Source organism: Strongylocentrotus purpuratus, unplaced genomic scaffold, assembly GCF_000002235.5.
Source record: "Strongylocentrotus purpuratus isolate Spur 01 unplaced genomic scaffold, Spur_5.0 spur5_scaffold_2, whole genome shotgun sequence".
NCBI classification, from domain to species: domain Eukaryota; kingdom Metazoa; phylum Echinodermata; class Echinoidea; order Camarodonta; family Strongylocentrotidae; genus Strongylocentrotus; species Strongylocentrotus purpuratus.
Genome location: NW_022145605.1, coordinates 22,013,064 through 22,074,011, shown reverse-complemented (window position 1 = coordinate 22,074,011; position 60,948 = coordinate 22,013,064). Strand labels below are relative to the sequence as shown.

The following is a 60,948-nucleotide window of genomic DNA, read 5'->3' as shown; positions in this document are numbered from 1 at the left end:
GGCTGAGTAATGAACATAGAAAGATTAGGAAATCAAGGTTAGTAGCCCGACACCATTTGTGTAGTCCCATATACATCTTTCTGTGTACAGTGTTTGTTACTTTACCAAGACTCGGCCAAATTTATTATGATTTTGATGTCTCCAGAACTTTGCAGCACACACCAACACTTACATGCTACATGATCAACTTTTTCCTGATCAATTCTACACCTTTTCTTTCACAATGCAATCGGATGACCAGAACTCACTTTTATCTTTAACATTTTCAGTGAAACCATACAAAAATCAAGAACTAGGGCGTGGCATCGAATCGGGTTAAAGTTGAACTTGTACGATGCGAATGTCAGATATATGTGACAAACAAATAAGCCATGTTCTATTATACATTGCTCCAAATAGAATTTTTCACATAATGTTCGATTTACATTCAAATGAGTGTTATCTGAGCATTTTGAATATCTACAAAGTCACTAGGGGTAACAGTCGATGATATTTTTTTTATATAGAAAATGCAGATTTGTACAGTATCTTTACAGTGTTCCATGTTGAGAAATATAAGACAGTTGAAGAAAAGAATGTAGGGATACAACACAAAACACACCCACAATATACAAGCAAACAAACACACAAATAAAAAATGTGTAATTTGTTTTTTATCAACAACATTTCTGAGTGGCAATGTCTATCATCAGTCAAGTTTTCTCCTGTTTATAGACATTACATTTATTTATAAAATGCCCAGATTAATTGGTACAATCATTTGATAAAATCATTTGATAAAAAAGCAACCTTCAAGCTCTCTTACAGTCAAATTATGAACAAAGTTCAGACACAGCAAATGTTTAGTCAAACTATAACTGTACTGCCCAAAGTGAAGTAATAAAACAGCAAATAAAATTAAAGAAAAATTACCTCCATTAATAAGTGACCAAACTGACAAACTTGAAAGCCCACATAATGGGCAGTAAAGGCATATCATGGCTGTACAATTGTGAGCACTTGTATACTGACAATAGGAGAAAATATGCCTTTATAGGATGAGTGCGCACACGAATACAAGAAGGCTGTTTCCTCCACTTTGGAGCAATTCAGTGTTTGCTAAATATATATACTGGAAGAGTCAATTAGTTGCAGTAAAAATTCATTTGTGAAACAATCACGCAAATAATATACTTTCAATGATGAATGATTTACATATTATAGTATAAATATCAAAAATCAGGATTATACACATGATATGAATTTTTTTTTTTTTACTTCACTTTTTACAATAAAAAAAAATATATTAAATGTATTATGTTGAGTAGAAGTACAAAATCAGATAGTGCATATTCATTGGTGTATAAACTTTGGGTTATTCTGTGCAAGATTGTATGTTTGGACATAAACATTCATTCACTATGCATTTTAAGCAGGCATTTGAACATAATTTGAATAGTTCATCCAATTGCATTATTGAAGGCATTTAATATAAATATACAGACTATTGTTAAGTGAAAAATAGACGTTTATTTTATGTTAGAACTTTTATGTGTCATTCAATTGGATACACCTATAAAGCACAGCAAATTTTTTATAAAGAATGTGTTATCAAGTTTATCATATTTATGATGTTATTTGACGAGTTGGCAAGTTTCTAAATTTGATTTGTGTTTCATTAACTTCTTAACATCAGCACTATATCATATGGTTTACATTTCCAAAATTCATGGATCTTTCTAAAAATTCAACCAGAAGCTTCAGCTTTTTTTTATAGAATTCATTGAATACTAACCCCAAGATAATTTGGACTGGAGTTCATAGAAAATGCTTTTTATACTAAATTCAAATGATATTAATGTTAGTAGAAACAATATCAATACTTTGGCAATAATTGTATTGACACCTGAATGTTAAACAGGGCAGTGTTTCACAAAACCGCCTCTATTGTAGTTAACAATCACTTCAATTGGATATTGGTGAATTTGTCGTTCTAACGGTTTCATCAACACTGCCCATTTCTTCAACTTATATGTACATAAAGCAATTAAAATGACCTTTCACCTTTCACCTTCTACTCCATTTTCGATGACCCCGTTGACCTCTGAGCCGTGATGGTTACCCAATGATCCTTCTCCATTTGGCACCATAGTACTTGCCTCGTCCTGCTTGCAAAATTTAAAAACAGAATATTTCTCTGTAAAACAATAATCACATAATGATTTTGGCTCCATGAGGGCCCCAAAATTATGCTAAAAAAGTATTCACATAATACATCTGTAAAGCTTTAGAGACACCATCAGTTATAAAGTGCTTTATAAACCCAGAATATTGTTATTTAGACATCATTGGAAAATCTCTTAGTATCCGAAGGGCTCAAAAATATTATGGAAAAAAACTGAGATTTATAATTGAACATGTAACACATTTATATTGATTATGAAAGGGTGGAAATTAATCTGGGTCACGTAAGGATTTTTTCTGAGTAAATTTCAAATGCTATCATAAGGGGGAGGGCAAATATTGCTAACAATCTTCACTTTCTAAGCAAATTATTGCATTTCAGTGGAAGTTTTGGTGATATCTTGATGTTTGAAACAAATGGATTGTGTTTCATGGCTCCATAAATGACTTGCATGTACTTACCGCTTTGGTGAGCTGTCTCTTTTCTTTCTCTATCTCAAACTGAGCCGCGGTGAAAGCTCCAACACCACGGTGGGTAAGAAGAGGGTTGGCTCGGGGCTGAATCAGCCGAGCCAGGCCCACTGGTTTCTCCAGCTCTCGCCTCTTTCTCTCCTGCAGTTTCTTAGCTTCCTCGGCATGGGTTAGCTTTTCCATGGCAGCCTAATTTTTGAGGGAATAAACAACAATACTGGATAAAATGTTTGTCTGTAGTATTCTTCTTCACTTTCAAAATTTTCTTTTTCAAAGCATTTGTCTGTAATCTCCTTTCCTCACTTTAAATTCTGTACCTCTTCCGTTTACCCTGTCTCTCTTAGGTTTTCCCTTCAAATATAAACAACCAATGACAAGTATTTTTAATGAAAATAAGAAAAGGGCAGATAAACTGTCTAGACACTCAATAAAGTACAATAATAAAGAGAGCTGAAGAAAGATTAGCAATAAGATGGCAACTTGATATATCTTGAGATGTCAAATGGAGTTCAGATGGAGTCTATGTGCTAAACCAAAGGCTTCCAGAGTCCCTCCCCTCCCTCCCGCCCTCCCTCCCTCCCGCCCTCCCTCCCTCCCGCCCTCCCTCCCACCCTCCCTCCCTCCCATCTGACTCTTCCACCCTTGCCTCAACCCCCTTCTTGCCCCTCATTCCTCTCTCTCTCTCTCTCTCTCTCTCCCTCTCTCTCTCTCTCTCCCTCTCTCACTATACATCTACACTGTATCTTAATCTATTACTCTTCCTCCATCCTTCCTGATCAGTCTTTGCCCTCCTCAGCAGCCCCTCTTCATAACTTGATTCCCTAATCCATTTTTTCTCTAAATACATAGCCCCTTATCTCACCTTGAGTTTCTCATCAGCAGCCTTGCGCTCCTCCTCCAGCTCCCTGAGTCTCTCCCTCTCCACCTCCAGCTGCCTGGCCTGCTCCAGCCTCTGCTGAACGAGCTCCTCGCTACGCTGCTCAAGGTGCTCCCTCTTCTCCTGCTCCTGCCTCAGGAGGGCGTCCTGCTCCTCCTTTAGTTTCTCGAGCTGCTCCCTCTTTTCAGTCTCCTCGCAAAGGATTCTGGAGAAGAAAAATACAAGAGTGAGCAATAAAAGTGTAGTGATTCAAATGCGGAACCCCCTTCAACAATGTGCAAAAACGTTGAACTATCATAATTAAAAATATCATTATCATAACGGCCATCAATGCAATCAATATAAATTGGCTAGGATGGGTAGATCAAATAGGAAATAAATGCTTGAAGTGATTCAGCACCTGGTCAAGGCAATTGGCTAAAGGCAGAGTAAATGAGTAATGATCCAAAGCTCTTTGGAAGTGAATACATCGAGAAATAGTTTATAAGCAAAAGGCAAAAAAAATATTTAAAAATATTATCTTCATCATCATCATCATTATCCCCATCAAAATCATCATCATCATCATCGTCGTCATTGTCAAAATCATTATCATCATCATCATCGTTATCATCATCATCACCGACATCTTCCTCATCGTTCTCATCGTCATCATCACCACCATCATCATCATCATAATCACAATCCTCATCATCACAATCATCATCATCATCATCATCATCACAATCATCACCATCATCATCACAATCATCATCATCATCATCATCATCATAATCATCATCATAATCACAATCATCATCATCATCATCACAATCATCACCATCATCATCACAATCATCATCATCATCATCATCATCATAATCACAATCCTCATCATCACAATCATCATCATCATCATCATCATCATAATCACAATCCTCATCATCACAATCATCATCATCATCATCATCATCATAATCACAATCCTCATCATCATCATCATAATCACAATCCTCATCATCATCATCATCATCATAATCACAATCATCATCATCATCATCACAATCATCACCATCATCATCACAATCATCATCATCATCATCATCATCATAATCACAATCCTCATCATCATCATCATCATCGTCGTCATTGTCAAAATCATTATCATCATCATCATCGTTATCATCATCATCACCGACATCTTCCTCATCGTTCTCATCGTCATCATCACCACCATCATCATCATCATCATCACAATCATCATCATCATCATCATCATCATCATCACAATCATCACAATCATCATCATCATCATCATCATCACAATCATCACCATCATCATCACAATCATCATCATTATCATCATCATCATAATCATCACCATAATCACAATCATCATCATCATCATCACAATCATCACCATCATCATCACAATCATCATCATCATCATCATCATCATAATCACAATCCTCATCATCACAATCATCATCATCATCATCATCATCATAATCACAATCCTCATCATCACAATCATCATCATCATCATCATCATCATCATAATCACAATCCTCATCATCATCATCATAATCACAATCCTCATCATCATCATCATCATCCTAATCACAATCATCATCATCATCATCACAATCATCACCATCATCATCACAATCATCATCATCATCATCATCATCATCATAATCACAATCCTCATCATCATCATCATCATCACAATCATCACCATCATCATCACAATCATCATCATCATCATCATCATCACAATCATCATCATCATCATCATCATCATCATAATCACAATCCTCATTATCACAATCACCATCATCATCATCATCATTATCATCACAATCATCTTCCTCATCGTCCTCATCGTCAACATCATGTCATCATCACCATCATCCTTCTCATCGTTCTCATCGTCATCATCCTCAACATCATCATCATCTTCATAATCACAATCCTCATCCTGACCATCATCATCATCTTCATTACAACCTCATCCTACCTGGACTGCAGAGCACGCACAATCTCTTCATCCTTTTTGGCTTGCCTCTCCTCCTCAAGGGCCAGTTCTAGGTGCTGTAGTGATTCCTCCAGCTCTGCTAGCCTCTTCCTGTCTTCCTCTTTCAACCGTTCCTCAATCTCAGCTCTCTTTGTTGCATCCTCGTAAGCCTGTAACAATGACAGGGGAAAGTAATAAGTACTGAGGCAGCATGGCAAAATATGTCAATGGGATAGCTGCTTTAATGTTCTTTGGCAAGACATTGATCTACATTTGCCACACTCAACCCAGGTGATGTAAATGGGTACCTGGCAGGAATTAATTCTTTGAAATGCTAGAGCGCCGCAATGGCAGCACAGCTCAAGTTGGGGTAATAATCTCCAAGTTTGGAAGCGCTTAGTGATTCTAATAAGCGCTATACAAAAACTGAGTAGTATTATTATTATCAACCTACATGTTCATATTAGGGTGGTATCAGTGCTATATTACACAGACAATAATAAAGAAGTGATATATGTATATACATAGAATAAAAAGTGACTGCAATATACAGTGATAATCCCCATGAAAGCTAAAAATGTATATTGATCCTAATATTTTTACTAGGAGAGGCTTATCTTTCTTCTTGAAATTAAAAACAAGTTGAGTTGTAAACTTTGATATCATGGAACGAACAAGCCATAAGGAAAGTTACGATAACTAAGCACTGGTGTAATGTTTTCATCTCTGTGATATGTTCATCACCTTGGAGGCAGCATGAAGGTTAATGTCAGATTCTAAATAGCATATCAAGGGGTCAGTGACACAAAGACTTAACTCCATTTTGGCCATTTTTAGAAAAAATGGTTTATATGTCCCTGATCACTTGGGCCTTAAGAAATTAAGTCTATGTTTCACTAGCCATTGACTTCAATGGGGTGTTGGTGGAGATAAGTCTTTGTGTTTCCTGGAAAGCCCACATTTTTCTGAACATTTTGGTATCAAATACTCATTTTGGCAAAATATTGAGTTACGTCTTTGTGTTCCTAAACCCTCGATATAATGGTTGTTTACCAACAGATACAAGAATAAAGTCAGAAATTTCACATTGAAACAAGATACATCAATCTATGTGATATCATTCTCATTCCTACCTTCTTCAGTTCCTCTAATTCTCTGGCTTGTCTTTCTCTCTCTTCCTCCTCCAATTTCCTCCTCTCCTCTTCTTCTCTCTGTCTCTCTATCAGCTTCCTTGCCCCTCCTTCTGCTCTCCTCTCTGCTTCTTCACGAGCCTGCAGGTAAACCATACAAATATCAAAGAATATACTTTCCTAATCCATCCTTTCCTAACGTCTTTTGGCATGACATTATTAAACCCACATTTGCCAGTCAGTTGTAATTGGGAACCTGGCAATTGCTGTGGTAAGATTAATTGCAGGGCCCTCAGAAAGAACAGCATTGATGCTGATGGGCCTTCCCTTTGTAATACAAATTATCATTATCATATTATATAAATCGGGTAATAATCTCATTATCTGTTTAAACAATGATATGAAATGTAGAAAATAGGTGTTATCCCCCTTTCTTTAGGCATTTCCTCCCTTTAATGCACATTATTCTAAAAAAAATATTTCATATAGCTACTAGATAGTACAATTTCTATTTTGTTCCCTCGTTCAAGTTACAATCAAGTAGAAAAAAATAAGAAACAAATATGCCACATTGTGTTTATCATATAATAGATACTGGTATATACCAAAGGCTTCAAGATTTTGTAATTCTTTCCAGTGCAAAATTCAATCTATACCAGCACTAAATTGGTTGTAATTTAGATAATCACGACTGGAAATGGGTGATTTTGCAATGCCATCGTGTTACACAAAGCGATCCTTTGGTTTATTGGTACCTATTGTTTTGACAAATTTCAACATGCAACAAACAAGAGACCATCCAGAAAGGCAAGAAAGACCATTTAGGCACCATAAAGTTAGCACATATCTTAATATGAGAGCAACTTATAAAGCCTCTTTATATTACTTTCAGCCTTCTACACATACTGTTCGTAAAAAATTGGCTTGTGAACTCACCGCTCTAAGAGCATCGATCTCCTGCTGGGTCTTCTCTCTATGCTCTTCCTCCCGTCTCCTGTTCTCCCTTTCTTCTTCTTCTTTCGCCATCCTTAGAGCCAACTCCTCTTCCGCCTTCCGCGCTGCTTCATCCCTTGCCTTGTAAAATTTGAATCAATCAATTCAGCTCATTTATTATTCCGTGAAATCACAAGAGTATATGTGTACACTTAGAAATGTGCAGGATATCATGTAATGCCTCTAGCTTCAGGTAGGTAGGTGGACTCACAAAATCAAACAGTTTAGTATAATGTGACCCCCCCCCCCCCCCACCCATTTTCAATTACCTCTATTATACAGATGATCCCTTTACATTTAAACTTGTTTCCCCCCTTCAATATATAAACTGTTTAGAGGCAGAAGAGAGTCAACTCTGAGTAAAAACAAAGTTAATGCCCTCACTGTGTTTAAACAGAGTTATCTATAGCATATATGGCAGATGTATGCCCAATTCGGTGCATCTCTAACCTAACTATCAGTAATAATATGCCCATCATGTAACATATTCAAGTCTACTATTTAGCAGCAATTAAATTCCTAACTCACTATTGTAAGTTGATCAATTTCTTCCTGTGTTCTTGCTCTATCCTCCATCTCCCTGACCCTATTCTTGGCCTCTTCCAGTTCTCTCTCCATCCTCATAGCGAGCTCCTCTTCTGCTTTCCTTGCGGCCTCATCACGAGCCTAGAGGATAGCAAACAGGGGGAAGGGAAAAGACATCAAACTAAACTTTTAACTGGGATCTATTGATTAAATTGTCGCTGGTTTTGTGAACTAATTACGTACCATCATACGTTTTGGTCAATTTGCGAAACTAAGGATTACTTCATAGCCTGTATATAGAATTCACAAATACAGAACTAGCCTAGAAATCAATAATTTCCAATATATAGATTTCATATAGGCTCACCCTGCATTATCTGTAGGGGAAAATGCAGAATGTTCTTATACAAATGGGTATCATTCTGTGACAGTTTACACAACTAGCAGGAAAAAATGAAGTCATAGGTGGTTTAGTTCTATGTGGCTGGATGACATACATGTATCGTTTTTTCTTCCTGAATTAACTCTTCATCTGCTTCGCTCGAGTAATGAAACATACAGTGGATCAACAAAGTCAAACTTTGACACACATCGTGTAAAATATACTCAAAACAGTCTAGGATTTTTGAATTACTGATGATTCAAAAAAGAATAAAGAGTCAATGAGCACTTGTGTGTAGGATACTGCCCTGCAATGAATATGCACAACCTTGGGTTTTATCTAAACAGATTTTGGCTTTAGTAGTTGCCTTTTTGAAGAAGAAATCTTGGTAATTGAACTTACAGCTTTAAGTGCATCAATCTCTGCCTGTGTCTTTGCTCTTTCCTCCATCTCTCTCCTCCTATTCTCCTCTTCCTCTCTCTCCTTTGCCATCCTCAAGGCGCACTCCTCTTCAGCTTTACTGGCTGCTTCGTCTCTCAACTGTTGTCCGAAAAATAGTGATGACATTATATCAGATATTGGCTACGTTTTGAAGCATGAAAACATGCTTTTCTGGCCTCTGCATATCATAACACCAATCCTTTTAAATAAATAAATGGGTTTTTTCCCTGTGAAACGGCATTTCTGTTCAACCCATTTCCTGGTGTGGGCTGCACATTACCAGCAGAGAGTGAATGTAGCAGACGTTTTTTTATTTGTTGAAAATACTGAATATTTAGGAAAAAAAGATATGTACCGGTGACAATTTCTTGAAGAAAGACAAGAAATGTGCCATACAGTTCTGCGCAAAAGAGAATCTTCTCAAAACATCTAAAAAATACTGAATATGGTGGTTAAATTAGAGATACAAAATAGTGAGAGATAAGGACAGACCAAAATATGGAGAGAGAGACACACAGAGAGATAGAGAGACAGAAAGAGAGAGAGACCGACAAAGAGGGAGAGGATCAATACATTTACACATTCAGGTATTTTCGCAAAATAAAGTGGCACTAAAAGATGTGTCTGTAACACAAAAAGCGTAATCATATCTCTATGCCATTAAGGTAGAAGTATGTCATTAGGACACAGAGCAGGTAATTATCTCTCCTACCTTTATAAGGCTTGATATCACCAAAAGTGTAATTGAGACATATGAAATTATATTACTTTCATTCCCAGATGTCACCAACTATTATGCCTTAACCTGTTGACTACTGAATTATCTTATTCCCCATAGGCTTAACACAGGGACCGCCAGGTTCCCGTAAGCAATGGGTTAATTCTGCATTCCAGGTTTCTTTTCATTACTTTGCCAAGCTACCTTAATAGAGAAGTTGTAATGAGAGACACAAGTTGTAAAGACGAGACAAACCGGCATGTACAAAGCAAGAAATATAGTTACCCTCTCCATCTCAGCAAGTCTCTGTCTCTGCCTCTCATTCTCCTCCACCTGAAGTTGTCGTAACCTGTCTATCTCCTCGGCTTCTTCCCGTTTCCTTCTCCTCTCATCCCTCCTCCTCTCCAGTTCCTGAACATGAGGGGATTCCCCACATTCCATCCGCTTCAGTACATTCTCTATGGCTGCACAAATGGAAGAAAAAACATTGTGAATTACATGTACAGTAGTTCAATAGCAAAGAACTAAATCAATAAATACAATATCAAAATATAGAAATATATATTATAATTAAATAAATAATCTGTTGAAAAATTATCACTCATTTTCGGAGATTGCGCCGCAACCACTTGGAATTTTGAATTGTAATTTCATGACTTTTTTCCCTCAAGTCTTACGCACATTTTGATACCATTTTCGTCAAAATCAGATATACCTGTAAGGTGTTACATAACAACTAGTGTGTGCATGTTATCAAAAATATGCTATAATTTATGCAAATTAACCTATGCATTTTCAAATATCATAAAAATAATGTAACCTCATGAATTTGAGATGAAGGAAACATTTATTCAATACATTTTCAACATTCTTCACAAGTCTACAGACAAATATGTAGTGTTTTCTGTAAAATGCATAAAATTAGCATTTCGCATAATTAATTAGGCTATAACGACACAAATTTGCATATTAGGAAAAAACTAATTATACCATCTTGTCCCTTACGTAAATATCTACAAACATGCAGATTTTCATGTACATCAGACTTTTGACGGCCGAGATCATAGGGGAGCCTCCCAGGCCCCTCCCCCCCCCCTCCCCCCCCCCCCTCCCCCCCCCCCCCCCCCCCAGTCACGAGGTGCTAAAAATAGCCCAGTACAGTAAGGGTTAAAGATACCAACAAAATTCATGTTTTTCTTCTTTTCTTTTTTTTTGAACACATTAATATTAAAGAAATAACAACCATGATAGCACAGTGTACAGGTACGTGCTAAGATACGCCAATTTTGAATAATAGCATATCACTGAACCATGAAGAAACAATAGAATTTATCTCCTTCTGTCTGCTCCGGTGAATGGGTTTTGATGGACTATTAATGGTTGATAATTATTAATCACTTGTAATTTGTATGCTACTGTTGCTAGGTTTAACTGAGAAGTCAATTAGTAGTACCATTAGAAGCGGAATATAAACACTGAGAGTTTCTTGCCAACAGCAATCTATCAAGCAAGCACAAATAATTTAAAAGCTGCATACTTAGTTAGCTATAATTAACAGTGAAATGTAGCAGCACGAAAAGACCATCCAAAGTGCGAAATGCATAATAGTTGGTGTTATTTGTTGATCAAAAGTTTTGTTTGTACATATATCTGAATAAAAGTTTAGTTAACATTAAGCCACATCAAGATGGTATATTTGTGTATATGGTATATGTATTATGCATTTACCTGCTCCATATCCTAATGATATGGGTCTACCTCTATGTCATAAAATTATGATTTTTCAACAATGCAGTTGGTGTTCTGAATGCGTCTTTTTGTGGCACTACATTTCGCTATAAAGCTAATTTATACAGCTGAATAAACATCTTTCTTAAAACAAAAAACAAAAAAATTTGAAATGCGGAATGACACATCAAAATTTTTTATTCCAAAAGGCGCTAAATCCTTGTTTAATTTCTAAAGGCGCTAAATCCGAACAAATTGAAAGAGTAAAAAAATACTTTAAAATAATTACTATGGCAGGATTTCTTTAAGCAAGATTTTAATGGTAGATCTTTAAACTTTGTGAAAATTTGGGCGGTTTTGTTAAAACAAAAGTGGTCTAACAGAAAACCTTGATTTACTTGAAAACACCAAAAGTGGATTTAGCGCCTTTTGGAATTAACCTCTTCATATATGTTTACCCCATAATATCTTCATGTTTATTACATTTTCAGTTTGTCTCTCTATCTTATGGTTCTGTTTAATACCAACCTCCCCCTCATCTCCCACAGACACCTTCTGGACTTTGGACTGGTTGCTATAAAACAAAATGAATATTCTCTCTACACTTCCTATAACAGGAAATATGCATGGGGAATCAAAATCGTCTGATTTCTCCCCTTCTCATAATAAGAAGTTCAAAGTTTTTTGCTATATGTTTGCCAGGGATTTTGGACTTTTTACACATCCCCCCCCCCCCCCACACCCACTTTTTGTTTCTGCCAATATCATAATCTGCCTCTGCATGTTTGCTTCATTTCAGGTGTCACTGAAACTTGGACTTCACATAGAGCTTTTGAAAATATTATAACAATGTACATGTAAGTAGAAAACTGCAGCTGTTTAACTTATCATATAGAATAAAATTAATATTAATATGTAGGCGGCATACACATCTAAGAACTAAATCTGTCATACCCTCTCCAAGTTTAGTAATTTGTTAAGTATGTAAAAAATTGATGTGTCCCGACTAACATTTGTTGAGAATATGACATATCAAAGCTTACAGTACATCTAAAAGTATTTATCAAAAAAAAAAGACCACCTGTCATTCTTGAGTTGCAAAACTAAAACAAAACAACAAAAACAATTTACAAGGGAAATAATTTAGTTGTTAACTGCATTACTGGCTTTATAGAATACACAGTGTAACAATGAAACTGAAACAAGGAGGAATATGTTACTTCATTAGACAAGCCCTGTAAGCACACTCTAACTTAGTTGCACTGCCAGCTGTAATTCCAATTCCTAATGCTGATGCTACAAATACACAAACTATTACTATAAATCTCAAACAATTACTATGATATTGATCCACCAGTGTGGCAAACAAATCAATGTGAAATTTGATATATTTTTATAGAGAATCTGGGATACTGCCAGGGATTTAAGGGCAATTCAATCTTCATATCAATTTAAATTTGTAAAGCAGATAATTCACTGAACAGGTCACTTGGTAAAAGTCTGACCAAAATTCAACAAACAAAAAGAAAGTTGTAAATGTTTGACAAGTGAGATCACTGAATCTATGAGAATATACCAAATATCAAAAGCACATTGGTTATTGGGGGAACTCTCCAATTTATTCTACACTAAAAATTCAAGCTTTCCATTGTAGTTGCTATGAACAAAAACAAGATCTGCAATTTAAAAAGTGAAAACTTACCAGTGACCCATTCTTGTCTGTTCCTCGGGTCTGATGCGCTCAGTTCATAGCGTTTCTTAGTATTGACCTGAGACGTGTCTTCTGAATACACCACAAGTAAGTTTTTATTGCCCTTTTGATCTGGAAGTACCTAGAATAGAATATAAGAAACGTTGTCACGCAACTCATAGCGTTTCAAAGTGTTGACCTGAGACATATCTTCTGAATACAGTAAAGTTCTTAGTGTCACATAGCTCATAGCATTGCTTAGTGTGTACCTGAGACATATCTTGTGAATACGCCAAAAATATTAGTATTGCCCTTCTAATCTGGAAGAACCTATAATATGAATAAAAAACAAACAATTTTGCACAGTTCATAGCGTTTCTAAGGGTTGATATGTAATGAATACATGTATCTTATGAATTCATCACAAAAAAAGTCTTTATATTGGATTATTGGCCCCATTTTACTGCCTATAAACATATATTCACAAACAATACAAAATTAGATAATATTCAGAGACTTATCCACACTTAAACTAAAATATGCAGATCTACATCATTCTATATCGATACTGAGTCCATCCAACAATATAGGCATCTTCTGTAAAGAGGAAGCATACTCCAAAATTAGGATGATAAACATTTCTTCTGGCAGCATAAGCAGTATTTCAGTACATATATATATTTGTAATTAAAAATAGGTTTGAAGTGGGCACTATATCAAATTGGTTGTATCGATTTCTCATTTACTGCCTGTGCATCACATTAATGTGTTAAGAGTCATTTCAAAATATCATTTCTCTCGAAATCAAATCAGTATCACATCTTTAAGGCTGAATGGGAAGTTTCACAATGGAATTTCAATCAATCATAATCACTTTACACTCATGCTTAGTTATGTACAGCAATAACAATGTTCAAGACTTGTATGTGATTAGGAATGCAAACATTTACATAACCTTTAATCTATACAGCAAAGGGGTTTTCCCCATTAAGACAATTTGCACTCATGAACCTATCACATCAAGGAATATCAATTGTGACTACAACGCTCTAAACCAAGAATAAATCAGAGCCACATATTTATTTTATTTTATTCTATTTTTATTTATTTATTTATTCATCTAGTTATTTATTTTTTAATTTCTATTAATGTATTTTTTATTCATTTGTTTAATTTTTTCTATTATTATTATTATTATTATTATTATTATTTTTATTTTATTTTTTTTTTTTATTTTTTTTTTTTTTGGGGGGGGGGGGGGATTTTTTTTTTTTTTTTTTTTTTGGGGGGGGGGGGGGGTTGGGTGAATGGGGGCGTACAACTAGAAGGTTGGTAGAAGCTTAAACTACTTGTGAATTTGGAACAAAACGGGGGGAAAACAGGGACTTTTCTGAGTGAGTTTTTCTTGAAGTAAACAACAATTAATATACATGTAACACAGAAAATAAAAATTTATTAAATTCGTCCATCAAGGCATAGTCAATCATGATCTTTAAATACATGGTAACCAGATATCATGTTTTGCTTTTCATGAACTTAACACAATAAGCTTGTAACACATACAAAATGAACATACACTCAAAATATCTCTTGATTACAAGGAATTTTACAAGGGCCACTATCGAAAATCAATTATATTTAGAGCACAATACAAAATGCCATTTTCCCTGGGTGAACTCTCAGTTGTGTTTTCTGTTGTATTATTTCCAATCCTTCATATTTGTTTTGATAGCAATTAATTACACAGAATGTGTGTGGCTTGGACACAGACAAACACAGTATGAACAAATTAATCAAATACTTGGGACCAGAAATAAATAATGGAAGGTTTCCCGAACCAAGCCTGGCCAGACTGCCATCACCATCATACTACTTTGTTACAACTCATAAACAAAAAATGAAGTACAAACAATACTGGAAAAAGTATCAGATTAAACAAAAAATATATCTTACTTCGACTCTCCACTTGGTCGTTATAGGAATTTCACCTTTCTGCTCCTTGAGAGTCTTCTCCACAAAGTAAGCCATGCTGCCTGGCTTGAGGACAAACCATCGGTCCTTCCAGTTGGTCACTTTGTGTCCTTTCTTCTTCAGATGACCCTGTCAAAAAAGAACAAAGATTTAACAAGAATGAAACGTTAATTCTATCGATGTGACTGAAATTGAGCTTGGTTAATAGAATTGCACTGATTTTGATGGAAACTGGCAAACATTAATTCTATATCAGTTGTTACCGGTATTCAAATCAATGAATCAATTTTTACTAATTAACCTTATCAATTTTGTTATCATACTTATGTTCTGTAAAAAAAAAAATGTCTGTGTATCATGAGCTTGATATTTTCCTATAATAAATTATACAACTTACTGTGAAGTAAATGATTTGAGTATAAATAAACTAAAGCTATAGCTGGAGACCTATCTCAGTTAAAAGCACAAACAATTAAATTCATGAGATCTCATACTACACATATATAATTTACTTTACAGTTGATCACCTGAATGTACTTTATAACTGTTAAATATTGTTTTGTAGGGCCCTGTTGCATAAAAGTTACCATCAATGGAAAGTTTTATGCAATGTGGACAGATCTATACCATTTCAATCTGTCTTTAACATTCAGTGCATGTTTTGTTGATTCGTTGGGAATATTTTTGTTATTACAACTACTGTCTACCATTGATTTACATGGAAATAGCACATATATATTTTTCTAAACGATAAGACAAAGGCATATGTGAAGTCAAAAACAGCATTTTGACAAAACGATTCTGTGCGATACACTAAAATCAACTTAGAATGTTGTCACGAGGTGCGTTTGGTACATGTAATGGGTTCACCAAATTAATGTACCTCAGTCTCAAGTTGAACTTTTAGTTTTCAATAGATTTAGTCATGTACATGTATATAATATGTAAAATGTACCCTTTGCAATCAAAGAGATAACAATGCGATGACTTTTGAGATATGTAATATAGAGTAGGACAAGAAAAAAAATGAGAGGAAAAGAGTAAAGGGATCAGTTTTAGGTGTCAAGATGAGTTCTTGACATAAAGGGGTAGGTAGAAAGCAAGAGAGAGAGATAGAGAGAGAGCAAGAGAGAGAAAGAGAGAGAAAGAGAGACAGAGAGAGACACACACACAGAGATACAAACAGAGAGAGAGACAGAGAGAGACACACACAGAGACAGAGAGAGACAGAGAGAGAAAGAGATATATAGAAAGGGAGAAAGACAGACAGACAGAGAAAGAGAGAGAGATGGAGAGACAGAGACAGAGACAGAGGCAGAGAGAGACAGAGACAGAGAGATGGAAGATCAAATGATGGGACTGGTGGAAAGCTCAGAGTTGAGAAAGGGGACAGCCAATAATTGTTTTCGAAATCCTGTCTTGAATCAGAGGATTTATCAAATACATGACACAGGGAAAATTTAATCCAGAAAATACTTCCTCATTGTCTTATATAAATAAATACTAAACAAATGAAACTCACTGTCATCTTGATCAACCGAAAAACAGTGACCTTTCATGTGCTCATAAAACTTCTTTTTATCACACACCATACTACTTCTATAGCTCAAAATCAACATACAGTCAAGGAACAGGCATTTACAGCAATTAAAAAGATAAACCAATGTAATCTTGCTTACAGTGAACAAGTATGCTCAAGGTTCATTTCTAATTTCAAGTCAATAACATAAAACATGAACCTTCTTTGATTACGCAAAAGGTCTAAAGGTTGAAAGTTCTGAAAAAGAAAAGTGACAAAGACCAGATCAAAAGCTATTTTTAGGCTGCTCAAAATGATTATAAAAATTCCAGCAAACAACAAATCTTTTGTCCCCTTTTCTCTAACTTTGTATAGATCCCTTTGCCATTGTGAATGCTTTTAAACAAAGTGCACATGAATGCACATTATCATGGCAACAGGTTGTGAAATACACTCGCTGTATCGATCGTCTAAATACATGTAGAAACAGACAAATCATAACTCTTGACTGCTATTAGTTATCTCAATCCGATTTTGATACAGGAATCATACTCAAGGCACAAAGCTATTTACTGAACTCCACTGCATGAACATGTCATGGGCATACAAGGACAAAGAGGAGCAAAGGTAATGTTAATCAAGACCACCACTCTGCATTATTTCATATCCTCAATATGCTACTATGCCACTTTAAAGTATAACAAAAACAAGGTGACCCAAATATCACGATGAGTATATGTATGCTGCCATCTACATTTATCACAGCTAATGATAAACACTAACAGGCGCTTGGGACACCCATGTGCCAAAAATCTAAGTCCTGACCCCCACAATTTGACAATTTTCAAACAGGGCATACATTTTGTATATGCATACCAACTCATGGAACACTGTCTATCAACAAACAATTAAAGAACCTGATTATATTTAATTTTTTATTCATTTCATTTTTCATATGATAATTTTTACAAAGGAGAGGGGAATGAAGGGTCTATTAACCCTTACTGTACTGGGCTATTTTGAGCATCCACTGACTGGGGGGGGGCCTGGGAGGCCCCCCCCTATGATCTCGGCCGTCGATTGTCCGATGAACACGAAAATTTGCATGTTTGTAGATATTTACGTAAGGAACAAGATGGTATAATTAGTTTTTTCCGAATATGCAAATTTTTGTCGTTAGCCTAATTAATTATGCAAAATGCGCTAATTTTATGCATTTTACCGAAAAACGTGTCAAACTCCACTTTTTGAATGTTGAAACTCATTATTCATATGAAACTTCTTTTCTAACACAAAAAAGTTGTTTTAATGTAATTAATAATGATAATTTATGCAAATTTTGATGCGATTTTCATTTTTTTTTTTTTTTGATGACATGCGCATACTAATTGTTATGTAATGCCTTACAGGTGTATCCGATTTCGACGAAAATGGTATCAAAATGTGCGTAAGACTTGAGGGAACAAAGTCATGAAACGACAATTCAAAATTCCAAGCGGTTGCGGCGCAATCTCCGAAAATGTCGAGGGGGGGGCCTCCCAGGCCCCCCCCCCAGTACAGTAAGGGTTAAAGTGTTCATTGGGTTTTAGAAATTAGATATTCAGGCAACTGGCCTAAATGCTGCACTGAGGAGTGGGAATTTAATGTGAACTGTAATGTGCATACTAATAGTGGATGCCAATGACTGTGGTAATAATTATGTTTTATAATACCGTTTCTAGTACAGCATAGTAAATTTAAAGTTATTATCTTCAACCTTGCAGTCTCACCATTTTTTCCACCTCCTCTATCATGTTGTTATACACCTCAGAGATGCCTTCCTTCACGCACATACTGTCGACTCGGCCTGTGTAATGCTGCTCAAAGAACTGCAGACAGCTTGTGAACCTGAGATCTTGAAGCACCGCAACCTTAGACTGAAACTCCTCCAAGTTCCACTTCGTTCCCATGGCAACTACAAGTTTCTCGAACATGATGTTTGCTTCCTGCAAGATGAATTGAAACTTGTGTTGCTTTATTGCGAAACTATAGTTCCTTGTGATTACAGAAGTTCTCAATTGGTAATTTATAATCCAATACAGAGAGCTCTCATGTTTATTAATAATCTCAAAAAGCCTCTACGTGCTGTGTGTGGTATCCTATCTAATAAGTAAAAAATAAGAAAGCATATTTGTTCTTGTGAATTTGTATGACATGCTCGAATGACTTGTCTTTTTAAATTTAAGTAGTAAAATACATTTGTATATTTGTAGAGGGAGACTAGGGGCTAGACGTGATCAGACTCCCTCTCTGCAATTGTATTCTTTGTGACAGATGAATTTAAGGAATATTAATGCAAAAGACTCCAAGTCCCCCTCTTCAAAGTTCATGTCTTAAAAAGAATTGTGACTGCATCCAATTAATACCAAGTCAGTCTCAAGTCCTGCAATCAATCGCAAATTTACAATTGCCTTTCTCTTTCGATCACTGTTCGATTTATTCAAATGAAAGTGCACCTCTTAGATTGGACAGGCCTCTAAACTTTGATCTAAGAGATTACCTGTGGATCTAGAATAGCTGGGAACACTCCTGGTTCAGCAAAGAAGTTAAAGATCCTCCACATCTTATAGATCTCTGTGTGGTCCAGGACCTTCTTGGTCCTCTTCTCATAGCGACTCCCACAGATCATCCAAGACACCTCCTCCAACTTGACCAGGTCCATGTCCTCCAGGACCAGGAACTCCTTGTTCCTCAAGAAGTGGCGGTAGTCGTCGAAGCTGATGGCGGGAGAGTCCTGGAACGTCTCCATGAGTTGCTTTGCGATGGCATTGCTGTTTTCAGCTCCTAGTGAGTTCCCTATGTGAGCTGTCAGGACCTGAGGCATAAAGGAAAGGCACAAGGCCAAAAAGGAGTCAATCAACAAAGAAAAAAACATCATGTAATCCAAACTTTTCCATAAGGCACCTTTCAATGGTGAAGAGTTTCCTATATAAGCTGTCATGAGCCGAGGGTTATACAGCCTTTTCACACACAGCTAAAATTCATCGTATCTAGAGCTGATTAGTTTAAAGCCGTTTAACTCAACAGTTTTAAACAGCTTTAAAGAAAATTTTCCCTGTGTGAACGTTGTTTATACGATGTTCGGATAGATACAAAGTCGCGATTTATACGCCGTTCAAAGCAGGCTGTAGATACGAAGTCCGTATCTAGAGAGCTTGACATTTTGTGTGTGAACAGTTATACGTGTTTAAACTGGATGGAGCGTGCGCTTTGTTTGATATGACCTGGCCTTCAATGCGCAATGGCACTATACTGTGCATTTTAAGAGAAGTATAGTTAATCAAGAAACGATTAATGGTCGCACCGAAATTTCTGTGTGTGAATGATGTCGTATGTAAAGTTCATTAGTTTAAAGCACTTTAAACTAATCAGCTTTAAAGAATTTTACTCGTGTGTGAAAAGGCTGATAGAAAGGTTTGCCAGTACAATTTCAAAGAAGAGATGAACAAATGAATTAATACAAACACACAAACCCAAATATTTCCATTAGGTACTTTGCAATGGTATACTACCATAGCTGTTTTCAGCATGTTGTGAGTTAATATTGCTTATTGTATATGCGCTGTCAGAACCTGGGAGTCATAGAAAAGACACAAGGTCAAAAAGGATATTAATAAACAAACAACCAGACAAACACATGAACACAAACAAAACATTTCCATTACATGAAGGTAATAGTACTGTACAATGACACTGCTGTTTGCAGCTTCAGACCTAATGAGTTACAGGTATGAGCTCTCAAGACAGGGTTATAGAAAGAAAACAACTTCACAAAGAAAAATAAGCACATACAAAGTGGTATCAAGTGTTGTTAAGCAGGTGCCGGACAGACACCTGAGCTGAGCTCCCGTACAATAGTTCAGGAAATTGACGCTTACAGAATAAATATAAAGTCAGCTATCTGATTCTATCATGTTTTAGGTTAGGTACTGGGGTGAGGACCAAGCTTGAAGTGAATTTAGTAAGTATCCTGGAGATTTGGCTAGTGCTGGTGACGTACAACAAGGATACCTGCAACCACAGATATATAGCACAACTTCCTGTAAGAGGATCTTTAATTGTTTCTGTGACAGAGTTCAAAGAATTACTCTCTCCTTGCATTAGGATTTCCTGCCTTCAAAATGACTTTCAAAGGCAATTTATCATAAAAAGGGCTCTTGATTAAGTTTCACATTTTCACTACAACAATAGACCAATCTGTAGATGCTTACAGCGTATGACAGGTAATAAATACATGTACACAAACAACATTACCTTAATGTGTTTTGAGTGTATAAGCAGACAAATGATGAAATAGTGAAGTCTGAGAAAAACTACCCTGCATGGATGATTGGTTGCTTTGTAATTATCCAACAAAAAGGAAATATTCCTTCATTCTAAAGAGCATATAAGCCTGAACACGATTAATGTAATTCTGTATATTGCCAACAGATTTCTTTTTATAAATATATCCAAATTTGTTATATTCTGACTATTTCCTATATTAGAGGCTCCCCGCCCCCCCCCCCCAAAAAAAAAAAAAAAAAAAAAAACATATACTAACACATAATAAGAAAGCGTAATCTATAAAAAAATAAAAAATAAATAAAAATAAAAAAAAGTACTTAGAAAGGAACGTTGAAGTTTTGTTTTTTAACAAAAGAAGAAGAAAAATTGTTTGATTTGCTTTGTGTTTTGAATCATAACTGAGTGAGACCAAAGTCCCAAAGCTGGTAGCCCTGAAAAGGAAAACTTCAAAAAAACCTTACAGATAAATTATTTGTAGGCTACAAGGATGCATCTTATTATTAACAAAATTCCTGATTCCTGTTGTGATCCGCAAGGATCAAGGAAAATACAGTTTCATATATAAAGCTGGAGAGAGAGTGGAGAGCCTAAGTTTTTTACTCATTAAAGTGCCTTAAAGCTACTTAATTTTGCTATGCTATCTGTCAAATGATATACATGTACATGGGCCACTAGGCTATTTTTCTTCACACAAATACAAAATAAGCTCTTTACACATGTAGATACAGCCCGTGACCTCACTACAGTCATGGCCATTCTTTCTTTCTTTGCAAGTTGTAGGATGTTCAAACTATTATGTCAGTTTAGTAAACAAGAAACAAGAAAAAGTCTACACAACAGCTCAATGGTAAACAAACATGACTCACAATAGAGGTCAGATTATTAAACCAATTCGCTGAAGTAGGTCGTGTTCAGACCACAATATCAAGGTAAAGAAAGATTCTCTACACTGATACACAAAGACCATTCATGGCTCTATTCAGCCCATGCAATATGTCCTTAACGACTCGTCTTTTTTCCGGGTATTTTGTCAAAAAATGAACCATTCCTTGGCGTGCAGGACTATTGAATGATGGTGCTTTCTCGTATCACTATCATTTAGGTGGCTATATAGTGAAATGTTATGGTACGAAAACACCCTTAATAGTTGATGATATTTGCTCATTAGAAGGTCTTTGTTAATGTATAAATTATATCTGAATGTCAATTTAGGCAACATTAGGCCTAATTACCCTTCTGTGATCAAATGAATAAATGTCATATGTTGTACTGTCCTATCTTAAAGGTCTTTTACCTTTCTTTGGAAATTCATTGAGCTTTGTTATATATTCCAGTAACAATACACAACCACCAACAGCAAATTTATGAGTATCATTGTATAAACGAGATAAGTCAACAGTGACACTACTTTTTAAGGCAGTGTCTGAAAAGTTAACCCCATTGCCCCCCCCCCCCCCCCTTCAGTCTTATTTTCCTCCCCCCCCCCCCCCCCAAGCATGTCAGCACTTTTTATGATGAAATATGCTTGGCCCCCTCCCCAGGTGCCCCCAACCCACTCATAATCTAAAGAGCTGGATCCACCACCAGAGTCATGCATATTATCAGGAATCTACAAATGACAGAGAATATGTGGCACCAATATATATGTATGTCTAAATGATCTGCTTTGTATAAAATGAGCTACTGTCTGCAAATGGCCTGTACCTAATTACAAAGTAGTTTATTTCCTACATTAGTACACAATAAACATCTTTCAACATAACCATTTATAGATTTATGTGGGTGGTAATGAGTCAATGCCTCATTTGTTTAATGATTTAGCCAATTAATCAATGAAGGCCTAGATTCTTTCCTGATGTAACAAACATGCAACCCTTCTCATAAATTAGGAATGGTCAGACACATGAAAGTGATGAAACCTTCCCACTTTAACTTCCTAGAAACTCTTAAGCCAAGAGTCCCAGTTTCTTAGTTGTATTCTTACTTAAAACCAGACAAGAACATCATTTACTACACTTAACAATGACTCCTGACTAAACAAAAATATATGTTATTTCCATTGATACAAGATATGAAGAAGGTGACCTGTATGGTGTGTTTAACTTCCTGAATGTACCGTATGTACTTGAACTGATTGGCGATTTCTTGCTTTATGTTAGAATATATATGCTCCTATGCTACATCATGTAGATATATTTAGAAGTTTCTCTTCTCTCATGACAATTGAAATTAAATTTTTCTATCAATATTTAACAAAAAACTATTTTTTGAAGGAGACAGCTCTAAACAGAAACAGAAAGAGAGAGCAAAGTTGAGGGAAAAGAAAAGAAAGATGGAAAGAAAAATGAAAAAATAAGAGGCATGATGAGAAGTGAGGAGAGGAGTTTGAGAGAGATGAGAGAGAAAAAAAAGAGTAAGTGAATGGGAGAGGCAGAGGGAGAGAGTGAGGGAGAGAGTGAGGGAGAGAGTGAGGGAGAGAGTGAGGGAGAGGGCGACTAGTGGAGGCTAAAGGATCTGTAGACTACTTAAATATCAAACACAAATGTTAAGAATTGTTTTTAAAAAAAAGGGAAACTAAGGATGATCTTGTTTCATCTAGGCATACATGTACTATCTGTCAAGTGCCATGAAAAATGTGATGTACAATCGATCATCTATATGGCACTCAACACTACAGGCGTTATCAAAGACATTAAGCTAGGATGGCATGCGTCCACTTAGGCTGCGTTCATGCTTAAATTTTGAAGGCAGAATGAGCGATCTGAAACGCTCATCGTAAACGCTCATCGTGATCGCAGTTCCACGATGTAGTGTTCATGCTTGCTTCTCTGGCTCCCCCAGGCAATTCTCAGTGTGTGGCCTTAATTGGTCTTCCAGCTGGATTCGCAAACCTTCACTGTGCATGCTACGTAGACCCACTAGAGGTCAGTGCGTTGACCCCATTTAAACGCGTTTACAAATTGTAAACGCATCTTTTTGTGAGTTTACGATCGGCGATCGTGATCGCCGTTTTTCGGTGATTCTACAAAAGTGAGCTAAGACGCAACCGTGTTTTAAACTAAACGCGTAACAGATGCCTGATTCTGGCCGTCAAAATCAAGCATGAACGCGCCCTTAGTTACTTCCTAGAATGGAAACCTGGGGTGGAGCCAATGCAATAATGCAATGCATAGCTGTAGACTTCCTGAGCGTGTAGCTTGCATGATGTTATCCTAAGAGCAATCCAAGTTATGACATCAAGTAGAGCAAAATCGAGTAGAGCAAAATACAGTGGTATCCACTATTCATGAATACAAACACAACAGCATATAACTGGCAATACAACAGTTATTGAGTCCATCAGACATAGTTAACATTTCATCGTTCATGTTTAATCTTAACCCAAGAATGAAAGGTGGACTGGTTTAATAAAAGGCATGTGCTTAATACGTTTAGATGTACAGCATAAGCACTCTAAAGAAACAAAAATTGAGACAAATTAATTTTTAACGGACATAAAAATGTACAAAACTTGGTAAGGGTATGACTTGATTTAGTTGACTTGATTTACTGGCCAAAAACAATGTTCATACACATGCAGAACACAAACCAGACCCTGAATAACCACTGCTCATGAAATGTAATACAATTTCCTGAATAGAGAATATAAGCTGGCAAACCACCTGCTGGGAGTCAGAAGGGTGTTAACCAATTACATTTTCATGTAAATTTGATACCATTCTGCCAGTACCTCAATAGGCGCGCCTTCATCAGCTCAAGATTGCCAAATAGCCAGCTATTTCTGATTTGGGAAATAATCCTGAAGATACATATCGCGTCTTCATTAGCTCGAGATTCGACCTCGAAACTTGAAACTCGACCTTGAGAAATTACCTCGAGATATTTTGCTCAGCGTTAGCACGTGTTGCGAATCTTCGGTCTAATAGCTGGATATTTTGCCAAATAGTGGGATATTTTGCAAACTATCCCAAGATATCTTGGGATGACAATCTGAATCCTGACTAAATATCCTTTTAATTGCTACTTCGGTCTGATGAAGACGCAAATTAGCTTGAGATTATCTTGAGATAGTGAAGACATGCCTATACTAAACCTATTTCATCTTAACTTCAATTGAATATGGGAGGGGCACAGTCACGAGGTCAATGGGCATCTGCCCCCTGGCCCTGACTCCCATGTGGCAAAAAAGGAGGACAATGGAAGAAAAATAAGCAACAAAGTGATAACATAAGAACAACAACCACCCCTAATATCATTTATTATTAACATCATAATCAAATACGTCAATGATATTCAGACAACCGCAAAATGGCCAAGAGAACTTCAGATCTTCCTTGTGAGAAAGACATGCAGGATATCCTAACCAAGACATTATTGACGATCACACTGTACTGTATTATGCATGCATGCTTCCCTGACAATTGGGCACACACTCAATAGTAACAAGAGAAACATTGCTTTGAAAACATGATGTGTCAAGATGTTTCACATTGCAAGTAATCTTTTAAAAGCAATCTTACAATAACAAAAGAGTAATGTGATCTTTATGCTATGTTAATCCAATGGAATCTACATGTATATTCGAGCTGAGAACGAGAAGGGCACCTTTATGTACAAGTACATTTAAATTGGAAATATAACCTTGATAGCAAACTAATCTAGTTGAAAACAGAAAAACAAATTTAAGTCGACTGGTGAAAGTTTTAATGAAATTAGACAAATAATGAGAAAGTTGCAATCACTATATGGTAGGTATGGGCTCTTCAAATTGGCTGAAAAGGTAATGTCTCTGTGATGTAGTAGCGGACAACTTTCCCATTTGTTCCAACACACAAAATGACTAAATGTTCATGTGTGACTCAGATCAGGAGGGTCTTCTCTCTTGAAGGGACCTATAATAATATATACTACCCATAATTATTCTAAGTAGTGCCCCAAGCCCAAGGGAGACGGTGCTTACCCCTCCCCCCCCCCCACTCCGGGAATGGAGGGACCTCATGCATGCCCCCAAAATCTCTGGCTCGTAACAGAAGAAAAAGGTCTACCCATATTCTATTGACTTTACACACCAGACTTATGCTGAAAAGGAGGGGAAGGGGGGGGGGGGTGCTGGGAACACGGGGGAGGCCGGACGCTTATAAGAAAAACAGAAATTAATGCAATTTTTGTACACAAAAAATGGGAGAGTTATCTGCCCAGGCGCGTAGGCCCCCCATCCCCCCCCCCCCCAATATGTTTGTTTTTTTTTATAAAAAAATTATGCCAATGGCTGACCTAAAAAAGTTGACCTTACCCCCACCCCCCCCCCAACGGAGTAAAATGTCAAATTTTCAAATTGGAGACCCCCCCCCCCCCCGAAAAAAGTGTCCCCTTGGCCTCATCACATTATTTCCCTTGATAGCCTTGTACTTTAATTGCATTTTGTAGACTGCAGATAAAAGACCACCCCCCCCCCCCCTCCATTAGCTTTACACTGCACCAATTACTCTTGTGCCACCCCTCCCCCCCCCCCACACACACACACACACACAAACCCAATTATGCTTCTTTTTCTCTTTTAATATAGTTTGCTTAATTATTATTATCACTCAGCCATGTTAGAATTGTGCAGCCCTAATAATGCCCCAATCCCAACCTGCCCAATGGGCTGCAACGGTATTGATGCTGATTGAACAATAAAGCAGGACAAAAGAGAATGAAATGAATAGTATGAGTAAAAAATATCACAATAGTCCTGCACAAAACTCACAGCTACTATTCAGAATAGACTAATGAAAACGGCCTCACATTACTTGTTTAGTACAGCAGTCAGACTTGGCGGGTATTCACACGTACAGCCAACTATCTTCCAGCTCCTTGGCCCTGGCCCTAGTCATGCTGGAAGTTACAGTAATACTAATGACCATGTACATACCTTCAATTCTGTCTTTGGAGCAGATCCATTCTTGTCATTATCAAGTGCATCAAAAGCATGCCACAACCACCTTGGTACACACTCCTCTCTCCTCGCCATTTTGGCACCTAAAATCGGCCAAAATTACTTCGGTTCACCCCTGGGTATAATTCCCCTTCCACTTGTTTTGCAGTGGTACAGTACGGAAGGTGATGGTGCAGGTGGCTATGCTACGTCTCAAATGCACATCTGCAAGCTAGGCAACGGATTTTAGGAAGCGAGGTTCCGCAATGATAGCTTAGTCTTGTTATTGTTGTCTTATGATTTGTGTACCCGCACTTCCGGGTTTCCGGGCAAAGTAACTTTACTCATGAATATGCAATAGATGGACAGTACCATTATTAAGGGGGAATTTTACTATATTCATTTAGAAATAATACTGTGTTTAAAAAGGAAATTGAATGATAAATTATAAATTATAAACTATATAATATAAATAAAGTTTTCTAAATAGTAAGCAAAACAAAATTCAGCTAGGTTTATTCGTGAATACATTTGTATGGTCTGGGACAACACCCACAATTTGCTGACTTTGTTTTAGCCGGAACATAAATAGGCGGGGCTAAGATCCATAGTTATCTGGATGACCGGATTTTGTTTTTGTTTGCTCTCGAAAAACCTTGCCATAATAACCTTGTAAAATGTGGACGTCATTGGACATAGGTCAACATTTATGATATACCGGTAGCCCTGTTTCTTCCCTTCTCCCTAACTGAACTAAAATAAGGATCCATTAGGTTCAACCGTTATCAAGACGGTTATCAAGAGTACCCCCAAAAATGAATGAAAAAAGGAAGGAAGATGTAAAGAAAGGTAGAAAGAAAGGTAAACAAAAACAACAAAGAAGAAAGAAGAAAGACTGGCAGAGAGAGAGAGAGAGAGAGAAAGAAAAGAAAGTGAAAAGAAAACAGTATTGAGAGAGAATAAATGCTACTCCTCCTTTAGCAGGATAACAAAACATAAATTGTTATGTTGTTAGTTTTCTGAGGGGTTTAAAATACAGGCCTAAGATGCATGATTAATTAACAAAAACCATTTGCAAACTAATGACCTAAGCATCATTACAGGAATATAATGAGCCCACACGTCATTATATGCATACAATCATTCTAAACATTAGTATGGGAATATGATGACTCTAAATTCATTATAGGAATATAATGAATATAAACGTCATCATAGGAATATAGAATTAGAGTAGGCTCCACCTATAAGTTGTCGCATGTATCCGAGGCGTATCCAGCAATTGAAAAAATGGAGTGAAATGTATTTGAGTATGGTTTAACTTTCTTCTTCCTCTTCTTCTTCTTCTTCTTCTTCTTTTTCTTTTTCTTTTTCTTACTCTGCTCTTTCTTCTTCCTCTTCTCTCTTTCTTCTTTTCTTCATTCCTCTTCTTCTTGCTCCTCTTCTTGTAGTAGTAGTAGTTGCTGTTGTTCTTCTTCTTATTATTATCCTCCTCTTTCTGTTTCTTCTTCTCCTTCTTTTCTTCTTCTTCTTCTTCTTCTTCTTCTTCTTCTTCTTCTTCTTCTTCTTCTTCCTCTTCTTCTTCTTCTTTTTATTCTTCTTCTTCTTCTTCTGCTTCTTATTCTTCCTCATATCTTTTTTTATCATCATCACCATCATCATTATTATTATCATCAGCAGCAGCAGCATCATCATCATCATCATCATCCTCCTCATCATCATCATGATCATCACAATCATCGTTATTATCATTATCATCAGAAGCAGCAATTACAGTGTCATCAGCATCATTGTCATCAGCATCATTATCACCATCATTATCATCAACAGCAACATCATGTTAATCACTATTATCATCATGAGCTGAAGCAGTATTATCATCATTAACCATCACCACCGTCATCAATGTGTTCTGGTTTGGTATTTTTTCCCTGACAAGGTATAATGTAGGGGGAGAGGGCGCACTTTGTTCTTTGCCCTAGTGCCACATTGATAAGAATTAGGCCAACCCAGTTCGAGTTGGGCACAATAATGTTTTGTTGGGCGAGTATAGTGTGGTACGGCATGTCACTGAAACAGCTCCCGTAGGATTTTTGTGCCAAAGTTGATTTATTTTTTTAAATTTTTTTTTGCATTTTTTTATTCATTGGGGTCCAAGCTATCAGAAATTGATGGGGGTTCAAATTTTCCCGAAGACACCAAATTTCCCTATTGCGCGTTATATAAGCCATTTTGGCGCCCAATAGGGACCCCCCCAAGAAATGAAGGAGGGGTCTGAAAATTTAAACCCCATCATTTTGGGCCAATTGGGACCCTTTTGAAACCAAAACAGCAAAAAATAACTTTGGCACAAAAATCCTACGAGATTACATACCATACCATAGTAGAAAACAAATGAACATGCGCCAGGCCCATGTTCTGAGCAAATGAACGCTATAACCAATTTATGTGTATAGATGCCTCTGGTTTGCTCCGGGCTGCACAATCCCTAGCTTATGCTAGAAACGCCACTGATCATCATGACCAGTGTACCATGATTATGGTCGTCGACTCACAGTAAACGGTTCGTTGGCCTCACTGCTGCCATCATTCATCAGCATTATCAACTTACATTACTCGTTTCTAGACAGTCTTTGTAAAATTTGCAATCATGTTTACAGTCATCAAAATAATCAAACCGTTTACAAGCAATCGGACAAACGTCAAAACGTAATTATGTCGTCAAACGTCAATGTATGTTGTTTTACCTGAGTTTGTTTATTACAGGTTGAAGAATTTGGCACAAGGATACAGTAATTGTATATTCACATCATTTTACAATATCTCCCACAATCCCCCCTGAAAAAGCATTTGTTGCGTATAATAATACGTTTCTTCTGAGAGCAATTCTGAAATTATTATCATCTTTAAGTTACAGTACCGTCAAGACTGTTCACAATTTAAGGTCTAAAACGGCAATAATTATACTTGTCGTATCCGGACAACTACCCATAAGACAAATATTCCTATCCTGGGGAGGGGGATTAATAATACTAGGGCATGATTTAAATTCTTTAAATTTCACTTCTTGAAAGTAACGTTAATGTTCAGAGTAAGCAATGACTGAGCACTGTATCATAGTTCATACAAATTGGTTATCAATAACAAGTGCAAAAATTCGATGACAAATCTGCTCAGAACCAATGAAATTCAATTGTTTTAGTAGTTGATGTCAAGTGTTTCATCTTAAAGTGTTGATACGTTTTATGAAGAAGGGCCATGGGTCCCGTCACGCAAAGCTTTGCGATCATGTGTAAATTCAAAACGACGATTCTGATTTGAGTAATCGTCAGCCTTTTAAACAGCATGTGTATGTAACGATGATCTTAAGTTAACCATTGTCATTGTGTAAAAGATTGGAAAGCTTTTTGTTACGCGACCCTGCTCTGCGAATAATTATCTTTCCATTTCAGATCGAATCACTTCTTCTTGCTGAGATAATCTTCCCTCCATTTGTAGATTACATCGAAAACCTGATCGAAGATAGGATTGAGATTGTCTTTGACTCGATCCACGTAAGCTTTCAGGTTCTCGTTTCCTTCAGTCACGTGACGACCACTCACAGTATTCTGTATCATCTGGAATATAAAAAAAAGATGAAGAAATTAACGGAAAATCCCACCTTAATCGCTCTAAAAGGAAGCAGAAAACTTAAAGAGGGAAATAAAGTGTGGGATTGGGAATTAGATTAAAGACAAACAAATGAGAGAGTTATAGAAAAAAATTAAAGTTGCAATCACTGTACCTATGGACACTTCAAATTGGCTGAATCCCTAACGTCACATAGTGCCGGACAAGTTTCCCATTTGTTTCGTCACACAAAATGACTATAATTTCAATTTTTCTAACTGTATGACTCATGAGGGTAGATTTTTCCTGAGGACCCATGATAATTATGCTTTCAACAATATAATTTGAGTAGTGCTCCAATAGAGATGGCACCTAGGACTGAAAAAACAAGAAATAACAAATGTACATGACAAACCGAAGAGTTGTCACAAACAATAGACCAAATTGCCAGTTTGGGATTCGTATAGATTTAGCGATCTCATATTTCAAATATTCATAACTCTATGATTATTGTTCCGGTTTATTTCATATTTTCATCATTTTGTTTGTCTTATATTTCTGCGTTCATGCAAATTAACATATTATAAAGGTTTGATTTCCCTTTAATTTTGTATGCAGTAATTAGACGATTCATGCAGTAGTATACTATATCACTCATTTAAAAAACAAATCCACAGTGACATCGAACTCCTCGTGTTTTTCGTCCGTTTGAAATAATTTGGATTAAGGGACGTAAAATACTGTGGGTCTACAAAATGCGGTCGAGTTGTCTTCAGATGTGGAATTTATCAACAAATATTATGAAACTGTCCCCCAAAATTGTTTTAACGCTTTTTAATGGTGGGGAAATTGGAAGCCTTCAGGCGCGGATCTACGGGGGGGGGGGGGTTAGGGGGTTTAAACCCCCCCCCTTGGGCGGCCCCCCCCCAAAAAAAAAAAAAAAAAAAGGGAAAAAAAAAGGAAGAAAAAAGAACGCACGCTGGAGAGAAACCCTTTCAAGTGCAAATATTTTGAGAAGATATTCAACTCATCTGGTAACTTAACCAAACACATGATAACTCTGGATATAACTGTGTATTAAACTGTTACTTGATTTAAAAAGACGTTATCATGCACTGCTTTTTATGGTCTCCATTGTGTTAATAGATTCCAGGAAAACATCACTTACGGGGTTCAAATAAACACCCCAAAAAAAATCGGCTCGCCGCTTCGCGGCTCGTGGACGATGCTCCGCATCGTCATTATTTTGGTCAAACCCCCCCTTAGCAAAAAGCTAGATCCGCCCCTGGCCTTAAGAATTAGAGAAGGATTGAGTAACAATTCCTCTGTCTCTTCCACACTCAAAATTCCCCCGCAGGCCTGCACAATCCACCACAACAGGCCATTTTATGTTTAAAGTATTCTCTGGACAGTATATGATTGAACATAATAGAATAATGAATATTGAAACAAACTGATTATACTTTGAACAAGGACTATACATATGATGATAAACAATACCATCAGATACCAACGTAATGAATGATGATGTTTCGGGAAGTGCAATTGAAATCATACTAAACAGTCAATAATCTCTCAAAATGTATGCATTTGGTTAATCACATTTTCAGTAAATTGTGTTTGCAAGGCGCGAATCCACGGGGGGGGGGGGGGGGAGGGGGGGGGGACGGACCCGGGCTTCCCCTGGCTTTTTTTTTTGGTTGATTTTGTGTTGTTGTAAGAATTTTTATCACATTTTCCGGGTCAAATACAAGCAAAAAAAAAAAGAATTATGCTTACTACCCCCCCCCCCCCCCCCATTGAGCGAAATATTGTCGACGCGATTTTCAAAATTTAGCCCCCCCCCCCCCCCCCCCCCCCCTATCGGCAAATCCTGGATCCGCCACAGTTTGCAAGTATACTCATCACTTGTCTCTCATTTTGTGTAACAATTCCTGGAATATGTTACCTCACTGACGAACATGATGTCGGCAAAGCTGATCTCGTCTCCAAGGATGTAGGGTTTACCAGCGAGGAAGACCCTCTCGAACTTTGCCAATGCCTCTCTCATCACCTTCTCCTCCTCCTTCATCTTCTCTGGAGATAATGGTTTTCCGGTGATGATAGGCAACATGACCTGCAATGAAAGTAAAACTTTCTGTAAATAAGAGCGCATGGAAATCCATTTTGTAGTCTATCATCATCAACAAAATCACTTATTGCGGGAGTCATTATTATAGAATCTGCTTTCAAAAATGATGATGATATGAACGAGACTGATGAAAGTTTGAACGAAATCGGGAATGTATTTATAACACTAATGGGAATTCACAAATTGGCTAAATCGTTAATATCACTGTGAAGTAGTGTTAGACAACTTTCCCATTTGTTCCAACCCACAAAAGGACTAAAATTTCAAGTTTCCAAAATATATGGCTCAGAAAGGTCATTACATTTTTTAAAGGACTAGTAATTATATAAATAAATTCATAATGTATATTAAATAGTGCCCCACGACGAAGGCACTTACGAGAAAACCAGAAAATTACAAACGGGGGAGTTGTCCGTGCATACAATCTAAATACAAGCCAAATTAAGATGCGCATAGATTTAGTGATCTTAAAACAAAATCAATCGTAACTTTCTGAATATTGGTTCGAATTGGGCCTATTTCATACAAATTACATTATTATAAAGGTTGGATATCCCTTTAACAGAGGGTTCTTTTAAGAGAATTATGTCTATCACCATGGCCATACTTGACACTATTATATTATTATAACAAGTCTTAGGAAACAGGGCCCACTTGATTCTGTCACTCTCATGGAGTTCACTCTAAAAAAAAAAAAAGGAGTTATCTTATCACTACCTTTATGATTTCAGCGTGGATTCTACTCCACGACGAAGGGAAATATTGCAGATTCGTACAAACGGGCGATTCCAACAAACCAAACTGGCCGATAACACACCAATCAACATATTAGACTTGCAATTTCTAAAAAATCAGTTGCATCACTGGAATTCTATATAGAACCTCGTGCCTTTATTGAAAATAGAAAACATAAAGGACATCTATCTTTGCCCCTTTCTTAATAGTTATATATCTTTCACATAGAATCTTTGGTAACATTTTTATCGCAGTGTTTGATTAGTATACTGTCGCTGTCTTGTTACTAAAGAATTTTTTTCTTCTTCAATTCCTTACAATCAGAATAAACCCTTTGTGTATACATCGTCGCATGCCACTTAATAGTTGATGCATGTAAGGAATATGATTTTATGATTCTTTTACAGAAAATAATTATAATTATATGCACAATGGTGAGGTAAAAAAAAAAAAAAAAAAAATTATTGTTGATGGTATTGGGCGAAGAGGGAGCTAGTCATCAAATTGCTTGAATCTTCATTCTGAAGCCGTTCATCCTTTTGCAGTGCATTTTTATAGAGAGGCACAGCAAAGATGATTGGTATAATAACAATAATAATAGTGGGTTGCATATCGTTCATGTCGCGCTCCACAATGCTTACCCCTGCTTTAGCATGGCTGCCTGTCACTATGGTGCTCAAGCATTTCAAGGAATAAATTCCTGCCAGGTACCCATTATGCCTCACCTGGGTCAAGCTTGGCGAAAGTAAATTAATGTCTTGCCAAAAGACATTAGTGCAGCGGTCGTAGAGCGAACCATGTGCTTCACAGTCCGGTGACGCGTATCCACAAGACCACGACGCCTCCACATAATGTATATTGTTAACGAATCAAAATTGATAGCATGAATCGTAATTCTAACGGACTATATTATATACCTCTGTCATGAAGACTGCATCGACCGGTGCTCGTATGCCCTGATGGTGGAATGACAGGTATTCATCTACCTTGGCCCGGCGATGTGGGTCCGCTGGATACCAGTGGTCTGAGAAAGACTTGGGGAACTGCGTCGTTAGGTAACGGAAGATAGCCACTCTGAATTATAATAATAATATATAATTACAATAATGATAAGTATTGTTGATATGATGATGACGATAATGATGATGAAGATGATGTAATAATGATAATGATAATAAAAAGTAGTAGGAGCACTAGCAATAAAAAAAACCGGTTTATTTACCCAGGTAAGGGTAGCTATATCAGTGTAAAATTGCTCTTCCTGTGGGTCCTCTAATCATTATTACCTAGCAGTTACCAGGTACTCATATAAACCCGGGTGGAGAGTGGCCTCGTGCTAATAGCGCGTACGACCAACATGGTGTTATTTCAGGCGACCCCCTATGTCCTATACGGGAAAATCAATTCATCTGATGGCAGCATGCTTCTCAGGTGACTAAAATTGGACCACTCAAAGTTTGGAAATAGTAACGTTATGTTAGCCTCGGACTTATGGCGCGTAAGACCAACTTCTTGGTAAGACCGACATGATGCACTTTTTATAGTTCGCAATGATGAGTTAACAACGTACGTCTCAGCGAGGCAGAAGTCCCCATCTTTGATCGCTGGAAATTGCTTCAACGGATTGATGGCTGCGAACTCTGGCTTCTTCTGGTCTCCTGTAAATTCGAATTGCAAGAGGTATATGATATCATGATGGGTAGTTCAGAACTTTTTGATATTTTTTCTTAAAAAGTATACCCCTCAGGAAAATACGTAGGCTGCGTGAGGAAGGCCCATATTTTAAAGTCATGCATTTTCCATTTCTGTGTAGGCCTGTACTCCATTCTCTCCCCTCTATCTCTCCCTCTCTCTCTCTCTCTCTCTCTCTCTCTCTCTCTCTTCCTCTGGCTGACCTCCCTCTCTATATCACTCTCAATCAATGACACAGCTATTTCATTCTGTGAACTTAATACCAGTCTAATTATGGGAGGGGGCAGTAAGAATATATTGCTGTTCACACGCATCAACAAAGAAAATGCTAAAAAGGTTTTATCCACTGGTCAATTTTTTTTCTTCGCTCTTTAAGTTCTCGAAAAAAGATACCCTCTAAATAATTTTACCTCCCCCTCCCTTGAATATTTCCCTTAACCTCCATTGAACCTTAAGTCTAAAAAGGGCACCCTGAATGCGTTTAACAAACTAAACAAACATATAGGCCTACCCCATGTCCTTTTATGTTAGTTGCTTTTCACGTCAGGCACATTATAACCAGCAAAAACTATTCTTTTCACGCGGTCTTTGGCAGGCACGTAGCCACGGGGGGCACGGGGGGGCACATGCCCCACCAAAATTTCCAAGATCGGTTGAACTTTTTTAGACTCCATTTTTTTTTTACCTCAATCGATTACATGTATGTGCCCCCCCCCAAAAAAAAAACAACAACAAACAAACAAACAAACATCAAACTATGGCTACGTGCCTGGTCTTTGGGCGCACATGTGTATTGTTACTCTCAACCTTGCAAATTATAACACGCTGTATAAACGGTCTTCTAAGCCTACGAGTATTCCAATTTGCTCACCTTTTCCAAGATCGAGCTCAACAATCTCATGCGGTATACTGGAATGCTTCAGAAATACGACCAGAGCACGGCAGGGTTGGGAGCCAAGATCAACGTAAACCTTGATCACCATTTTGCATCTAGTCTAAAGGCCTACACTCGCGGAATATGTCACCACCAAAGATATAGGTGCACAATACATTAGATATGTATTATGATACTGCACTGCGCGATTGCAATATTAATATACACAATAATTTCCCACGTGCCCGTTAGCTACAAATACTACTCCTTATTCTTCTTTCTATAGAAAACTACCGAGTGATCATTGTTCGTGGTATTATGTCTGTGAGATTTCTTTGTTGTGGATTTATACACCTTCGCGCAGCAAACAGCGAATATTATTTCGGGCTTCTATTTGCTCTGCATGAAAAGGTTACTGAGGCCGAAGCAGTGCCAGGCACCCTGGGTCGATAGTGTTGTGGGTACATAGTTCACCTTGTCCAAACATCGAGCAAGGATCGAACCCGGGATGCCACTTTTGTTAAAGGTGGTGTGACATCCAAATATAAGTTGATTCCTGTTGATGTGCAGGGCTGCATACAACTCATAATTTTTTATCCAAACATCTAAATATGTTTCATAGATTTTTAAATATTTAACAAAATACTTTTCTCAGACCTGCTAAAGACCCCATTTATGGACTGATTTTGACAATGATTTATTCCTAATAGAGCTAGATAATAGTATACATTATCAGATTTTGTTGTGTGGCCATGCCTTGAACCATAATGCTTGGCCGTACAGAGGATTTTTTCCTGCCGGGTACCGGGAGACAATGCAATGAATAATATAATTGATAAATTATTGCATTTTCTTTGTTTTGTTTTATTTGTGGGGAGCTGCCCCCTACCCTAGCCTCTGCTGCGTTACAGTCATGATTCAGTGGCAAAGCAATGGCCTAGTAACTGTTAGGCCCCAGGATCAAAACAGTGTCGATGTGCCATATCAGTTTCCTTTTGTCAGGCGTTTATTCTCCTTACTGTCAGTTATGACTTAAGGACGTAGGTCCCCTAGTCGATAATCATAGTAGCACACATATGCTTTAGTAGTCACGCAAAAATAAAAACGACCGAAAATTATTATGCAATAACATCTGAGAATGTATACTATTATCTAGATCTATTAGGAATAAATCATTGTCAAATTGGGGTAAAAAAACATTATTCCACCTTTATATATAACAGTATATAATTATGGTTTATACGCTTTCCGTTAATACAAAATTCATCCATTAATTTGTTTAGTTCGGATTTGGACCTTGAAGATAAGTTTTTATAAATGTCTTCCCTAAATTTTGAAAGAATCTGACTGAAATGTCAAATGCGATGAAAGTGGCCCACTTCTCACATGATTGTTAAAGTTGATGTTTATTGATTTTAAAAACTAACTTAATTTCATTATTGCAAAGTTGAAACGTTGATTCGACAAGGTTATCAAAATTCAATGCTTGGAAACATTCGAAATAATGATTATTATAAATTATAAAACGCTTAAATACAGCCCCGTCATAGCACCTGAAGAGCTCCCCGAACGCTGCTGAGATGCGTGAGATCACAGTATGGACATGACTTGCACAAGCAGACGATGTCCCATGACATCTCACACATTTTCAGTGCCTGTGTTTTCATCTTTTCTTGAGTTCTTTCTCTTACTCCACTACCGTCAGGCTAAATGTATAATCTATTGCCTCACTCTTAACCCCGCACATGGTTTTATTTTGATGACAAATGCAGCGATACAAAAATAAAGGAATTTGTCGCTTGTAAACAAATAAGACGCCATTGAATATTCAGCTGGACACACCGCGGTATGTTCGGCGTTTCAAGAGGGAACAAATGCCGTCCTCAACATCGTTCCGGGGGTTTTCAATTCGAAAGTCTGGTTTCTTTGACTGTTAATTAACCCCTATCCTGTGTATTTACAAGCAAAAGATTTTAGTTATCGGAATCGGGTCATATCCCCTTTTGAATGGTTTGACATGCCATCACATTTATATACACTAAACTCATTATAATTTGACAAATAAAAGCTTTGCAATTATGTTCATTCTCTATGGGATGTCGTCTGCTTGGGCAGTATTGGTCCATATAGTGACGTCATTAAAACATCTTTATTTTTCCGGCGAATCTCTCGTATATCCCAGCTGCTATGCTGGTGGTTGTATTTGTATTTTTATAAATCACCCGATATGTAGTTGACCTAAAACTTGTACGATGGCCATCTGTTAGCTTACCAGTTTCTAGTCATACATTAGTTGACATATTTGTGATTTTCTTTGAAGTTCAACTTTAAGAGAATTGTGGAAAAATATGATACAATTATTTCGATTCTTGTTTTGGGGATATGGCTGGAAAATTCATCATAACTTAAAATGTTTATGAAATATCTAAACCCGGATGGAAACCTCCATGTGATATTTCAGTCGGTATCAGGTACGCAAGTGATCTCCCATTGATCAGGCCAATGACATCACATGCATTCCTAATGGAGTGTCAAACAATAGGCAATTTTCGTGATGTAACCAAATGTAATGCATACGTCTTTGTGAAGTGCCTCGATACAAACTTTTTCATTCACCTCATAAGCATAATAGTATTCCAATAGACAGAATCCAAACTGCATACATTAGTTGTTGCCAGGTTGGACAAACATTATAGCTTGTCCTACCTAGCAACGCTTACTATATGCAGTGTGCATTATACTATTAAAATAATATTATTCTTATCAGGTAAATGAAATAATTTGTATAATAGGAACTTCACAAAGAACAACGTATGTATTACATTTGATTATATTAAGAAAATTACCTATTATTTGCATACGACCATCACTATGAATATGACGGACAAAGAAAGCGGACAAAATATACAGTTCCTCAGGTAGACAAAGGAACATCCCTTCACTGCTATTATATAAAAAGGTGAATATGCATGTGACACCTGTTCTACACATTTTTAAATAATAGCAGTGAAGGGATGTTCCTTTTTGCACCTGAGGAACTGTATATTTTGTCCGCTTTCATTGTCAGTCATGTTCATAGTGCATGGAGCCTTCCTTTCGCAATACCTAAATGGTAAAACCCCTTCTTTATTTGCTGAGCCATTGTTTCACTCAATGTCAAAACTCTGTCAAAACTTGATTGTTGCGCATTCCTATACATTATTGTGCTATTTGATACATGGGGGCCTCTGGCGGGATTTTCCCTGTCATTATTATTCGATCTTTAGAGTAAACACGCGCCCCAATATTTCCCTATCATTGCCATATGACAAAAGCACAAACATTCATGCAGTTCACTCAACCTGACGCACCTTTTTGTCACTTCTCTAGCACCTCTATATATCCAGACTTACATTATCATTTGTGTCATTTTATCTCCGAATTTGGATTGTCGGAAACTGACGAGGTTCCCCTTAACGCGACTGAAGTTCGGCGTCACTTGACAGCATTGCCATTACGCAGAATGACACCGCCAGTAAGTACAAATCCTTCTTATCCCTCTCCTTTCTTAGTTTAGGATCAGAGCGAGTCTTAAAACCCCACTGCACTACTAGTAGCTACTTGCTCCCTCGATATAGAAAACAATGCCTAATCGGTGACCGTTATTCCCACATGATCCTCTTTGTCTTATGTTAGTTGAGAGCTGAGTTGATGAAATAGCCACCTGTCAGTGACCACGCTGGGTGGTCTAATCCCTCCTGGCCAACTAGTACAGACGGGATTTAATGCAACAGTATTTCATTTTGTAAATGGATGAGTCACACTTTTATTTAAGAAAGAAACATGTCGCCTGGATATTTCAAGGGCCAAAACAACGGGGAACCTACCGTAATAATACGAACAATATTCATTTTCCTCTAGATCCACTAACCCTACGTTCCCCCTAAATTTCGTGTCCTTATCATTCTTAATAATCATCAATTCATCATTAAAACACATCAAACCCTTTTGAAAGATTTATTGGAATGAAAAGTAGAAGGTGCCAGACCAAGGGGGTAACCATGCAAGAACTAACTGGGAGGGGAACATTAAGACATGACTGGAATGAGATTGTAAGAGATTATGGCAGAGAATGGATGTGTGTTTAAAAAATAAACAAAATATACCTTGAGATATAATAATTATGAGATTTTTGATCAGAAAATGATCACATGACTCTCCGTGGAAAGTAGTGACGGGGCACTGCGCAGGGCTATATATATCATTATTTCTGTAGACTCAAGGCCTTCCTCATTCACAACCGAGGATGAAGTTCATCTGCTAAGAAAATGAAGATACGGAAAAAAGATTGACTTCATGACTTCAGGTTTAGAAATTGAGGTAAATATTCAGCATGTTCAGTTAGATCTCCTCTAAGCATCATTACGTTTTCAAACCAATTTTTGACATTTTTTTTCTTCTTCCAACCTAAAGGTCATGTCGCTTCGAGATTACACCAAACTGAGGGGTATATCGTGCCTTACCTGCTCGAGACGTTTGGAAGATAACCCCAAGTTATTACAATGCCATCATACATTCTGTGAAGCATGTTTGGGATTGCTTCTGTCGACTGATGCCGCACGAAACATGGTTAAATGTCCAGTTTGTCAAAAAACCACTCCCGTTTCAAATGGTAACATTTCCCGTTTGGATACAGATGTTGCTCGTAAATCCAAGATTCAGGCCGTTATGAAATTGTGCCAGTTGTGCACCAACTGTGATTTGACTCAAAATAACGCCGCGGAAAAGTACTGTGAAATATGTGACTTGTTCATGTGCAGAATGTGCATTGAGAAACACAATGATTTAAAGCCGACAAGCAGGCACCCTACTTTCATGGTGGATGATATCAGGAAAGGCACTGTTTTTCTGGATAACAAGATTCCTTGCAGGAATCACAGTGGTGACGATGGTAGGCATGTTTGCACGCTTGTGTGCATTACTTGCAAGAAGGCGATATGTCAAGAATGTAACGCCGTAGTCCACGGTGAACACAATGTTCAGAACATAAAGGACTATGAAGAAGAATCGCGAGCTCAGTCAGAGTCTCTTAAAATAAAAGTTGACATGGAGCTGAAAAAAGCAAAACGTCGCGTAGAATCGGTGAAGAGCGAGGGAAAGACAGCTTCGGATTACAGCAACCATGTCATCGGAAACATACGCGAAGGAGCTGCCATTATCTGTAAGGAGGTTCGAGACCGAGAGAACATTCTCATCAAAGAAATCGAAGATCATAACCAGAATACCAGGCACAAGTACCAAGAATTTAGGACTGGAGATGAGAGACTGCTTAGCCAAGTCGAAAGTGCAAAGGAGTTGCTGGAGAGTAGCACTTCCTGCCCGTTTGGTGCCGATACGGTAGCCATACGTACATGCTTGACCGATCGCCTTCAGATAATCGTGGCAGGTGAAGTTGACGAGACAGAGTACAACAAGCAACTGAATAAAATAACAAGAGAAGCGACGCAGATTAGATTCACTCCTGATGAAAATAAACTGTTACTCGGTCATATCAACTCCATACCGCGAACAATGCCCGTTGAACCTAATGACACGGGTGAAAGGAAAATATGGACTCTAACCGAAGAGCTTCCCGTAAAAAGTCCAATGCAGTGCTTGACATCGACGCCAGATGGCAAACTGATCGTCGGTACCAAACGCACTGGGATAATCATGTGCTCGAAAAGTGACCCAAAAGTGAAGGAAAAGCCCAGAACTCCTACAATATCAGATGTCTCTGGTCTGGCATTTACCAGCAAGGGCCACTGCGTCGCTAGGACAAGGTGCAACACGATATCCAAATTCACTGCAAATTGGGAGAGGATCGACGCAACATTCCAAACTATGATGACAAAATGGACCTTCTTTAAGAGAGGCCCGTGCGGCAATCTCACTGTAGACGGAGATGACTACGTCTACGTGAATCACATACGAGATAGAACGATAGAGGTGTTTTCAGACAAAGGTGGACAGTCACTGAGAAAGATTCATTGCAAAGACTTTCGACCAATGGACATATTAGCAATGAAGTCCAGGAAGATGTTGTTGGTTTCCAGTGGTGATCAAAGTGTCAGGCTAGTCGACGAATGTGGATGTGAAAGAAAGAAAATCCGCAAAGATGGTGAAAATGTATTTTCTGCCCTGCGTCCAGATGACTCGATCCTCCTGGCACGCGTCAAGCTTCGCGAGTGCCTTCTCACCATTGAGCATTACAGCCAAGATCTCGTCCACCTAACTACGATCATATGCGACCAGAAGATCCATGTGCCAACGAAGCCTGACTGGTTCGCCCTGCAAGAGAGCTCATCAGGAGACATTGTATTTTGCACATCTGAGAGGCTCTACTTTTTCAGTAGATCATCCACGGGAAGATGATAACTCAAAGCTCAGTTTCAAGCTCATTTTGAGTTCTGCTTCAAAGATACTTCCACAAAAAAGTGGCTCATTTCGATTCCAACTTCTTTTTGCTGTAGAAGGGGATATTTGAATCATCACATCAATAGCAAACTTTACACAACAAGTATCGTTTGTAATGCAGTACGGTATTAAATTTCAACGTAGAGTCTCATGTTATGCATATATAAGTAGACGAGTCATACATTAAAAAAAAGCTCTATAAAAAGATTCCATGGCATTTGGGGGGTAATGCATGGCATACATCCATGCAAAAACTCTTGCAAAAATACTAAGGAATAAGATACGGGTGGATACCCCGCGCAATCTTTATTACTAATAATGTCTTTTTTTAAAGTTTATATAATTTCAGCTTCCAGTCTGATTGCAATCGTTTGGGGTCTTGAGTAGGGAATAGATCAATTACAAAAGTGAAATATTCACGTTTGAGCAATTTCTTTTAAGGAAATACTTTTTCAAACATTTATCAATATAGCTTTCGGCCAAACTGTTTTACTGACCATACTTGAATTAATTTATATGATACAGTATGTCGTGCAATACACGCTATTAAATTCGTCATTCAACTATTTTTAGATTTGTTAAATGACGTAATGTATCACAGTATATTGCTCTCCAAGCTTTTTAGAAATGGTATATGTGGTGGCAAGATCATCTTTTTTTTAACAGGCACCTGTTTGATTGATTCAGGTTGTGATAAGAACGCCTTAATTCTAACAACAAATGATAAACTAATCAATGCTATCGAATGATTAAGAACGATAAGTTATGCACAGTGTGACAGATTGTTATACATTTCCCGTAAACAACTCTGTCTGGTTGCACTGTTCTACCAAGAGTTGAACTAGATGGTGAAAATCTAGACTCGAAATTTTAAATGAAATATTCATGATAAACGTGCTTGTATCAGAATAAGAAAAATTGTTTTAATATTGCACAAAGTTAAATATACTAGCCTGATCCCCCAAATATGTTGATCCTATTATGGTTGCAATGCCCTTATCTTGCCATATCTATTATATACGGTAATATTTGAAGGGGCTCAGCGTGTAAAACTCCACTGCTAAGTATCTCTAAGAAACAGAAATGAGCTATTCGGATATATTTAATATTTTGGCCTTACTATAGTCCTTGTTTTTTTAATGATTAAAAACCATTGATAAATATTTGATTGGTATTTACCTGTTTGTTATATTAATAACATTATTTCACTCTCATTTCGTAGTATGTTTCCGCTCAATGTCTTCAAATCCAAAATGAAATAATGGGGAGCTGCGTCTGTATAAGGTATTTAATGTTTGTATTTTATTTGTACCCTCTTCATATAATAGGTTCAAGCGCCTTGTATCTATTACTTTGCCAATCTGTGCATTTATGACTGATATACGTGATTTATTACATTGTTGGATGATAAATTAATAAAATTGAATCGACAAAAAGTACTGATATGATTATATGATGAAAAATATTATTATGAAAAAGAAAGAGTAGTGTCTGTGTAAAATAATTTCCGACTCTTTTACTTGATACACATCTATGTAGTTCCAGCAGATTGTTTTTTTTTTAGGTAATAGTCATGTCAGATATAGACCAGTTACTATGACACTGCATTATTGCAGTATTACTTGGGTATTTACCAACTTTCTGTGCTTTACTTATGTCTCATGGTATAATCTTTAGTAACTACAATCGATTGCCGTTGCTGCTTTTTCTATTCTTTCAACATTCTTTGTATTTATTCATTCAATCTCAAAAGTTTTAACAAAATTCTGTTACATTTCTTAGATCAGAATAACAAACAATGTAATAACATGTACCGGTATAACGTGATGTCATACATTGGAACCTCGTCGCAACCAGACACCCGACACAACGATAGGGGATTTCGACGGCCTAAATTCTAACACCTCATTGCCCGTTGATCAGCCTCGACACAATGAGACATCGAACAGTGCACGCCAATCAGGGTCCCCTGCATCAAGTGTTCACATTGAAATGTAGTTTTATAATCGGTCTGGCAAATTATACAGATTTTTTTGTGTGTATTTCTACTCTTGCCTTTTATTTCTATTCGTTTCCTAAGTTCGGAAATAAAAACAATTTTAAATCTTAATTCTTCATGAAATATGGTGATCAAAGGCAACTGAAAATAAATGATCTGTGCGATTTTCGTTACCGATCTTAACGATGAGTTCTACAATTACTTCTGTTTTAAGTTAAAGGCGTTTTCAAATAGCAAACTTAAATACCTCCTAAAAGAGTCGTTGCATCTATATGTGACACATGCATGGATGATATCTTTGCATCACAAAGCCGTTCGGTGCAACCTCAAACATTTATGTATCACCAAACTAATTCCTAGTGTTTTAATTACAGGTACTCTTTCAAAAAAAGAATATTTCTTCTTCTCCAGTTATCCAACTGAATTTCAGTTTTTCCATTTTACTTTCACACATAATAATCTGAGCATTTTCTTTGTCATTTGAAATGAATACACCTAGGTATTTTACTGGATCGTTTTTCCATGAAAAATTCTGACCTATCAAACCGCTTATTAAGTCTACTACCAATCCGTATAAGTGTTGTTTTATCTTAATTAAATTTTGGTCTTGCGACCCTCCCAAACTTTATTAATTCTTTAAGAATCATTTCCAAAGTTTCTTATCATTAACAAATGAAACCGTGTCATTTGAGAGAGTTCCTATAGTTTAAACGTGGTTTCTGTTTTTTTTTAAAGTGAACCTTAATATGGCAACTAAATAATTCTCGAAATGTAGTAGAATGGTTTTATTAGAGCAACTGCAGAATGGTAGCCCGGAAGCTAAATTACATTGCAAGTTTTACAAGCTCCGTTTTAAAAATCATTTCAACAAAACTTAGATAGTACAATAATACACAGCAAAATAGGTCATAACTTATTACATATTCCATACATGCAAACAAATTGATGGTACGAACAGAATAGATTCGTCGAAAGATGATTTGTTGATTTTTTTATTTTCATGAACAAGGCATTGTCTTATGGTTACCACAATGGACCATTAGCCAACACAACGTGGTATAATTACCTCAATATGAACTTAATTGGAAGAAGAGAACGTTTACATGAAAAATGTTGTATGTTAGTTTTATCATATCCTCACGACAAGACAATAATAACGAAACATTGTCGACCTAAATGTATACAATGAAACGGAGAAAGATTGTCATTACTAAGAATAGCTTGTGTAATGTAGGCTGTAGGCCATTCTTCTACTTTCACAATCAGAAATGTCGGTCATCTGATCATGATTCACCATCTCATACAATTCGCACAACAAAAAAAGTCACGTTTTGCGGATTAGTCGTAATGCTGCCTTTTTGTAATTTCTGTTTACAAGGCCGAATACGATAGGATTCAGCCAAAAGGTGCTGTATATTAACCAGTAAACTGCCACTTCTAAACCAAGGTTCTGATCAAGAGAGATGATATTACAAACTAGCGTTTTCATGAAGTAGACCATCCACACCAGATAGCTTGCTCCAACCAAAGCGGATATTGTTATCGCGCTTTTCAACCTCTCCGAAACACTATGTTGTCCCTTGTTATGCGCGTCATTTGGAACACATGACTCCAGGGCGATGTTTGATTGGCGAGCCATTTTATCCCTCTTCCTATGCGCACGTGCAATACATAAAACGCGCACTTTAAGAACAGTTGTTACAACGACCAGAAACAGAGGTACTATTTGGTAGATCGTAATCAATCGATGAATGCATAGCTTAGATGATCCATTAAAATCGCATGTGCCAATGAGTGCAATATTAACTGATCGTCCAACACCTAGCGTTGCTCCAAACATAAGCGCTAATAGTACTGACATTTTGATCCGCCTCACGGTGAGTTTGTTGTAGTACTGGAGAGGGTGGGCTACTGCTACGTAGCGGTCGATGGTAATAATAAAAAGGATAAATTGAGAAAATCCTAGGAAGGTTGTACAGATAGCCACAGCAACGTTGCATCTTACCAAAGATGACCTTATAGCTGTTCCTTTAAGAAGATTCAAGATTGCTAGTCCGTAACAGATTAATCCTCCAAAGATGTCACACGCTGCCAAAATTCGAAGACACAGACGAAGGTTAACGGTAAAGAGAGAAGTGTTGTAGGTTAGAACGGTCAGGTGAAAAACATTCAATGTCACTGCAAGGGTAGCACCGAGGGACTCCATGAAAACAGCAACAATAACAACCGGGTGGTAAATATCTGTCACATTCGCCATTGCAAGCTGCCAGTTTAATAACATTTCTCATTCCTGGTTTTGATGTTGGGTCAGTTATGAACGTTAGTCGGTGATCTGATTCGTTCTTGTAGATTATGTTCAATAATATCACCCCTAGGCTCCAGTTATATTTTATCGTACAGACACTTAATACCAAGCTGATTTTTACCGTGCATTTTGTATAGCTTAGATTTGTGATAGATCGAGAATAGATATACTGCCGACTATAATTGTTAGCTGAAAAGTGAAAGGAGACGCGAGATATACAATAATGAAATCGACTGTGAACAATTGAACCAACACGTGACCTTTCAGGTTTCACTTCATCGTTACTCCCTTGGAAAATGTACTGTTACCAGTCGACCATTTATAATTACTTATCATAACATCTGTATAGTAATTCCGTTTGAAGCTCAAGTAGCGCATTTTATAGCTTTTATCAACGATTATTTGTATAACTTTGGAGTGGGTACTTGAAGGGATTGTTTATGCTTTAAATAAACCATTTAGATGTTCGAAAGGTTTTATACGTTTATGCAATTAATCATTTCATGTCATCTTTTGGTGCTTTATTCTCAGTAGACAATGCAATATCGAATCATGGAACAAATAGGAAATAGGTCCATGATCGAATTCGAAGTCGTTTTTCTCGTGCGAAAACAAATTATCTGTATACTTTTATGGTATTTTCTAGAAAAGTTGTCCATTTTTCTTTTATTTCCTTATGAAAATAGACAACGTGATTAGTTTGGGCTAAGGATTTGGGACAAAAGACAGATGATAAATATATTCAGCCTTGAAAATAGGGCATGTTGACATAGGGTTCTGTGAAATGAAACTGTATCCTGTATGGTGGACTGTACGGATAAAAAAAAAGTTGAAGAAGGAAACCATATACGAGGTCAATTTAACATAAATTCCCTTATCCGTGAATGTTCTTTAAATAGAGAACCTATTCAGTGGTGTATCCAGATATTGGAAAACGGGGGTGGGGGGGGGGGGGGAGGGGGGATTGAGCATAGATTTGGGGCGTTAATTTAGGTTTAGACTCATTTAAAAGTCGCAATTTTCCCACTCTACCTTTGAACAGACGGAGTAAAAAGAGCTGTACCTTTTGATACGTACCACACTGCATTTTTTTTTTTTTTAATTACACACATCAAAATATTGCAATGAAAGACACGAGTCTCCCCTAATTGTGAAGGCTTAGATATAATTATAAGGAGTTGACAGTTCTTCATTCTTTATTTATTATACAGTTCATCAATAAAAGACACAACGCTGGTCATGCATGACGTATCAAACCTACATTAGATCTAATTTGGGGGGGGGACGATATCGTATTGACGATATTTGTCTGGTCGGACAATTCACTCTGCTTCTCTTTTACGAATTCCCTTATTTTTTTGTTTATGTTTTATATATTTATAATTGATCGATAAAGTACAAAGTCTATGTAAATACGCTTAACAAATGTTGATATAATGATCAGTGCCATCCTTTCTCCCTTTTCAAAAAACTGCATCTTTTCTTAGCTGAGAAAATTACAAACCCTCAACGCTAAACCAGAGACAGTCCTTGCCTTTAATTCTCACCCTCGAAACCACACCCATGTTCGGGGGTTGCGCGAACTGTGTGGGATGTGTGTAAGGGAGGAGGTCATAACTAGACATGATTAGGTTTAGTATTAGGCTCTTTTGTTTTAGTAGGTTAGTTTAAATACTTAATTACTAAATTCTTATATTATCTTATTTTGTGTTCCCTTTTTTTATGTGTTTTATGTTACATATTGTATATCTTGTTTCCTTAAAGCTTATCTGCCGTAGTTTACAGGAGGGATTAGAGCACCCTGCAAGGTCACTGGACAGGTGGTTATCTCATCAACTCAGCTCTCAGTTAACATAAGAAAAAGAGGATCATGGGGGACCAATGGTCACCGATTAGGCACTGTTTGTTATATAGATGGTGCAAGTAGCTACAAGTAGTGCAGTGGGCCTTTAAAGGGTTGGCCTCTTTCAAGGTTTGTTTCCTTTTTGGCCACTGCCCTCCTCACTTTCATAATTCATCTTATGTATTGTCAAACATTATTTTGTCTGTTTATATATGTAATTTTATCTGTTGATCTCTTGAGGAGAAATAAATGAAACTGAAACTGAAACATTGAATTGAGGAGGTGACGAATTGGGTGATTTGCCGCTTTGGTCGAGACATAATTAATACACGTACAAACTCATTAGCCCGAGTTCACATAGGAGGCTTTAATAATTTAACCAATGGTTTAAATCTTCATTGACACAATCCCATGGTCTAAAATTAGCGCAACATATTAGCGACACAGTCAGAGGCCCAATAGTAAACTCACGCAAGGAATGGTACGCTTAGTTAGCGCTAAATTTTAAATCATGGGTTATGTATTTGAAGGTTTAAACCATGGGTTATGTAAATGGTTTAAACCATGGGTTAAAGGTAATACAATATTTTGGTATGGGGTCATGAATTTGGATCAAATGAACATATTGGAAGTATATGCAATCTTACCATATTTAGTGATCGTTGACGCGGTTGAAATCGAGTCTAAAGTTATGAAATTGTAAATAATAAACTCTTTATGCTGTATAGCTCCTTCTCAAAGTCAAGATATTAGTTATGCTATTAAATAATGTTTCTTGACTAAAATAAACCGATTAGCTATTCCCATTTAGAAATTATATATAACAACTACATATTCTGATATTTTCATAGACGCCGCTGCCATTGTGCGGTCATAGGCGCTATTTGAAATTCATCAAGATTTACCGGGAGCACCGGTACACTTTTATATTCAATTTTTCTCGGAAGCAGAAGTGTTTTAGGGGCTTAATTTTATAGTGTTTAATACATCCACAGAGGCATCCAAAAATATCGAAATTGTAATTGAATCACTATCCACCCAATTTTCAAACTTTCCGAAAACTTTTTATTACCTTTAAGTTGAACTTCCTTATGTGAATTCGGCCCAAATGGGGATATGGTCTATGATGGAAAATTTTGTATCCCTCCACTCATATAACACGCCTAGGTCCAAGCTCATCAGGAGATTTTCTACACTACGCGGCCAATCACCTCATGATAAACAGTCAATTAGAAATTCGGACTTTGAACAAGAATCCCACCCTCCATTCCTATGAAAAGTACGAGTAAAAATCTTAAAGGCAAATATTACAGTCTTCACCTTAAATTAGAATTAGACCACGATCCCGTCTTCTGATTAAAAATTGAATTCGACGGATTACATTTGTAGAGTAAAGTCTCAGGTACATCATTTTAAAATATAGGAGATCGAGTAGGGATAGACGGGATAGATTAAAACAACACCTGCAAACCTAATCGACTCAAATTCAATTATTTTCCTTAAGTGGCACTATGTTGACGTAAACGCATTCTAACATGTAACTGTATACATGAAATCACATCTCCAATTCAAACCCTATCAGAAAATGAAAAAAGAAATTGAGGGTGATTGGTCATTCTCGAAAGCTAGAGCGGATTTAAAATAGATACTACGAGGTAAATTTAGGTCAATGATGGTTAAAAATGTTTTAAATGGCTATAAACAGTATCAGCAACACAATACAAGTAAACAATGTAATGAATACATTCAGTACGAATGGCACGTTAAAAAAACAAGTGCGCACGCCTTCGCGCGCGCAAAATTGTGTCACACAGAAAAATCCCGACCCATCGATCTTGAATAAACCAGATTTTAGAAATCTAGGTTTTTCATTTACGTCGGTGACAGACTGGTGACAGACAGGCTACGAATAATCCGGATAACTAAAATCTGGATTTTTGATGAGCCATTGCGCATGTGCCGTTTAGGTAGATAAGCATTGTGACATCACACAATCAATCATTAAATGCGCAGGTTATGATAGCGCGTTAAAAACCCTATGCCAGCCAATCACGTTAAACTTACATTGATCTTTAAAGGGATTATTTTAACATTGGTGTCAGACAGAAAAATCCCTTAAAAAACCCTTGAAAATCCTTTCAAGAGAGAATTATCTTGCTTTATATGAGGTTTTTTTTAATAGATTTTTTGAAGGGATTTTTGACGGGATAATTGGTAACAGACAGCCAATTAAGAGGGTTACTAAAATCCGGATAACTGTGTGACACCGCCTAAACGTGAAGTCAATTCCCACCTCTACTCATATAACACGCCTCTGCAAAAGCTCATTATAGATTATTGATTATTGTTTAGTGTGTTCCGTTGGAACAAGTACATGTGTAAAGAGATTGATTTACTTTTTGTGTAAGCATGATGTTCGTTTTCTTGAAACTGATGGTCAGGCCAAAGTCTTCACATGCTTCTGAAGGACAGTTAATCAGTCTTTCGAGAGCGCCCTCAGACCGGGACACCAGAGCAGTATCATCTGCAAATAGCATATATTTCTATTCAGGATGCTCCTTACTTTCGTGTATGTCCGAAGTCGTGCAATATTGAACAGCTTTCCGCCGCTTCTTGTGTGTAGGTACACACCGTCTTGAGAAGATCTGAAAGCGTGTGAAATCAGCACAGAGAAGAAGATCCCGAAGAGCGTGGGAGCCAGCATACATCCCTGCTTGACTCCGTTCTTCATTGGGAAGGGGGCCGATGTAGAGCCGTCATACTGGATGGTACCCTGCATATCTTCATGGAAGAATATAATCAACACTAGCAGTGGAGGTGGACTTCCTATCTTCTGTAGCAGAGTGGAGAGGATCTTTCTGCTGACTAGGTCAAATGCCTTGGTAAGATCGATCGATTTGCAACAATAGTATTTTTTTCTACACTGTTCTCATATAATGTAATTTTTATCATGAAAACAATGTGCATTGGTAGGAACTGTGTTGACAGGAATTTTTTTTAATGGCCAATTTTGTTTAATATTCTATATTTTATCTCATATTAAACCTCCAAACATCTGGCCATTTATGGAAGTTAAAGATTGTTTTTCCGTTGTTAAAGATGCATGACTTCAAATATGGACACCGTGTGGGCAGCAATTTGTGCTCTACTCATGCAGATGCAATATTTATAGGGCTCTGAATAAAAAGCCTTTGAGCCAAAATCACGAAATTTGGCATGCCTCTCCCGAAAGAGATAGGAGTTTTTAAACCATGCTTCAGTTTTGAGTTCGAGTTTATTACTTAACGTTTCACATGTTACACATTTTACATTGCTTACACAAAATACATTGCACTTACAAACATACATTATTTATTCTGGTGGATTGAATATGATTGATATTGCTAGTAAAAAAATATTCAGTTCGTTTGGCATCTAGATATCTTCTTTTTTAAATTATAAGGGCTATAAATTGAAAAATATGTTTAGATACTGGTCCGATAAAATGGGGGGTTTGCCACTTTGCCAATTTCAATTGTAACATAAAATATATGAATTTAGTATGCTCTAAGCGTAATTTGCCAGAATTCTATGTAAATCTTGTTTGTACTTGGTCAGAACTAAAATTAATTGATATGTTTAAAGTAAGAAATATTCCAAATGAAACTATTTGGAAAAATAATAATATAACCTTTAAGAACAAATATTGTTTTATCGAGAATGGCACGATGCCGGTTTATTGAAAATTCATAATGTGATTACAAATGGTAGTTAAAATGATTCTACATTAACAAATACAAAAGTGAAAGCACAACAACTCTTATTTGATCTTAAATATACACAATTAAAGAAAGCATTTCCGCAGTGTTGGTTAGAGAGATTAAGCTATGTTAATGATTTTGACCACGAATGCGATATCTCGAATCATATGGAAATAAAAACAGGGGATAAAGTGAATGTTTTTGCTATAAAAGTGAGAGGTTACTATCGTCTGTTAATACGTAAAAAGTCAAATGAACCAAATGTCATTTACTTTTGGAGATTCTCTTTAGATTTGGATAATGACTTTGTTTGGAAGGATGTATTTTTTATGTTAATTAAAGCAAATTCGTATTAAATAATAAAGTTACACAATTTAATTTCAAGATGCTTCATAGGTTTATTGCCTCAAAAGAAAACTTATATAAATGGCAAATTGTGAATAATAATTTATGCAACTCTTGTGGACCAGTTGAATTAACTTTTCACTTTATGTTATATTGCAAAGATGTGACTTTGTTTTGGAAAATGATATGTAATTTGATATATAACCTATTCCAAAAAGAAATAAAAAATAGACCAAAAGATAATTGTTGTATGTAAGGACATTGGAAACAAGAAACGTTCATTCCTGAATATTTTTTTAAATTATGAAATTTATAAATGTTACGTTAAGAAGAACGTTAATGGTTCTGAATACTACCCACATACTTTGTTTTTTAAATTCAAGTCGTTTTGTTATAAGATAATTTAGATTATTATTATTTAGACTAAGATGATTTTTAAGATATGAATGTGTTAGCAAAGAAAATAATACTAAGCTGGAAGAATTGTTGAATATACTTTAATTTTTAGCCTATGTTATATTTCACTCGATCATTGAGTTATTAGTGTAAATATGTATTGAAAAATGGAAATAAAAACCTCGCAAGAGGATAAGAGAAAGAAAAAAATATTCTGTCAAATATAAGAATAGAAAAAATGACCTCACATCGTCTATTTTGCATGAAGTGTATTTTGAAAAAAATCGAACCAAAAGAAGAATAAAATATAAAAACGGACCTAATGTGGAAAGCAGCACTTGCAAGTGATATAATCCAAAGGTTACTAAGACATATGTTTATTTTATTTTGAAAGAACATTTCTAAAGAACGTAGTTACACAGAAAGAAAAAGAAGAAGAAAAAATGGTAATGTTAAAATAACTTCTGTTTCCTGCATTACTCCATTAAAACAGAAGGTGTATGACATAAATATTTAAAAAGAAAAACCTTTCGCATGATTCTCAAATTTCGTTTATTCATCTCATTTGTTTTGGAAGGTATATAATACATACAAAGTGCAAATGCGAATCATGCAATGATATTTACAATGATAGAAAATATCACTATGAAAGATCTTAATCATGTCAATGTTTCCCATTAAAACATGAAGTAAATATGTTGAAAAAATACATCAAGATGTTGTCTACGGCTACATTTATTCAGAATAATATTTTATTTATCCTAGAATATGACTGAAGCTTTGTGAAAGCGATAGTGTATATAATTACAAAAATAAGAGAAAGTCAGCCTTTCAATTGCGAATATACATTTCCAAATAAATTTGACATAACAATGGTTTAAATAAATGTTGCTTCCCAGAAAGTATCACCTAATTCGGTCCTTGGAGTTTGTATATAGCCTAGGACCAACGCTGTATACTGACCACTTCCTATTTTATTCTTTGACTAGAAAATATGAGGTCATAATGATAAATCTAAATTGTGAGTAAGTGTTACCGTGGTAGGAATATCATTCTTATTGAAAAATGTACGATCGTTTTTGTTTTTTAATGTTAGTTCTTGTTTAATAGTGACTTTTCCTTTACATTAATTTTCATTTTACTACCGTTCAAATATAAACGTATTCAAACTTGTACAATGTACACAATTGAATAATGACATAAAACGATGGAATAAGATTGTATACAAGACAAAATATAAGTATATTTTAGAACTGAGAATGATAGCGAAATGGTCGACCTAAATGTAGACAATAAAAACATTGTCATCATTAAAAATAGCTTGTGTAATATAGGTCATTCTTCGACTTAAACGAATCAGAAATACCGACTATCTGATAATGATTCACCGTCTAGTACGATTCGCACAGCAAAAAGGTCTCATTTTACGGAAAAGTCGTAATGCTGCCTTCTTGTAAGTTTTGTTTACAAGACCAAATACGATAGGATTCAGCCAGAAGTTGCTGTATATTAACCAGTACAGTGCTACTTCTAAACCAAAGTTCTGATTTAGAGAAATACAAATTAGCGTTTTCATAAATTCGGGCATCCATACCAGATAGCTTGCTCCAACCACAGCGGATATTGTTATCGCGCTTTTCAACCTCTCCGAAACACTATGTTGTCCCTTGTTATGAGCGTCATTCGGATCACATGACTCCAGGGCGATGTTTGATTGGCGAACCACTTTATCCCTCTTCTTATGCGCACGTGCAATACATAAAACGCGCACATTAAGAACAGTTGTTACAACGACCAGAAACAGAGGTACTATTTGGTAGATCGTAATCATTCGATGAATGCATAGCTTAGATGATCCATTGAAATCGCAGGTGCCAATGAGTGCAACATTAACTGATCGTCCAGCACCTAGTGTTGCTCCAAATATAAGGGCAAATAGTATCGATATTTTGATCCGCCTCACGGTGAGTTTGTTGTAGTACTGAAGAGGGTGGGCTACGGCTACGTAGCGGTCGATGGTGATAATAAAAAGGATAAATTGAGAAAATCCTAGGAAGGTTGTACAGATAGCCACAGCAACGTTGCATCTTATCAAAGATGATCTTATAGCTGTTCCTTTAAGAAGATTCAAGATTGCGAGTCCGTAACAGATTAATCCTCCAAAGATGTCACACGCTGCCAAAATTCGAAGACACAGACGAAGGTTAACGGTAAAGAGAGAAGTGTTGTAGGTTAGAACAGTCAGGTGAAAAACATTCAATATCACTGAAAAGATCGCACCGACGGACTCCATGAAAACAGCAACATTAACAGCCGCCAAATCCGGGTAGTAAATATCTGTCGCATTCGCCATTGCCAGCCGACCCAGTTTAAAAACATTTCTCACGTAATGATTGTTGAAATGTTAGGAGGAAACAGTAGGAGGAAACAGTTGGTTAGTTATGAACGCTATTCCATGAACCAGGGGCGGCGATCGCGGGGGACAGGGGGGGGGGGGGGGGGTTGGGCGGTGGGAACACGTCCCTCCCTCATTTTTTTAGGGAGGATCTTCCCTCCCCCGGAAATTTTAAAAATTGCAAAAGAAAAAGTTTAGCAAATACTGACATAATTTTAGGTTCTGGAGGGCCCAAGATTGCAGCGTTTAGACTAATAAAAATGCTAAAATCTTCTCGCTCGGTCGCTACGCTCCCTGATATCCACTGGCGTACTGATGGGGAGGGGTGGAGCAGTCCCCCAACCAATACAATTCCAACTTGGATGAAAAATGTTACTGAAATGACATGATTTTCCGTGATTTTCCTCACTTTTTTGTAAATGAGAGATTCTTTTGCGTTTGTTGGACAATGAACAATTCCCAAGTTTACAGTCAGGCCCAAAATATGCTTACTTAGAAGCCTACATGTCAGGGCTCAAGCTCCCCCCCCCCAACCCCCGCTATTTTTTGGAAAAAGTTTGTTAAAGTGAAATAGAAAGAGAGAAAGAATAGTGACCTGCCATTGTCATAAAATGTGGTGTCCAAATATGCTCATCTGACCGTAATTTAATGCCTTAAACCCCCGAGCTTCCAGGGGCTCCGCCCTTGATCCCCGCCGGGGCTTGCCCCTAGACCCTACGCCAATTTACGCTACGCTCTACCTGATCGTACATAATACTTAGCCCCCTTCCCCTCCCCCTTCCCGGTCATGAAAAGAAATCGCCGCCCCTGAGATAAACCGATTCTTTGTTGTAGATTATGGTTAATAATATCCACCCCCCCCCCTAGAATGCAGTAATATATTATCGTACAGAAACTCAATACGCAGCTGATGTTCACCGTGCATCCTGTATAGCCTTGAATTACAATAGATCGAGGGTAAATATACTGCCGACAGATTGTTTAGCTGGAAACTGAAAGTAGACTCAAGATAGATCATATATGGACTGTGAAACTAAACACGTTATACTTATTTATCAAAACGTAGCTCATTTTGTAGCGTTTATCAACGATTATTTATTAAACTTCAGAGTGGGTACTTGGATTATATGCTTAAAATAAAACGATTAGATGTTCGAAAGGTTTGTAAATGTTAATGTAATTTATTATTTCATGTCATCCTATTAACGGTTAAGTGTGCTTTATTCTGTAGACAATGCAATATCGAATCCTCGTTTTTCGTCCTGAGCACCCTGGTGCGAAAAAAATATCTCAATAATTTTATGAAATTTCCTAGAAAACTAGAACACTTTTGTTACATTTCCTTATGGAAATAGACCCATTAAATTGATTAAGGCTGAAGATTTAGAACAGAGATAGATGAGAAATATATTCAAAGTTGAAAATAGGGCAAGTTGATATAAGTTTTTGTGTTATTAAATTGTATACTGTATGATGGACTGAACTATATCAAAGGTGAAGGTGAAAACCCTGCGAGGTCAATTTTAACATCAATTTCCTATATTCGTGAATCTACATTATATCTATAACCTATTTAGTGTGTTGTATATAAATATTGGACAACGGGGTAGGAGGGGTAGCGTTGATTTGGGGCGTTAATTTAGATTTAGACTCATGTTATAAGTTGTAATTTTCCCACTATATGCCTTTGAACAAACGGAGTAGGAGGAGCTGTTCCCTTTGATACATACCACACTGCATTGTATATATTTGTAATCACATGAATGAAAACACATTACAATTAATGAAAGACATGAGTGAAGGCTTAGATATAGTTGAAAGGAATTGACAGTTCTTCGTTCTTTATTTATTATACAGTTCATCAAGAAAGACTCAAAGTTAGTCATGTATGAAGTATCAAACATAATATTTGTCGATATTTACGTCAATTATCAATTTAGATCTAAAAAATCTTTGAACGATATCGTATCGACGATATTTGTCCGGTCTGACAATACACTCCAATTCTCTATTTCGGATTCCTTTTTGTGTGTGTGTGTTTATCATTGATTAATAGGGTACAAAGTCTATCTAAATAATCGTTAAAAACGTTGATAGAATTATCAGTGCCGTCTTTTCTCCCTTTTGAAAAGACTGCATCTTTCTTCCTCTCCCTCACTTTCCTTACTTTGTTTAACAAAAAGTATGCAAAATAAGTACAGAAAATTGTCAATGGTTAGGTAAATCACAGCATAGCTTGTAGTTTAGTCTTCTAACCTAAATAAGTGATAGACAAGCTTTAACCACTCCTGTGCAATTGCTTATTAAAGCGTTGCCTTTACGAGCCCATACACCCTAACCGAAAAACGCTAAACGCTTCCCCATACAGTTGTAATATGTAATTCTTTTGACCTTTTTAAAGGAAACGAATGGTAAAATATGATTTATTCTTAATAGATAATGTTTATACTTTCTCAGAGAATAATTGATCAATCTGAAGAGTCGTTGGAGTTGATCAATAAAGTTCTAAGAAAGATATAAACTTTATCTATCAGAAAATAAACCATATGGTGACAATCATTTCAAGAGGTAAGAAGCAATTATTCCAACTTCAAGGGCGACAGAGTAGTTGACCCGAAAGATAAACCACCCGTAGGTATTTATTCTTAGATAGTTTGCACTCACTGTGACTATATGGAATATACTGAAAGATCGATTGACAAAAAAATCCATCTCATTTAGCAGTCAAAGAACAGGATATGCACGGTGTAAACGTCGAAACTTTTAAAAGGGACAAAATGTTGTAAAATCATAATTGGACTTTCTCAAGATTATAGTTGCAAAGTTACAGTCATTTTACCTTTAAAATCCTTTGATCTGAAATTTTGCACATACTTTCATGAACTCATCTTGCTGATACAGATACATTTACAGATACATTTTGAGGGCTTGTGAATACTTGATAGGGGCTTGAGTACAGAATATAATATTGGATGAGATGACCCCCATTATTATTGACTTTGAAACACACTTCTGGTCAGGAAAGGTAGAAGAATTCATCTGAATCAAAAAGATCATTTACTGAATAAGCACTCTGGTCATTCACCATCACCCATCTTCGCTCCAGTAATCTCGAAGCAACAGACTACAATAGACTATACAGAATCTTGTGGTTTGGGAAGGCCCACAGGAGTGGATGACAGCTTGCTTACGAAAGTGAAAGGTTGGTAGGCCAAGACTACAACCTATCGAATTTCTTTATTAGGAAGCATTCCATAAACTACACTTTTGCGAGCTTTCGCCCATGAGATTTATTTCGATCGAACGTAAAGCACTGAACTACCGCCATTGATTGAACGATCCATAGGCATACGAGGCGGATAAGTGGGGGAGGAGCTAGGCTGCAGTACCCTAAGAATCTGTAAAGGTCTGATATTCAGGCAACAATCACCTCGAATTTGGGCTGCGAAGTGCTAGAGTAGTCCCATATTCAGGCAGGAATTGCCCGACAAATTTTCTTTAATTTTCTCTTTAATAAGTGACCATTTTAGAAACTGCAGAATTTGATATCCGGGCAAAAGGGGTCAGCCCCCTTCAAGAAAGTATGCCCGTACACCTATGGAGCAATCATTAATCTTGTGACATGTTGCAGCTCGGCAGGATAATACACTCCCGTGCACAACACTTTTTAATCCTACCCCTCCATACTTATCCGGGACGCGAATTTGCGATTCCCAAACCATTCAGCTATGGGAGACTTTATGAGCAACGTGATTGGTCGAGAGAAGAAATAAATATTACGTCATTTACTGCGCGCTCGGGCTCGCTCACAGCTGACACCACTGATCTCTACGTAGAGATCAGTGCCTTGAAAATATTACTGTCACGTCTCATGACAATGACCTATGACTGTGCCGAAATTGAAGGAAATTGATTGAACCGATCTTGAGTTATCCTGTAAACAAAAAAGGGGGTAAAATAAATAAAAATAAAGAAATAATAATAAAGAAAGAAAATTCTGACGAAAACAATAGGTGATCTGTCATTGACAGACCACCTAATAAATAAATAAATAAATAAATAAATAAATAAAGGCAATTCTAACGAAATTATGAGGTGGTCTGTACGTTATACAGTCCACCTGAAAAATCTTTACATTAAGGAAATACCACTAAGGCAAAGCTGTACTTTTCTTCCTCTTCTTCCTGCATTACTCTATATTTATCATTATTCAAAGGTCCGTTACTTCACGTAAATTGCAACTAATCAATTCAATCGCATTTTAAACTATCTCACAGGATATGATCGATGTAGGCCGATTCAAAGAATAAACGTTTCGTTTTCATTTTAACCTTATAATGATAAACCATTCATTGCTTGATCTGCATTATCTTTCTGCATTACACTATCAGGGAATAAATAGTATATCTTTTTTGTTTGTTGAGCTTACCATTAAGGAAATACTACTTAACCAAAGCTTTATTTTTCTTACTCTTTTTCCTGCATTACTATATCAGGGAATAAATAGTATATAATTATTTTTGTGATCTTAACATAAAGGAAAAAACCACTTAATCAAAGCTATATTTCTCTTACTCTTTTTCCTGCATTACTATATAAAGGAACAAATAGTATATCATTTAAAAAAAAATCTTTTCATTAAGGAAATACCACTAAGTCAAAGCTGTATTTTTCTTCTTCTTCTCCCTGTATTACTCTATACTATACGCAATTCCACCAGTACCAGCAACTTTCTTGTATTATTATGGGCATTAATAATAATACTACTGTTGGGTTCTTAAAATAGACTTAGGAAGAAAGGAGGCTTTGAATGAATTCACTGAGACTGCCTTTGGTAACTCAGATGACTGCCCCCTCCCCGCCCCCGCCCCTTCGCGGTCTGTAAGGATTCTTCCCCACCTTCAGAGTTTGAACAAGAGAACGTAAGCTCAAGCTGTGCTCATGACGACACCTTTCTTCTATGTATGAGTTTATGCGGCCATGTATGTTAACAATTTATATATGTGTGTCTTTGTGTGACGATGTATATAGGGAAAATATATGAACATCAAACTCAAATATGTCCCTGCTAGATACATGTATATGGGTCATGAAAGCAACTGAGAGCAAAACATATGATTGTTGGGTTTTGTTTTATTTATTTATAAGTTCAAATTCATTTATCCATTTATGTATTTATTTATTTCATTAATTTATTCATCTATTGGCTTGTCAGTTGATTTTTCCAAGCATTTGCACATTTCGACCCTGGCTTGAAGAAAAATATAAACAAATCGTCCAATTAGAAACCAGGAGTATTATAATAATGTAAATGGATCGAGTGATAGAAAGACAACATTGACCTTTAATGTCTGTATATTTCGCCGATTGTATCTTGCTTTGTATGGGCCAACACACAGATTCCGGAATTGAACTAATCGTAACCTAATATTGCTAAACAAAATTTAAAAATGAAGAAAGAGAATTGATACTTTGTGAAAGAGACAACATTAAGTGCTCTGTCATAAAAGAGATGGCTTCAATGGTACACTGTAGTTTCGATCTCCAAATCAATTCTTGTTACAACTCAGTTTTAGATTTTAACACTCGGAGTGTGTCTTTT

General features: G+C 36.8%; 2 protein-coding genes across 2 annotated transcripts; both read right to left on the bottom strand.

Annotated features, from left to right (window-relative positions):
• Nucleotides 1–500: 500 nt before the first annotated feature.
• Nucleotides 501–27,134, bottom strand: LOC585280 (switch-associated protein 70). Its single transcript, XM_030991978.1, has 14 exons — nucleotides 26,845–27,134; nucleotides 19,144–19,458; nucleotides 18,374–18,589; nucleotides 15,068–15,214; nucleotides 13,127–13,256; nucleotides 9,982–10,160; nucleotides 8,940–9,077; nucleotides 8,159–8,296; nucleotides 7,574–7,711; nucleotides 6,641–6,778; nucleotides 5,511–5,677; nucleotides 3,497–3,716; nucleotides 2,626–2,823; nucleotides 501–2,144 (listed from the first exon to the last, which is right to left on the bottom strand). The coding sequence occupies exons 1-14, from the start codon at nucleotides 26,941–26,943 to the stop codon at nucleotides 2,040–2,042; spliced, it is 2,328 nt and encodes a 775-aa protein (XP_030847838.1). The 5' UTR covers nucleotides 26,944–27,134; the 3' UTR covers nucleotides 501–2,039.
• Nucleotides 27,135–29,581: 2,447 nt separating this feature from the next.
• On the bottom strand, nucleotides 29,582–36,192 carry LOC585297 (glutathione S-transferase theta-1). Its single transcript, XM_785130.5, has 5 exons — nucleotides 35,886–36,192; nucleotides 34,893–34,980; nucleotides 34,240–34,396; nucleotides 32,405–32,572; nucleotides 29,582–30,464 (listed from the first exon to the last, which is right to left on the bottom strand). Exons 1-5 carry the CDS (start codon nucleotides 35,995–35,997, stop codon nucleotides 30,306–30,308), a joined length of 684 nt encoding a protein of 227 aa, XP_790223.2. The 5' UTR covers nucleotides 35,998–36,192; the 3' UTR covers nucleotides 29,582–30,305.
• Between the last annotated feature and the right edge of the window lie 24,756 nt (nucleotides 36,193–60,948).

Bases quoted from the DNA above. Each gene is read 5' to 3' on its own strand.
- LOC585297 (XM_785130.5), bottom strand. From the start codon at position 35,997: ATGGTGATCAAGGTTTACGTTGATCTTGGCTCCCAACCCTGCCGTGCT. The intron at 34,981-35,885 runs GTGAGCAAATTG...TCGAATTTACAG, and splicing joins TGAGCTCGATCTTGGAAAAG to GAGACCAGAAGAAGCCAGAG. The intron at 30,465-32,404 runs GTAACATATTCC...TTTATATTCCAG, and splicing joins ACATCATGTTCGTCAGTGAG to ATGATACAGAATACTGTGAG.
- LOC585280 (XM_030991978.1), bottom strand. From the start codon at position 26,943: ATGGCGAGGAGAGAGGAGTGTGTACCAAGGTGGTTGTGGCATGCTTTT. The intron at 5,678-6,640 runs GTAGGAATGAGA...TCATTGTTACAG, and splicing joins AATTAGAGGAACTGAAGAAG to GCTTACGAGGATGCAACAAA. The intron at 2,145-2,625 runs GTAAGTACATGC...TTTTGCAAGCAG, and splicing joins AGAGACAGCTCACCAAAGCG to GACGAGGCAAGTACTATGGT.